This window comes from Hevea brasiliensis, chromosome 9 (assembly GCF_030052815.1).
Source record: "Hevea brasiliensis isolate MT/VB/25A 57/8 chromosome 9, ASM3005281v1, whole genome shotgun sequence".
NCBI lineage: Eukaryota > Viridiplantae > Streptophyta > Magnoliopsida > Malpighiales > Euphorbiaceae > Hevea > Hevea brasiliensis.
In genome coordinates, this window is record NC_079501.1 from 29,201,319 (window position 1) to 29,272,726 (window position 71,408).

Here is a 71,408-nt window from a genome sequence, read left to right on the forward strand (position 1 = left end):
TAACAATTTATTCTAATTCATTTCATCTCATATACTCAGTTATTTTATGGACCTTTCTCAAGGTCTAGATTTAGTGTTTTCAATTCATCTAACCAATTGGCCAAGATGTGGCCACTTTTTGGCTATACTTCCTTCATGGAAGTTGTCCCTCTATGTCTTGTCTTTATTTTCCTTTTTGAATCATATCATTTGAAGTTTTAGAACTCAAGTTATGGTCAAATAACCATAACTGGTTCATTTCCTAATTCTGGTTCCTTAAATAGGCAGATTTTAGAGTTACACTTTACCTAATTAATTGAATATGTTACAGCCAAAATTAGGCGTAGTGTTCTTCATAGAAATTATTACTCCATGTCTTATGGTCATTCAAAAATTTAAATTATAATTTTCCAAGTTTTTTAGAATTAATTATGACCAAATCACTGGCTTGGACTCAGGTACCCTGTGTCTTTAGGGTCCAAGTTCAGGTCAGTAGCTTTGACTCAACTTTTAGGGTCCTTATGTTGATAATTTGAGGATAATGTCTAAAATAAATTTGGATTCCTATTTCTTAGCGTTCCAGATCAGTATGGCTCATCCTAATTGGAGTTTTCTAGTGGTAGATATGACTAAATGAGTGTTTTGGGGTCAAATGGTCACTTAAGTAATTTCCAGAATTCATATACTGATTTAACCTAGTAAATTGACCTAGTTTCCTTGGTTTTTGGGTTTTGGTCAAATCATCAATGTTGTAGATCTATGTCTTGTGGAAATTTTTCCACTTGTTTCATTGGATTTGGGTTTTTATAGACCAAGTTATGGCCATTTTTCCAAAACTGATCGGGTAGGCTTATGTCCAGAAAGTTCTGGGCAGAATGGATTCTGGTCAGTTTGGTAGCCTCAATTGGGCCAGCAATTTCATTTAGTTAGAGGCATTTTTGGGCTTGTTGTTCTTGATGAGAGTTGTAGTCCTATGTCTAAACTTTCCAATGGTATAAAAATTGAGGTCATTTGGACCTGTCTAGAGAGAGTTATGGCCAAATGAACATATACTATTTATTTGGTCATTTTTCTAGGTTCAGTGTATGGATATCCGGATTGGGACAGTAAATTGATAAAGATTTTGACAGAATTTGAGTATGGTTTCTTCATGAAAAATGGGGTATTTTGAGTCTAGTTTCACCCCCAATTGACCTAATACCAATTGGAGCAACACAGATCTAGTTATGGTTCAAAAACCTCACTGGACTAATAGGTCCGAATTTCCTGCAAGAAACATGCACTCCCATTATTCAATTTCCTCCAACTCCATTACTTCAATTGACATACATGGCACTTCTAATAGGCAACAAACAGTCTCAATAAGATCAATCTCAAGCCATAACACAAAAGTGCCGAAATTAATTCAAAACCCTAAGTCAAAATTTCACAACTCATGGAATTTCTATCTAATTTGATGTCTATCATAATCAACCACCTCAATAGCACTAACAAACCAATTTAATTCATAAAAAATCATCAAAACCATTAATTTCACTCTCTTCATAGGGCTGCCGAAAATTCATTATGTTGATACATGGACATTTTATTTCATTTCTTTATAATTTCCAACTCTAATTGAGGTCTTAACATAAAATAAAGAGAGAAAGAAAAGATACTAACACTAACCTTGCTTGTGTCCAATTCCAAGCTCTCAAAACTTCAAATTTCTTACTTCTTTTTGCTATTAGTAAACTCTTCAAGGTATGGGGATGAACTTTTGTGAAGGTAAACTAGGGTTTTGGGGAGAGAAGACATAGGAAAATCAAGCTTTTAAAAAAAAGATAATGGAGAAAGTTTCTTGGCTATGGTGTACGGCATATGAGGAAGGAGAAGAAAGAAATTACTTTTGATTTGGTCAAACTTCTCTTATGCAAGTATATTTATCCATAAAATTATGTATAGATTTTAATTACTATAAACTTTAATGACATCATCCCTATGTCATATTTATATAATAAATTAATTTCTTTTTCTTTTCCTTCTTTCCTCCTTTCCCTACCATAATTTAAAATTTAAATTTTATTTTATATATTTTAATCATTCTCATTTTAATTGATATTTAGGTCAAAATTCAACTCTAGGGTTGAAATGATCAAAATGTCATTCGTTAGACTTATCGAATTATAATTGTCTGTACTGATTGATAAAATTTTCTAAGCATTTTCTTGGCATTCTAATGCCATCGAAATCTCAATAACTCTTATCTCGAGCCCCAAAAATTCTTTCACGGAATTTCCCTTGAGTTTAGGGCTACTAGCTATGAATATAGCAACTTCCCGTTAGGTCACCAATCGCTAGGGTATCGACTCATTTAACTTCATTGTATTTAATTACTATTTTTTTTCCCTTAATTTTTCTTAATGTTTATTCAATCAATTTATACCTCTCACTCTAATTTAAGTGTAATTTTAAATACTTTAATTATCTAAATAAATGTTAATTATTATAATAATAAAATATACGAACTATTTAAAGTGAGGTCGTGACATAAGTGATGTTAACTAAGTGGCATTGTGCCTCGTGTTACGTCAGTGCAAGTGAATAATTAATAATAAGTGTCTTAGGCTTTGCTTACATGTTGCGTCTGTACAACTAGTGCAAGAATTGTCATGGTTATAGTTTGACTCTTCTACAATGACCATTATGCAAACCTGCTTTAGAGTAGGTAAGTTAGAATGTACGGCTTATAGAACTCCAATGCATTAAATGAATGCAATCAGTTATGTAATCTCCAATTGGCTCGAGATGATCTATTAGTCAAGGTAACTCGTCAAGTAGGTACCAGGGTACTCATTAAATAAATCTAGGCAGCAAGGTACTCATTAAATAAATCTATAATTTTTAGCATATTAAATAATTCTAGATTCGGCCAGAGAGTTTGAGAAGCATTTATACAAGCATGAGGCCTTTCCAGATCCTCTCAACCTATTTTTGTGAGCACCAGGTCGCTAAGGGGTATATTATGTAAGCTCCCATTGTATCCTGCTCATACCATCCCTATTGTCTTCTTTCATACTGACAGAACTAGGCAATGGGACACATGTCATCATCTAAAGATGTTGGCAATTTGATACTGTATCAACTTTATTTGACAATAAGTTAAATACTCATTAAATTAAATATTTATATTAATATATATATAATTAATTAAAAAAATTATAATAAATATATAAATTCTTTGCCTTTTCCATAAAATTTATTTACTTACATAACGTTTAGTCTAATTATATCACAAATTTTCATTTGAAATAAATTCTAATTTAAATTTTATTGTTTAGTATGACATAACTTAAAATACAGAATTCAATTAAATTTCATAAAATTAATGTTTAGTATAATTTAAAAATTAAAATTCATTTGTCCTCATTTCATAAATTACCCTCAATAGTAAAATTAAAAAAAAGTTTCTATAAAATTCAAAAAATATTATACTTAATAAATTTATAATAATTAACAAACATATAAACTAACAAAAAATAATAATAAATATAAAATAAATTCACATGTCTCTTAGTGTAGGAGATTTATATAACATTATAAATATTGCCGTTACTAAATGTATAATAAGTTTAAATATTAAAATGCTAAAATAAATATAAAATAAATTATATAATTGTCTAGACATATTGATAGTAAATAGATAGAAAGTCAATTTGTGGTTTTTCATCTTCTTGTTTAATAAGGATACTTGATTATTTTTCCTTGAAAATTCGAACCATTTTTTTTTGTAATAGTAGTGATTGGGTATAGCAAATTCTATTATTCATTTTGGTGATCAAAGTTTAAAAATAAATAATTTCAGCATGTGAGTATATAAAAAGATAAATCATTGAGATAAAAATTTTTATAAGGATATTTTAGTTTAAAAGACGTATCATATAAATTTTGTGGAATTGATTTCAAATTTCATCAAATTTTTATAAAAATTGATTTTAATTATAGATAGTTTTTGACATAAATAAAATCCATAAAATTTTATAAAATTCATATGTAAATTTAAAATTTTATTATTTTTTTAAAATGAAAATTTATTTTGAATTCTTAATAATCAACTTTATAGAATTTATTATGACTAAACCAAATTCGATCAAAATTAATATAATTTATAAATAAATTCTAAACTTAAAATTATATATTATTCAAATGGCAAAATTATCATTTTATTTTATTTTATTTTATTTTAAATACAAAATTATCATGAAGTCCACATTTAATATAAAATATATCAATTATAAAAATTTATTTATAAATAAATTTTATCATAAAATTTATTTATAAATAAAATAAAATTTACTATAAAATTAAATTTCACGGCCAATTTTTATAATTAGATTATATCTATATTTTTTTAAAATATAATACACAAGATATAAAATTTATTAAATTTCATAAAATTTTATGAAATTAAAGTAACCAAACAAGCTTAGCCTATTTGGCTCCAACCAAACCAATCCGCCATAATAAAAATAAACGAATACAAAAAACTTATTGGTTAAATGGAGTCATTTGATTAAAACCTAATTTTAAATCTCTAAAAAATTATAAAATTAGTAAAAAAAAAATGAAACCTTAATTTGTAGCCTCAATCATTAACAAAACCCACGTGTAACGTGTTCTTCGTCAATACCACAAAACAGTACGTGCTGGCTGGCCACCTGTTTTCGCTTGCCGATAATAACACTAAAAAATATTTATTGAACTTTTATTTATAAATAAATAAATAAGCCTAAGTCTGACAATCCGTGAAAACTGAAAACGGTAATTGCAACTGTAATTACTAATTAACTTACCAACATAACCTGGAACTGAAAATCAACATAAAATTAAAAACCGCGATATCTCCAATATCAAGAGGCATCATAGGCACAGCCAGCGAGATCGCCCACAGTTTTCCTTCCATTTCCATCCTCCAATCTAAAAATTCCTCTTCTCTATTTGATTTTGATGGCATACAGCTTCGATTAATTGTAAAATCCGCAAAATGTCCACCGCGACCTCCACAATTAACACCAGGGTCCCCACCTCCACTCCATCCTCCGATGACATCGTCGACACGACGCCGTTGCTTTCCGCTTCCTCCCATGGCGAATCCGGGAATAATTCCGACCGTAGATTCCCCCGCCATCAAGCCCTCCGCGATGCCGCGCGGTTCTTTCGTCGAGCCAGCAGTCGTCGCTTGATGCGGGAGCCTTCGATGCTGGTGCGCGAGACGGCCGCGGAGCAGCTCGAGGAGCGGCAGAGCGACTGGGCTTATTCGAAGCCTGTGGTGATTCTCGACATCATCTGGAACTTCGCGTTTGTGGCGGTGGCTGTGGCGGTGCTGATATTAAGCAGGAAAGAGCATCCCAGTATGCCCTTGAGGCTGTGGATTATTGGTTATGGGTTGCAGTGCGTTTTGCATATGGTTTGCGTGTGTGTAGAGTATAGGAGGCGGCGGAGGAGGCGAGTGGGGTTTGGAGGGGTGGAGCCAGGGCTTGGAAGTAATGGGAATTCGAGTTCCGGGTCGAGAGGGGATTATGGGGAGTATGTTTCGTTGGCTCAACTGGAGGAAGATGGAACCAGGTATGCTTGCGTGAGAGAGTTGTTATATAATGGAAAACTGATAATTTTATTGTATCATTTGTTGGGCTAAAGTACTGGTTCAGAATCCTTAATTTGAGAAGTATATCATGTGTTGCGTAAGTATTGTTATGGATTCACTGATTTAATACATGATAAATAATATTTGTCATGGAAATTACATAATTTTCTAAACTATTATATATATATCGTTGGGGGTTTTCTGTTACTTAGACTAGAGTGAGATTTAAATGAAGGCTTACAGATTCATCAAACAAAATTTGGCATAAAATGCATAAATGTGATTATGTTCATTATCATTTTTTTACTTGTGATTGGCTTATTTTGATTTTTCCCCCTTTCGAATCCGTAGTTATTCTTTGAAAGATTGCTTTTGGATTGGGATAACTCTGGATTCATGTAATATTTTCCTTCTAAGGTCCGTGTCATGTGATTTTTAGTTAATCATTTCTATCTTAATTGCCGCAGCAGTGTTGCAAAGCATCTGGAATCTGCGAACACATTGTTTTCTTTTATCTGGTGGATCATTGGGTTTTACTGGGTGTCTGCTGGCGGCCAAGCTTTGGCTCGTGGCTCCCCTCAACTCTACTGGTTTGTTTTAACCCTTTCCGCTGTGGTTTGATGTTGAAGTGTTTTCTGCTAGTAGAATCTTACCGTTGCAATGCATTTTTGGTCTGCAGGCTTTGCATAATTTTTCTTGGTTTTGATGTGTTCTTTGTCGTTTTCTGTGTTGCTCTGGCATGTGTCATCGGCATTGCTGTTTGCTGCTGTCTTCCATGTATTATTGCAATCTTGTATGCTATTGCAGACCAGGTAGCAGTCTCAACTTACTATATCTGTATCCTTTTTCTGAATTTTGTATATTTGTAGTATACTCATGGCCTTGAGGGCCCTCCTTGTTAGAAAATTTTCTTATCTTTTGGGGTTGGTTTTGTGCATGAGATGTGCTAGCTGAAACTAAAACCAGCTGTCAAGTCCTCTTTTTCCAAGTTTTTAGTGTTAGATATAAGTGTGAGAATGCATACTGAGGAGTCTGCATGAAACACATGTAAAGATCTTCAATTTGGATTGCTGAATTAAATGAATCACATATTAAAAGTAATATTCAAATAGGACAAGAAGGCTAATCGTAACGGCAACTCTTGATACTTGATATAATTATTGAGCCTTGAGATATTTTCTGTGAGCATTGTATCGAGATGTGAAAACACATCATTGCAAATGCCTTTTTTTTTGGTATGCCATATCCTCTCTCCCCCAACCCTGACTAACTCTTTTACTATTTCTTTTTTTTTTTTTTTGGTAGTCTATTTTTTCAAATCTCCTTAGTACTTGCTTTTCCATCTGATCACCTAGGAGAACTACATGAGTTTCTCAGGCATTTGGATGATTGACTTGGCCATTCTACCTATTTATCTCAGCCTTTTTGGGCACATGTTCTTCAACTTCTTTTGAGTGACTATGCTCTCCTAATGAAATTAATGACAGTTCCAGTGTTCTACTCACCAGGCCAGGGAGGAAGAGGGACAAAGAGAGAGAGAGAGAGAGATAGATAGAGAGAGAGAGAGAGAGATATTTCCTTTTGCATTAATTCAAACTTCGAAGTTGTATGGCCGGGCATTGCTGTATAAACTTTCGCTGCTTGAAATGTTAGTTCCTATGCCTGTGTTGCATACAGTTTTTAGTCAACACATTATCATTGTCTTGGATGTGTTATTGCTATCTATGTATCAATGTCTTTCATGTCTTTTTCTTCAATTTTTTATTCAACCTGTTAAAACAGGAAGGAGCATCTAAGGAAGACATCGATCAGCTCTCAAAATTCAAATTCCGCAGAACTGTTAATAGTGAGAAACTTGTTGGCGAGGCACAAGGACCTCTGGGTGGGATAATGACTGAATGTGGTACAGATTCACCAGTTGAACATGTTCTTTCAGAGGAGGATGCGGTGAATATCTCAGCTCTTAAATCAATTTTTTTTTTCTTTTTTTTTTTTAGCTTGATGCATTTTTTCTTCTATCAGTTCACTTCATAACAGCCGAAATACATGTGACATTTTTAAGCCTGTTTTCTCTTAATGGTATTATAATGAATTCATTATTCATTTTGTTGATTGGCAAATGCTTTTGTTCATGGTTAAAGAATAATTGCATTATTGAAATGGTGCTTGTGGTAACTTGCAGGAATGTTGCATCTGCCTTTCTGCTTATGACGATGGAGTTGAGCTAAGGGAACTTCCTTGTGGTCACCACTTCCACTGTCCCTGTGTCGATAAGTGGCTGTACATTAATGCTACCTGCCCTCTCTGCAAGTACAATATCTTGAAGAGTAGCAGCCGAGATAGAGAGGAAGTGTAGAAGGATTGAAAATAATGTTGCGAGTCTGTGGACTTTGCATTTGGTTCTAGCTTGGGGAGTTGTTCAATGCACAACATGCCATTAGACTAAATACAGAGTTTTATATTCTTCTTGTTGTTGATATAGTTATGGCTATTGTAGTGGTGGTGGCACTCTCTGCTCTGGCTTGTGAAAATGCATGTGTATATTGATGTTGCTGGGGGCATCTGATGCTAACCTCATTGGAGGCACTTGTTTGCTTGTCTTCTGATTTAATTTCTTCGCCCTACCCTCTTTTCTGTTATTTAGGGAACAAATTATAGATTTATGTATACTACTCCCCAAAGGTTATTCCTGTGTTGTCAGCATTCGGAATGTTTAAGGGTTCTTGTTGAATCTGTAAAAGATGTTTTGCTATAGGAATAAGATAAGGTTCGCTCCTTAAATTTGTTGGATTAGTCTCTTTCATCCTTTGCAATCTGCGTATAACTATGCCTAAAGCCAGGTTAAATGATGACAATCTAATGTGTGATGAGTAATTTTAAAACTAAGATTGTTTATTTCATGAAAAGTAAATTTTGTACAAAAAAAAACCTCTTATTTGATATTTAAAATTTTATTAGAATTTAATTTAATTATTATTTTTTCAAATCCCAGAAAAGATTTTTTCTTTAATTTAAAAAAAATATATTTAGATCGTGTAGTTGGGTTATGATCTCGATCGCACCTTTGAGTTTAAAATACACCATAGGAAAGGAATCTTCTAATCTCTGAAAAAACATGTCCTTTTACCGTCGGCTTTTCGCGCGCCCCGAGATATACCTTCCCATTTCTTTAATCACTAAAGCCTTCCTATTCTAAAACCCTTTTGGAAAGAAAGCCTCTCTCTCTCAAGCTGGTGCTTAATTTCAAGTATAGATGGAGCACACAGCTCTTTTGCAGCGTTACCGTCGAGATCGCCGGAAACTCTTAGAGTTCCTTTTATCTTCTGGTTTGATCAAGGAGCCCCGAACTCCATCCGGTCCCACTAATTCTCTCTCTAATATTGATTTCGATACTCTCAGCGCCGATTATATCCTCCTCTGCTTGAAATCAGGTTACTAAATAATTCGTTTCCATTTCCGTTCCTACCTCCTTTTGATTGCTGGGAAAACAGAGAAAAAGTAAACCTAAGAACTAGTTTCTGCGCTGTTTGGTCGGCGAGTGATTCTGTTTAGGCGACTTTTTTAATTTTTTGTTGTTTTTATTTTTCAGGTGGAGTTATCGATGTTACTGAAGCGACTAAAAAGTACTTAGACGAATCTGCTTATCCTGTCACGGTAAATAAAGGAGCTTTATGTTGAGCTGTGTGTACATAATGCTGCTTAACCTATGTATATATGCTTCGTTTTTGAAGATTATCTTGAATTGAGCTTCAGACGCAGCTTTTAGTTGTTTTCTTTTAATCATTAGATTGTAAAGGAACATAATTATGGCGGTCACAAAGATTTGGTTGGCTCTGGTGAAACAACTGGTTATGAGGGTAAAATGCATGGTTGCAAGATATTTATTACCTTAGGATCAGAGATACAAGTAGTAGTAGTAACATGCACTAATTTTTGCTGGAATGCACGTATGTCTGGTTTTGAGCATATCTAATATATTCATTATTTATTCCACTTAAATTTCAGCAACTTCTCAGTTTTTTTTAGTTGTGTTTTGCAGAGTCATTCACATACAAGGAACTCCTATTTTCTTGTTTCTGATCCAGATTTAGCTGGATCTCCTCCTAGGCGTGTGCCTCCTCCAATTACTGTGCGCCAAACTACTAATGTGGCTCAATCATCGAGTCAAATGGAAAGTTCAGGTGTTCAGAATGCCACAACATTTGGGGATGACTGTGGTCCTACATATAAAGTAGCTACAAATACACCTATTAGGCGTTCACAAAATTCAGAAATTCCTCCACTTGGTTTACCTAGCCTGAGCACAGGTATTGGCTGGTAACTTAGATTTCCTCCAGAATTTAAAAATATCTACAAATTTTGGCTGGAAAAAAAGTGGTTGTGTAGGTTTTTCTTTTTTCTCTTACGTGAAAATTATACAGAGAATTGGTCTCTTTTTTTTTTTTTTTTTGAGTTAACTGATACATAACTTCAGGAATTTTGAAGGATTGTCTGATGATGACTTGCGGGAATCAGCCTATGAGTTATTGCTTGCTTCTATATTTTTTTCTGGGTATATTCTTCCTCCCTCCTCCCCCCCACCCCCCTCTCTTTCTCTATCTTTATGTGTGTGTGTGCGTGTGCAAACGCACACATGTGTGTCTGGTCTCTGTGTCTGCATGTACGCGCAAACTTTTGCTTGTCCATTCATGTGTATTCATATGTGAAGGATCATGCTTGTGCGTGGGTGCACGCATACATGTGTGGATTGTTGTGTAGTTGGCCCTCTATTTCTCTTTCTTGCTTACTTACTTTCATCTCTTATTATTTGCATGATAGGGTTGGAAGTTATTCAGTTGACGATAGAAAGAAAGAAAAGAGTTCCAAATTTTTGTCTAGCTTGAAAAGTAAAAGGGACAAAGTGCTTTCACAATCACAGTCTTTAGGAAGACCCTCAGAGCTCATGGACACTGTCCGTGTTCAGATGCAGGTGAGCTATAAGATCTCTTTCTCACAGTTCTTTCTTTAAAGTGGAATGTGAAACTTTGTGATGGTATATAATGACACAAATAAGCATTCCGAAGGCAATGTGCCTATGCAATCTTCATGAACTTTTTAGAGTGAAAAGTGTTTGTTTAGATCCAGTATTTTAATTGTGAACTTGTGTCTTAATATATGTTTGCTAGGTATTTAGTGAGGTTTGCAACATCAACATGTTAAGTGAAATTTTAACTACCACAATTTATATATAAACTCAAGAAGTCTCCTTAAATGGATCATAGAATTTTAACTTAAATAGTTTGCACGATTCACCTGTGCCCTTAAGATGCTAATACTGATTTCATTTTGGAACTTCAAGTCTAGTGTTCTCATTTTCATTTTTTTGGTTGTATTGGAAAAATACTTTCTTTTATATTCTCTTTAATCTTCCCCTTAAAAATTAAAAGTTACTATATAAAATCAGTCCCTGCCCCCTCCGAAAAAATGGAGGAAAAAAAATCCAGGTATATAGTATTATTTGTTTTAGTTAGTGCTTTCATAAACAGTTTTGTGTCCTGGGTTTGGCTCTGCCCTGAATAATCAATGCAAAGGAGCTTCATTTGCATCCAAATTGTGCTTTCTCTAATTGATTGATTGTTGATTCAATCTTCAAAGTAAATATGTTTCTTTACTAGATTTCAGAAGCTATGGATGCTTGCATTAGGCGAAATTTGATGCAGTTGGCAGCAAGGCAAATGCATGGACAGATTGACCTTCCTCATGTGTCACTGGGCCTTTTGAATGGTATTTTCAAGTCTGATTTTCGTAATGAAAAATCTTATATGCAATGGAAGAACAGGCAGGTATTGATCAACTTTATTTGTTGATTCTCTTTTCATTTTTATATAGAACTGGCAGACATTTTTAAGCACTATAATATGGCATAAGGGAGATTGGTTTCCCTCACAATTGATGAATCAATTTGCATTTCCTTTAGTCCACCACGAATATGGTAGAGAAAACATTTATGGTGCACACAAACATAAGTGAATGCATATAACACTAATTGTCTCTATAATAAAACAGACCAAATATAAACATATCGGCCTGCCCATTTCAATTTTGTTTTGGGCCTAATGGTCCAAGGTTGGACCTAGATTGGGGTTAATTTCAGGGTCTAGAGTCAAAAGTTGCTTAACTAATTAACTATCTAGGTGCAATTGCACTGAATTATGAAATTATAACAGTCTGTTACTTGATGCTATTTATGATGTTTGTATGGTTCTGAACATATTATGGGTTGTTCATTTAATTTGACAAAAAAGGGATATCTTAAGGTTTTCTAATTTTTGAATGTGCTATTTTATTTGCATTTATTGTTTCAGGCAAATATATTAGAAGAATTTCTTTGTTTTCCTGCTAGTGTGCAGAAAACCGACCATCTAACCATTAGAAGCCATGCTGCAAAGATCAGACATGAGAAGGTATGGTGGGTTCTTGGCTATTAACTGAAAATGGGTGAAATTTTCCTAATTTTTTTATGTGCATGGTTTCCTGGATGCTATAGGAATGGGACACTATAATGTCACCTTCTGAGCGCGTTGCAGTTCTAGCATCTATTAGACAAGTTGCTGTAAATTTGTCATCTTTGCCTGGGAGATTTGACATCCAAGGTGAAACCTTGTATTGGACTACTGGTTATCACTTGAACATCAGACTTTATCAAAAATTACTTTTTGCTGTGTTTGATGTTCTTGATGAAGGCCAACTTATAGAGGTAGATTCATGTCTTGATTTTGGTCAAGTTATTTCAACGTTGTTCGCTGACCCCAACTACTTTGGGATTAATGCTGAGTTGTTGTTGTTATTTCCATATTGTGTTATGTGAATGATGCTCAGTTTTGCCAATTAAATTTTTTTTCCAGGAAGCTGATGAATTCTTGTCACTTATAAAATTAACGTGGTCTACTTTAGGCATCACTCAGAAAATGCATAATGCATTATATGCGTGGGTCCTTTTTCAACAGGTATATATTATATCCCATAATACTTAACATTTGAGATTGCATAACTTTTTATGTGTTAGTGTCACTGAACTCTTGAATCGTGATTATATGATGTAGGCAGCTAGAAAATTAGAGTTCAGGCAGTAGGTTAGGTTTATATGAAAGCTTGGAAGAGTTGGGAATTATTTGGGTAGTTACAGCTTGCAAAAAAATAAGTGTTTGTTCACTTGTGAAAAACTAGAATAATTTTCTAGAAAAGTTTTATGAGAAAACTAGAAAACAGAATTTAGCGTTCACATGTATCTCTTTTCCAAATATAGAACTGGAAAAGTGGTTACCCAGTTTTCCAAAATTTAACTATAAAGTTGTTTTCCATTATTTTTCTTTATAACAAAAGTTCTGTTTTCCAAATAGAAAGCATTGACTTTTCTATCGCCAAAATTATATTATAATTTTTTTCATAATTAAATTAAATAATGAGTTAAGAAAATATTTATTTACAATGATAAAAAATTAATCATATTATTATAAAATAAATAAATAATTCATATTAACAATTTTAAAAATAAAATAAGTTTTTAATTATATTTTATAATGATTTATTTTTTTAATTATGAAAGATATGAATATATATTTTTTTAATTTCTTTTGAATTAGAAAACTGTTCTATATTTTTGACAGGTAAACACGTTTTTTATGTTTTACCTTGTTTTCCATGGAAAATGAATACTGGAGTTTTCTTAAAAAATGGAAAATAGAAAACAGAAAATTGTTTTTCACAAGTAAACAAGCCCTAAGTGTTTTAGGATTATTTGAATGATGAACAGTACTTTTGTATCCTTTTAGCTCTTTATGTTTGTAGAAATTATTTAGGCGTCGCACTTGGCATTAAATAAGAGTTTTTCAAAGTCACTACGCAAGCATGATTACTAGAAATCTTTGAAAATAGTTTCTAATAAGCTGGAATATGAAACATGATATATGGATTGTACAGAAGATTTTAGTATTTCTCATTTCTCGTTCCACAAGGAACTGGTCATGAAATTAAAAATTAAAAAAGTTTACACATAAAACAACTCTTGGTTTATATATAAGGGCTACTAAAAGTAAAGTCTAAATAGTGACCCAAAACGCTATAGCTCAGCCATTCCACTGATGTTTGAAATTACCTTATACTATTCATACCCATTATTGAATTTCAAAGGTTTGTTCAGTTTTTCCACTTTCCTAAATGCTATATAAGACACTGTTCTCATTCTGTCTTCTCGAGGCAAGTTACCTTAATACTTGTATATCTTGTCATGATCACACACAAATATTGGTGACTTATCATGATTGTGGAAATATGCTTTCACACACAAATATTGGTGACTTATCATGATCTTGTAGCATTTGTTCTAACGAAAATTCCTTGCTGAAGTTTGTGGAGACAGATGAGGGTTTGCTTTTAGAAAATGCAGTTATTGAGTTGCAGAAAGTTCAAACTGCTGAAGAGGCTGATAGGAAGGAGGAGCAGTATATGAACAGCCTAGTATGTTCAAGGCAATATGATGGCCAAGAACTAGAGTTAAATTTGGTGCAGGCTATTAGTGTCTCAATAAGCATTTGGTGTGACAGTGCACTGCAAGATTATCATCTTCATTTCAGTCAGGTAATTTGTTGATCTCCAGTTATTTATTGTACCACGTTCAATTTGTTCTGATATGATTAATTGCTGAATGTTTGGATCTCTCTAGCCTTTCAAATCAAATTGCCTGCTTTCAGGTGTCTTTCTTGCTCCGCATTTGTCATTATATTAGGGCCCCTGGACATATTTTTATTTTTGCCTGAATATTTACACAGTTCTAAATAGTTCCAATATTTCCTATCATTGTTTTTTGGCAACAATGAAGCCAATATGATTTCCCTTATATTTTGATGCTGCCAAAGTCCCAAACTGTTAATTGATTTTCAAAAATGGTTCTTCCTTAGTTATCACTTAATATTTTCAATTTGATTTCACCATAGCAATATGCAATATGCAAATAACAGCGGTTCCTAGTTATTACCATGATGAAAGTGATGCATGCATGAGGTAGGTTATTCTTACAGGACTGCTGCACTTTCTTTCTGACTTCTGAGAGCTTCATTTTCTTTCTCACTTGTCACGAGCACATGCACCCAGAGTGATAGTCAACAGAGTTGAGATCAAATGTGAGGTGGAGAGAGAGTGAAGAGGAGTGAGCAAATGACTGAGAGGAGAGAGGGAGGCCTCATCTTCTGATTTTGTTGTGTACTTGGAACTTCGTTCTATAGCTTATAAAAAATGTGCTTCAATTTCTACACATGCACACACACAGAGACAGTGTGTTTGGACTGATGCATAAACTTGTGTTTTTACTTTCATGATTATTATTTCTTATGTTTTTTGTACCCTTGGAACTTCATTTTATAACTTGTAAGTGTGCTCATATTCTGTGGTTTTTATTCCTAGTTGTGAGACTCCTTTTCTTGTTTTTGTCCCCACCTTCCACAGAAACCTTCTTGCTTCAGAACAATGATGGCCCTACTGTCAGCAGTTGGAATTCTTACTTCTGATGATTGTGATGAAATCAAGGTTAGTTATAGCTGCAGTGTAAGTAAACATATACATATGTGGTGGTGACCAATTTATTCTACTTCATCTCCTAATGTGTTTTACACCTCCTAAAATTTATGTTGAATTGGATTTAGTAAAATTTAATCTTGCTTTATTGATTCCTAATACTTATATACATCATATATGCCAAATTGTGTCTTTACAAAATGATGGAAGTCCTATCTGATTCTCTTCTATATTAACTGATCATTTCAAACTTAATTATCAATCAGCAAGCTTTTTGTTGCTGATCTGTGATCATCATTAAGGTGAAAGAGTATGGTCTGCCTATTGAGTTACTGTTGCTCATCGATTCGGTGTGTTATTCATATGTTGTAAGTTGTATGTATTGCAAAGGTTTGAGTCATTTATATAGGAATAGGATTTGTATTTGGTCTCATTCATTTGCCTGAAATACCATCCTTGCCGCTTTACCAACCACTCCAGTTACCAATGTTTAACCTATGAAGCACGGAAACGGCACCGAGTGCCGTTTCCCAGTGTCGGAAACGTTTCCGACGAGGAAACGCATCGACACGGCTCGGAAACGTTTCCGGGCCGTTTCCGAAAATATTGAAAATCGGAAACGCGTTTCCGTTAAAGAAAATTAAAAAAAAAAAAATGGGTAGGTTAAAACATTCACCAACAACGGAAAAGAAAGAAGAACAACAGAAAAGAAAGAAGAAGAAAAAGAAAAAGAAAAGGAAAAGGGGTACGTCGGGTAAGAATCGCGAAGAAGAAGAAGAATCGCGAAGAAGAAGAAGAATCGCGAAGACCGATTCTCCCAGGTAAGGCGTTTCCCTTTTTTTTTTTATCAAGTAATTTTTATTAATTAATTATAATTTTATTCTATTAATTAATCATAAATTTATCATATTTAATATCAATTTTTTTTTCTCTAAATGTATATTCCATAATTAGATTTTTCTCAAACTAAATTTGAGGAGTTATCATAAATATTTTTTTTTTTTAAAAAAAAGATAAAAAAAATTTTCCCAAATTCACTAAAAATTTTCAAGATTTGCCATATTTTTACAATCAACATTTTAAAGGAAATTAAGGACAAATGTAAATATATTTTTAAAGTTATTTTTAAAATTATAAAATTTCAAGTTATTTATTTATTTATAAATATACCCCTATATTTTTTATATTTACACGTTTCCCCCACGTTTCCGTTTCCTATGTTTTTTAAAATGCCGTTTCCCCGTGTCCGTTTCCGCGTTTCCCCGTGTCCGCGTTTCCGTTTCCGTGCTACATAGTGTTTAACCTCCTTTATTTTCTGGAAATTTCGCTTCTCCAATGGGTACAAACCTATCACATATAATGCCTGTTTGGCATTGCGTTTAGAGGACCAAAATTGCTTTTCTAAATAAAAGCACAATTTTAAATGCTATTAAAAAAAGCAGTTTAATAAAAACTGTTTTGTTATTTTAATGTTCTTATGACTAAAATTTATTAAAGTTAATTTTAAATTATTTTTTAATACTCTCGAGCTAGTATATTTAAAAAAGTGATTTTTTTAATAGTAGTTCCAACATCAATATCAAACAGGCCTATAATCTTCACAGACTTGATGTTTTCTTTTTCATGTTCAAATGATTCCTTCAAGATGCATCTCAGCTCTTAGTGTCCATGACCTCTTGTTATCATTCCAGTTTGTTTTCTTTTAGAGAAAGAAACTGCTGATCTTGCTTTGTTGTCATGAATATTTCTTTCATGGAAGAGGCAGGGTAAGATGTTTCCAAGTTGGTGAAATAGTGGCAAGCTTGAGCATTATTCGCTAGAACTTTTTGTTAGTTATGGTATTAGGTGAAAGATTTATCACCACAGCTGGTGTAGATCATGTCTTCCCAACATTTCACTTAGCACCAGTGTCTCAGTGAACCTGATTACCCATTCCAATGCTCTATTTTGGTGAACTAGTGATCTGTGTAAACTGCTTCTGGTGGCCTTGCTGGTTGGTTGAAATGTGGGCCCAAAGGGAATGTTACAGCCAATGATTCTCCTTTTTGTTCTAGTATTTGAAACATATGGAAATGGGTTTTCTGGAGTAGGTGGACCAAGTCGTAAAGTTTTATTTATACAACTGAGCTAATATATTGTTGAACTCGTGACTCATCATCTTCCATGGTTGTGTATAAATATGCACATTCTATGTGTGGAAAAGATATACACACATATATATATACATATTTTTAAGTCTATTTTCTTCGTTCTTTTAGGCCATTGCATTTGGTGATTGTTAAATTTAGTTTTGTTGGTATTTTAGAGATGAGAATTGGAGCTAACCTCAACTCTTGTTGTGTATGCAGTTAACAAAATTTAGTTCTTCAAATGATAATGTCTCTAGAAAGCTTAAATATTACATCACAAGCTCTACTAATGCTGCATGCGGGCGGGTAAGTCACGTATACGATTCCATACTAATGTTATATCTTCTTGTGCCACTTTCATAAATTGCATGTTGCAAAAGTAATTGTAAAATGTAAATTAGAATTATTAATGATCCTTTTGATTCCCTTATTTGAAGTTGATATATTTGTGATCATGATGTTAGGTTGCAAGTAAAGTGGATCTTGAATCTAGAGTACAAAGGATGCATCCATTGGCTATGCTTGCTAAGGAGCTAAAGTTGATTGCTGAAAGAGACTTCAATGTCTTTTGGCCAGTGTTACATCAGTGGTGTCCTGAATCCCTGATGATGTCAGTTGTTCTGTTGCACCAATTTTATGGGGAAAGACTGGTTTGTTTGTTTGTTTATTTTATTAAAATTATCTTGTTCTAGTTGGAGCTGGTACAAATTTATCAAGATTATACTTCATTTGTCATTTGTTGTTGTCAAAATGCAGAGACCTTTCCTCAAGAGATTGTCATCTCTTTCTGAAGATGTTAGGGCTGTTCTTCCTGCTGCTGAAATGTTGGATCATTATTTAACTCGGCTACATACTACAGCTCTGGATGCAAATAGGTTGCTTCTCTCTTCCAGTCAAGTTTTGGATCATTATCAGGTCAGTCCAAGATTACATTATGTCTCTTGGTTGTGAGCCATACTGATGTAGGACAAGTTTAGAAATTTAGAAATCTGCCTACTGATGCTGATATAGTTGGCAAATTTATTGCAATTGAAGAGTTCTAGGGTCAGATTTCAAGAAAAGAGGAGATTAGGGTTAAGTGCTAGATTGGTGTTGATTAGGGTCAGATTTCAAGAAAAGGGGAGATTAGGGTTAAGAGCTAGATTGGTGTTGATTAGAGTAAGAAAAGGAGAGAGGTTGGTGTTGCAGACTGCAATTTCTGAAGAAAGAAAGAAGAGGAAAGGAAGCAAAATGGAGAGAGAGAGAGAGAGAAAAGAAATCACACTGGGCACTTAGGCTTTCCAAATAAAATTAAAATAATTATATTTCCATTATGGGAAACCTAAGAAAATAACTAGATGACATCGATATTTATAGACAAAAAAAAAAAAAAAAAAAAAAACTATTCCTTACCTGTCTGGAACTCTGGATTACTAATCCCTACTCAACTCAACTCAACTAAGCCTTTATCCCAAAAATTTGGGGTCGGCTATATGGATTCGCTTTCTCCACTCTAAACGATTTTGGGTTAAATCTTCAGAAATTTGTAATGCTTCTAAGTCATGTTATAATAATCTCCTCCAAGTCAATTTAGGTCTACCCCTTTTTTTCTTTCTATCCTCTAACCTAACGTGCTCTACTTGTCTAACTGGAGCCTCCGTATGTCTACGCTTCTCGTGACCAAACCACCTCAATCTCCCTTCTCTCAACTTATCCTCAATTGGTACCACTCCTACTTTTTTTCTAATACTCTCATTACGGATTTCTAGTCCCTATACAGGAAAATTCTAAATTAATACAAAACAGGGAGAAAAACACTTACAGTTGCTAATAATAAAATTCCTAAATAATAGTAACGTATATTTTCTAGATGGGAAGATTCTAAACAGGAATATACATAATATTCCCAAAAAAAAAATTTACAAGAAAAATCTGAATTTTCATGATTAATTTACAATCTCGTTTTTCCTAGACTGGACTACATGTGCTAAACTACATGTGTAATTGATTCTCTGCAAGACTTTTCTGTTGTTTTGCAATTTCTTGCAATTTTTTACAAGAAGTTGATAAAGACATTTCTCTTCTCTCTTGGTTGTCACCCATGTTCTAAGCTATATTTATAATTGATTGCTTTTCTTCGTTTTCTTTTTGTTACATGCAGAATGCTTCCTTCTTCATTTTCTTTTTGTCATTTTGTTTTCCCCATTACAAGAGCCTCTTCTTTTCTGTTCAGTTCAGTGTATTTTGATATCATTTCACAGATTTAATTTAATTTAGTTTATTTGTTGATTATGCTTATGTTCAGATTGGGGAAGTTTCCGCACCACTCATTCTCGATTGGGTGATATCTCAGCATGCTCATATTTTGGAATGGACTGGACGTGCTTTTGATATTGAGGTTAGTTCCAAACTGCATGCATGATTTTATGCAATGGAACTATGGAAGAGCATTATCTGGGTATGTTGAAAGCCGTGGAATGGGAGAAAAAGGGAAAATTACACTTGGTGGCAGTGTTGTAAATTCTAATTATGATTTTATGCACTACACCTTGTCCAATGAATTAAGACAACTGCAATTGTTGGTGGCAGCAATACATAATGCCAATCCTTCATGCTTGATACATGATATTGCAGATGTCTAGGACAATTTTATTGACCTAAAGCATTGATTATGGCATGCTATCAAATAGTGATTTGTGGTGCATGAGGGAAGGATTAAATTGGTTTAGTTCCACTCCCCTCTCTCCAGTTCTCTCTCTCTCATTTGTTTTCTATGCAAATCAGCATCTTTGTCAGAGACATCAGGGATGGACCCGAATTTAAATCGCTAGGAATAGCAATTTAATAAACCCTTTTTATGGGTATGTGCAGGATTGGGAGCCTTTATCATTTCATCAACGGCAGGCAGCATCTATAGTTGAAGTTTTTAGAATTATAGAAGAGGTAAAAATAAATTCTGAGATAGTTTCATTCACTGATGTTTTTGTTGCATGATGACTATCCAAGAGAATTTCCTTCTTTGTTGGGATGGATCTACTTGCACTAAGAAGTTTTGTTTTCATGGTCTAAAAGGTTGCTTTTTTATTTTATTGAAGCCATTCACAGACTGAAAAAGAAGAATGTTAACAACTTGATAACAATTCACAGAACATGTCAACATTATCACTTGCTTGTTTCTGTGTAAATTCTGTTGTAATAAGTTTTCTGTTTGTGTATGTACATGTATATTTTGTTGTTTGAATTCTTGTTTTCAATGATTTTCCCTCACGTATTCAAGTTACCTTGCAGACTGTGGATCAATTCTTTGGCTTCAATCTCCCTATGGATATTACCCATCTACAAGCTCTATTATCTGTAATTTTTCATAGCCTGGATGCATATTTGTTGAAAATGCTCAACCAGTTAGGTATTATTATTTTATTTATTTGCCAATCCAGGATTGCATGTGTTGCTTGGTTTTGCTTGAGAAAACTATATTTAGCTTATGTTGAGGTGAAATCCTAAACTTTTTGTTTCTCACTCTACACACGCCTACACGCAGAGAGACATATATGAATGCATGCTCATGCGTTGTTAGCTGGCTAGAGATCTCTGTGCTTCTTCCAGGATATTGTCTTTGGTGGTTATTTTCTTTCTTTTATCTGACATTGGTGTTTTCTGAAGCATACTAATGGCTCCAGAAAAATACTTGGCAAGATTTTTACTATACATCATCAAGTTGCATTGCCATGATTAAGGCTTCATGCAGCTGAAACTAGTTGGGTATGATTCTTCTGTCTGGTAGATGGGTAAATTATAAACTTGAAGTGCTTTTTGCTTTATGTTTGAGGTGATAAGCTATTGGGCATGCCCAAGATGAGGATTCATTCCATAGGTTTGGACTACTTGGTTGATTTGAGCTGATTACCACTTTAGTATCATTGTGAAGTGATGTTTTATAGAGTTGATAGATCATAAGATTGGACAAGACTAGCAAAGTTATTGGGCTCTATGTAGAAAAAGATTAGTTAGGTTAAATGCTGGATATGGTGGGATGGGACGGGTATAGTACTCGCGAAAATCACCATATCCAAATTGAATCCGATTAATATTCTCACTACATGAACCCGTTCCAAACCCGATTAAAAGTCACCCTTAACTACCCGAACTCATTGCAAACCTGATTATTAGTACTCAAAAAATACCTGAACTCGTTTATTTTTGTGCATGTTACTTCCTTCGTCCATTTTTATCTGCGGCAATTGAGTTTTTTCTTGTCCAAAATTAAATGTCGCATTTAGAAAACCACCGAGTATTAACTTTTTTTTTTTCAATTTTTGCCCTTTATCTCTACTAAATACAATAAATATTTATACAAAGAGTAGTTAGGTGAGATAAAAGGTAATTTAGTCAATTACTAGTATGTTTTAAAAATGAGGTTATTCAATCATTTCCTTAATCACTGTGCAAAACCCAAATCTGACAGATAAAAATGGACGGAGGGAGTATTTAATAATCTACATAACTTTTTCTAATTAATAATTTGTATTTTAAAGAGCTAATAATTCTATAAAATCTTTAAATTCTATTTATTTAAGATATAATATACAAAAATTTATTAAATATTATTATAAAAAAACATATATTTTATATTTATATGAACGAGTTCGGATAATGGATACTCAATATGCAAAATCAAAACCTGTTCTAAACCCGATTATATGCTATCTAAACTTGTCCTATTAGGGATTAGTCGGATCGGTATCCGCAAATACCTGACCTATTGCCATAGTATACAAAAATTTGGAAATTTATGAATAGTTGGGCTTGATGGACGTATCAAGAGTTTTAGTTATATTATTCTGGTTTGATGAGACCTGTCTGACCTGCATATCTAGACCAGCAGATTTTCTTGTTGCAGTTGGGTTGGGTGGTTGGAGAGTTGTTCCTGTTGTAGAATGACATCTGACGTAATGTTTGCTGATTAAATTACAATGTACAGTGGAATACTATATCCATTTCTCCAGGAATACTAGAAATAAAATTCATGGATGTAGAATTAGTTCATCCATTTTATTCTGCAAGTGGTTTATTTATTTATTTTTTATTGTTTGGGGTGGGGGGGTGGGGGGGGGGGGGGGGGTGGAGACCGGAAGGAACATGAACATTCTTGGATCTACAAAGTCTTTATAAAGTTTCTTATTTGCAAATTGTATAATTGATCTAGCTTTTGTCTTGCTAATTAATGAAGAATTTAAGAGGTAAATACTGTGAGTTTAGCTTACAGCAAGATTTTGGTTGTAATATTTGTGATATTGCAGTTGACAAGAATCATCTCTATCCATCTGCTCCTCCTTTAACTCGCTATACGGAGACTGTTATTTCAGTAATTAAGAAAAGGCTGCTTGAGTGTGCACCATTGGATGACGATGTGAATTATAAGTTGAATGAGCTAACAATACCAAAACTCTGCATAAGGTTGAATACTCTTCAAGTAAGTGTTTTTTGGCTTATCAATGTTAGCTAAACATGTAAATATTATGATTGCTTTTCCAACTTTATTTTAAGTGGAATCTATACTATTTTCTTCCTTTTCCTTTTCACATTAAAAACGAAGGGGAAATAGAATTGAGGCTATTATCACCTTGATGCAAACTTTTTAAGTGAGGATAGATCTGCTAAGAAAGCATATTTCAGAAGCTTTTTAGGAGAATGAGTGTTAGAATTCCTTAATTAGTGTAAATTAGCTGTAAATTAGAATATAATTAGGAATCATTGTATTTATTGGCTATTATTAGTTTCCTATTTAGTTCTAGCTTTTGTATATAAATTAAAATTCATGTAAATCATTTCTGTTTGAAGAAAAATAAAAGAAATTCTCCAAATTCTCTGTCTTCTACATGGCATCAGAGCTGCGCCAAAATTTTTTAGCGTGAACAGTGTAGTTCTGCGTAGCTTTTGTGGGTCAAGCTTCTACGTCGTCCTAGGAAGGGAGGTGACTGTCACCACCCATCTGAGGAGGAAGGACACCTGCTGATTGGCCTACGCTTGGAGTCCTGCCGCCTTCCGAAGAAGCACGTGAGCTCACGCGCCTCCAGAAGTCTCGCGTCATTCTTTACGCGCTGGCGCGTGCACCCTTCCTCTGGTGATTTCTTCAGCTGTGCCTCTTGCTGATGACCTTCCCTGTCCAACGTGCCTCTGACTAACATGTTTTCACATTTGGTTTGCACATTTATTTCTTGGGTACCTTTCGTTGCCCAGTTTTTTGCTTTTTGCTTCAGTATCTATTTCTTTAATTGAAAAATGACTGATGGAAAGAAGGAAGTTTCTAAAACAAATGTTGGATTTGTTAGTGATAATCCCTCTTTACAAATTAGTCCTGTAAAATTAGATGGAACTAATTATTTGGCATGGTCTACATCCCGTCTACTATTCATTCAGGCTAGAGGACTGCAGGGGTATATCACTGGAGATAGGAAAAAGCTAGAAAGTACTAGTTCTATCTACAGTCAGTGAGAGTCGGAGAACTCTCTTGTTATGTCATGGCTCATCAATTCTATGCAGCTTCATATAGCTCATGGGTAATTACTGTTGGACAGTGCAACTACCATTTGGAGTGTTGTTTCTCAAATTTATTCTCAAGTTGGGAATGATACAAAAGTTTATGAGCTTAGGAACAAGGTTCATAGAATGAAACAAGGTGAGTTGGCTGTTGCTCAGTATTATGCGGAATTGAGTGGTCTATGGCAATAGTTGGATTTCTATCAGGACTTTTAAGCTTTATGTCCGGCTGATGCAGGTTCCGGAAATTGGTTGAGAAGGAGCGCATATATGACTTTCTTGCTGGGCTAAATATGGAGTATGATCAGATTCGGGTCCAAGTGCTTAATAAGGATCCTTTGCCAACCTTAAGGCAAACATGCTCTTATGCTCAGCAGGAGGAGAGCAGAAGAAGTGTCATGATCAATTCTATAGCTGTTGATAAGGTTGGGCTGACTGCTAACTCCTTACGAGAATAGTCACATGGTTCATAAAATAAGGATCACTTGCATTTTGATTACTGTGGGAAATCCCGGCACATCAAAAAACAATGTTGGAAGCTGCATGGCCGCCTAACTAAAGGGTTTGGAGGAAAAAGTATGGGCTCTGTTAGACCACAAGCAAATGTATCTGAGGCTATGAGTGTTTCTGAAGATACTGCTATCACTGGAATGTTTTCCAATGAAGAGGTACAGACTCTGAGGCGATTCCTATCACAGCTTGAATCACAATCCACTACAGTTGCCTTTTCTAACTTCGTCAATTCAAGTAATGCTTTTCTTGCCAATCATAATAATTTATTTTGGGTTATAGATTCTGGAGCAAACAAACATATGACAGGCTTTTCGAATAAATTCATATCTTATTCTCCATGTTCAGGCAAAGAAAAAGTCTGCACTGCGGATGGATCCTTATCTAATGTTTCTAGAACAGGTTCTGTTAAATGCACTCCTACTATATGTCTTAGTTCTGTCTTACATGTTGCTAGCTTTCCTATTAACCTTCTGTCTGTCTGTTTTATCATAAAAGCTCTCAACTGCAAAATTGAATTTTTTTCCTACTTACTGTGTATTTCAGGAGTTGATAATAGGAAGAACGATTGGTAGTGGTAGACTGCAAGATGGGCTATATTTATTGAATGATTGCATTGATCAGGCCATGTTGAGACGGTCTATGGGTGCTGAGGAAGAAATTATCTAGTGGCATAGGAGACTTGGACATCCTTCATTTACTGTTTTAGAGAAACTTTGTTCTCTTTTGTTTAAGCAATGCAAAACTGAATTGTTAGTATGTGATACTTGTGAGTTTGCTAAACATACTAGACAATCTTATTCTGTAATAAATAATAAGGCTTTAGTTCCTTTTGTGACTATCTATTCTGATGTGTGGAGGCCTACTTAAACTGTGTTTTTATTGGGTTATAGATGGTTTGTGACCTTTATTGATTGTTGCAGTAGGTTAACTTGGGTACATCTGATGAAAGGGAAAAATGAAGTATTTTCATGTTTTCAGCAGTTTCACAAAATGATTAGCATCCAATTTGATGCTTATGTTAAAATACTGAGAACTAATAATGGCACAGAGTATATAAATGGAGTTTTTCAGGAATATTTGAAGTCACATGGAATTTTGCATCAGACTAGTTGTGTTAACACTAGTGTTTAAAATGGAGTGTCTGAGAGAAAATAGACACTTATTTGAGGTTGTTAGGTCTCTTATGTTTACAATGAATGTTTCCAAACCTTACTGGGGGGATGCTATTCTTTCTGCTGTATATCTTATTAACAGGATGTCACTCTGGACTGTGGAATTTAAGAGTCCTTTAGAGGTTTTGCAAGGTAAAAATTCATATACTGTTCCTCCAAAGGTTTTTAGTTGTATTTGCTTTGTTCATTAGCCTAATAGGGGGAAGTTAGAACCTCGGGCCCTCAAGTGTGTCTTTATTGGTTATTCCAATACTCAGAAGGAGTATAGGTGTTACCACCCTCCTACACGGAAATATTTTGTGAGCATGGATGTTACCTTTAGGGAATCTGAATTTTATTTCCATCCACCTCTTCAGGGGAAGCATAGGAAGGAAGAAGAGGTGTTTTTCCCTTCTTCTTTGTCCTCTCCCAACTTTCAATTTCAAAGGGAAAATTTGAGTTTAAAGCCTATACCTAATAATGATACTCAGGGGGAGTCACCTGAATCTCGAGGGAGACTTAATAGACTAGATTTGAGAATCTATACTCGGCGAAATAAGACAGATATAGCCATCGAGCAGAAGACTGCTGATCAACCGAAATCTCTGAATTCAATTCTTGAACATCCTGAGGTATGTGATGAGTCTTCTTTGGTTCCTGAAGAGTATAATTTTAATTCTTGGTCTACTCTTCATTCTTCTGATAATGATCTTGATATTCCTATTGCTTTCAGAAAAGGTGTTAGAATCTGTACTAAACATCCCATCTCTAACTTCATTTCCTATGATTTTCTGTTTTCATCTTATAGAGCCTTTCTATTATCCGTTTTCTCTGTTACTATCCCACAGGATTGAAAGAAAGCATGTCTTGATCCAAAATAGAAGGCAGCCATGGTGGAGGAGATGAAAGCTCTGGCAAAGAATGAGACATAGAAACTTGTTACTCTTCCACTGGGAAAAAAAATCAGTTGGATGCAAGTGGATGCTCACTGTGAAACATGGAGCAGATAATTCAATTGAAAGGTATAAGGCTAGGCTGGTAGCAAAAGGCTTCACACAGACGTATGGGATCGATTACCAAGAAACTGTTACGTAGAGAAGGAGAAAATATAGAAATAAGGAAAGGAATATGTAATTGGGCTAGTAGAGCAAATTAGAATTGTGGAAGGAAAGTTTGTTAGGTCTATTGAATAGTTAATTGTTTGGAAGGGAAACTATGTGCAGTGACAGCTGTAGTAGTTAAAGAGCAGTTATCAGGGAATTGGAGGAGAATCTATTATAAAAGGGAGATGAAACACTTGTATTAGAGATTCTGAATTCTGATCAATAATATCCTCTATCTTCTCTCTAAAATTCCCTTCTCTCCCTTTCTCTCTCTCTCTCTCTCTCTCTCTCTCTCTCTCTCTCTCTCTCTCTTTTGTTCTATCATTTCTTCTATTTTCTTCTCTAGGATATCTACTGTTAGGGCTACTACCTAATATTGGTATCAGAGCTTTGCATTCAAGAAATCAGTGGGTAATTTTTCCTTAGGGGTTGCAGCCATGACTAGATCTGTTGTGATAGGCCTAGAGATGGTGCGGATTGCAGAATTGGAGGAACAAATGAGGAATTTGCAGGAAGCAACTCAAAGGAATGCCGAGGACCTAAATGATTTCAAGAAGGAGATGAAGGAGGAATTAAACAAGACTTCTTTAACAAATAATGTCATTTTGGAGGACTTGCGACAAATGATGATCACTCATGTGGTGGAAAGGAATAAGGAGAGCAGTAGTTCAAATGAGGGGGGAAGATTGGAAATCCTGATGTTAGGGTTTTTTGGTGAAAAGGGGAAAGAAACTATCAATTCTTATTCCAATGGAGTGACAAGTGAGAATTCCTTACCAATGCCTAAGGAAACTCTGAATCTTCAAGGAAGTTCTAGTTCTGTCATGGAATCAGGCATTCAAAGCATTACACTTGGAGTGTTTAGTCGTACCCCAGAAGCAATCAATACTGGTGCTTGGATTAAGGATGAAGATGAACGAAATTTTGACGAGAAAATTTCAAGATCTCTTAAGCATTTCAATAGTCAATCAGATGGTAATAATGATCAGGATCTTACCCTCAACCTGAATTCTTCCATAAGAGATGGGTGCCTCGAAGAGGAATCATTTGGGATTCAAGATGACACACGTATCAATAGTGCTGATAAAAATATTGAAATCTTAAAAGGTATGCTTCTTGGCCCTAGACTTGTCAAAATTTCTGGAAACAAAAAGGTTGTCTCCCTTGCTGAGAATGTTTTTATTAAAGGAGAAGACATTGAAGTTTATGAAGAAGAGAAGTATTGGAATCTGGTTGGTAGCATATTTGAGTTGAGATCATGTAATCATATGATACTCAAGGAGAATGAGTTTGAGATCTGGAGAAGACAGAGGAAAAAAATGAATTCCTTGTCGTGGGATGATTGCATTGGAAATTTGTGCTGCAATGACAAAGTAAACTGCAAAAGTGTTATGAGATTTGATAAAAAGAATTATGCAGAGAGCATTTTTCCTTTTGCTGAAAATTTTAAGGAAAAGTATGAGATGGCTTCCATTTATAGCTAGACATCAAGTGGTATGGTGATCTTAAAGGAACAAAAATTGGAAATTTGGAGAAAACAAAGAAAGAAAGTTAGCTCTTTGTCAATTAATAGTTCATAATTTCATGTGTCTTTTCTCAAATGGAAGTTCAGACCTAGTCTTTTCTCACTACCTATGATTTCATTCATTGGCAACCAGGGGCAGTTGACATCTGCTGCAATTCTCCAATATGATCATATTAGAAGAGGAAAAAGAAGAAGAAAGGAAAGAAGAAAGAAAGAAAGAAAGAAAGAATTTTTAGTTCAAAGTGCCAGCTAAGGATGCCACTTGGGAAGATATCACATTTATCCAAAACTCAATTTCCTGACTTTCAGCATTCTTGGGGTCAAGAATGCTCTAATGGAGAGGGTATTGTTACGTAGAGAAGGAGAAAATATAGAAATAAGGAAAGGAATATGTAATTGGACTAGTAGCCCTAACAATAGATATCCCAGAGAAGAAAATAGAAGAAATAATAAAACAGGAGAGAGAGAGAGAGAGAGAGAGAGAGAGAGGGAGAGAAGGGAATTTTAGAGAGAAGATAGAGAATATTATTGATCAGAATTTAGAATCTCTAATACAGGTGTTTCATCTCCCTTTTATAACAGATTCTCCTCCAATTCCCTAATAACTGCTCTTTAACAACTACAGCTGTCACTACTCAGAGTTTCCCTTCCAAACAATTAACAACTACTCAATAGACCTAACAAACTTTCCCTCCACAATTCTAATTTGCTCTACTAGCCCAATTACATATTCCTTTCCTTATTTCTATAGTTTCTCCTTCTCTACGTAATAGAAACCTTTGCTCCTGTTGCTAAAATGAATACCATTAGAATTTTACTATTATGTACAGTAAATCTTGAGTGGGATTCGAAGCGGTTTGATGTAAAAAAAAATGCCTTTCTTCATGGTGATTTGGAAGAAGAAGTGTATATGAAAATTCCTTCAGGGTTTCAGGATGAGAAGACCAGAGGAAAAGTTTGCAGATTGAAGAAAGTACTATATGGTTTAAAACAGTCACCTAGGGTATGGTTTGACAGGTTCAGTAAGGCTATGATTTCCTTTGGATATTACCAAAGCAATGCTGATCACACCTTATTTATAAAACACTATAGGGGTAAGATCACTCTGCTTATTGTCTATGTGGATGATATTGTGATAACTGATGATGATAGGGAAGAAATGGCGCATCTAAATGAGCGACTAGCACAGGAGTTTGAAATCAAAGATTTGGGGAGGCTAAAGTATTTTCTTGGAATAGAGGTTGCCAAATCAGATAAAGAAATCTTTATTTATCAAAGGAAGTATGTACTGGATCTGTTGGAGGAAACATGAATGCTAGGTTGTAAACCAGCAGAGTCTCCAATTGAGGTAATTGCAAGCTGGAGTTGGGGAATTAGTGGATATAGGGAGATATTAGAGATTGGTTGGCAGACTGATTTATCTGTCGCGTACCAGACCAGATATAGCATATGCAGTGGGTCTAGTGAGTCATTATATACATGATTCTCGTGAACCTCATTTGGAGGCTGTTTTCCGCATCTTGCAATACTTAAAATCTGCACCTGGGAAAGGACTTCTTTTCTCAAAGCATGGCCATCTTTAGATTAAGACTTTTACATATGCATATTGGGCTGGATCTCTTGATGATAGGAGATCGACATCTAGTTACTGTACTTTTGTTAGTGGCAATCTAGTCACTTGGAGAAGAATAAGTAAAATGTGACAGCTAGATCCAGTGCAGAGGCTAAGTTTAGAGCAATGGCTCAAGGTATTTATGAACTATTGTGGTTACGAAAGTTGATGGAGTAATTAAAACTGTTGGAAGTTCCTTGTTCTGTGATAACAAAGATGCCATCAGTATAGTTCACAATCCAGTTCAACATGATCGGGCCAAGCATATAGAGATTGACAGACACTTCATAAAAGAAAAAGTTGTCAATAGTTCCTTAAGTATCTCTTACGTAGGGTCAAAAAACTAGTTAGCTGATGTGTTCACTAAGGGATTGAGTTATAAGAGGTTTCATACCCTAGTTTGCAAGTTGGGCATGTGTAATATACATAAACCAACTTGAGGGGGAGTGTTAGAATCCCTTAATTAGTGTAAATTAGCTGTAAATTAGAATATAATTAGGAATCGTTATATTTATTGGCTATTATTAGTTTCTTATTTAGTCTTAGCTTTTGTATAAATTAGAATTTATGTAAATCATTTCTATATGAAGAAATATAAAAGAAATTCTCCAAATTGTTTGTCTTCTACAATGAGCATACTGTGAAACTACGGAAGAAATTGAGCACCATTTATCAATTAATTTCAGATATTGAATAGCTCCTGAAGTTATTGAATTGAGAATGTTGGTAATTGTTGGAATGTGGCTTGTCCCACATCGGCAAGAGAAGAAAAAAATAAGGGCCATATAAAGTTCAAAGAACCAAACCAAAATGGCTTAAGCCATTTTGTTGGAGGTGCGCCAAGTCCAAGCTCAATTGTAGCTGCTGGCTTGTTTTATGTTCTAACTCCCGGGCATGAGAATTCTAGCATGGTATCAGAGCAATGATGTCCAATGATTAAAGATGTGGGACTTAAAGGGCTGAGCCATAGTGAGTTAGATCTGTGAGCTGAGTTAATCGAGCTAGATTCAAGTGGATCCATGGGCTGGTCCAGCGTGCTAAACCTTTGAGGGCAAAGCCAGAAGATGCTGGACCCAAGTACATGGACCACCCATATGATACCAAGTGACAATGGACTTAAACAAGTCAGGCACATTTGCACTTGAGGGGGAATGTTGGAATGTGGCTTGTCTCAGACAGGAGAACGAAAAATTAAGGGCCATATAAAGTTCAAGAGCAACCAAACCAAAATAGTTTATGCCATTTTATTGGAGGTGTGTCAAGTCCAAGCCCAATTATAGCTGCGGGCTTGTTTTGCGCTCTAACTCTCTGGGCCCATGAATTCCAACAATAACAATGTGGAAAGTTCTTATTTACATGGTTAGGCCAATGGGAAATGACATAAATATCATTATGCCCTCCATTTCGAAGGAAACTTACGTGATAAATCATTCTCTTTTAATTTTACTTGTTTTCTAATATAAACTTCTGATGATATAAAATTCCTACTTACATAGAACCTTGAATCCTTTGGTCTAATACTAAAACTTTTGGCATGATAAGTAAATGCTCTGGTCTATTAATATAATTAACTTATTTGTCATTTTTCATCATGCAGTATATTCAGAAACAGATTGGCATGCTGGAAGATGGTATTAGAAAATCTTGGGCCCTGGTCAAGCCATCTCATAACCCTAGATGGAGTAAGTTCTGCTGTTGAACTTATGATTTCAGATCAAATGATCTTCTGTATTTTGTAAATGTTAGTTTTGTGTGTCATTCAGGTTGTCAAATTTCTGTGTCAAGAGAAAGAGATGATACAAATTATGTTGTCCCGTGTTGAATTGGAGGAAGAGGTGTTTCTCTAATATAGAAAATGCACGATACAACAATGTTCTAATCTTGGCTTAGGTGATGAAGGGATATGTTGGTGTTGCGGTTGGTAGATCCAAGAATTAATGTTCACCAATAATATTTCTCTCTAAAATGTGAAATTATCTATGAAAGAAACAGTTGTTGATGGCAACTGCTCTCCTAGCTGAAAAGTTTTTATCTGCCATTTGGGTACCTAAATGAAAATCCCAAATATCTAAATTCTAAAGTTCATATTTTTTTTCCTCTGAAGCACTAGATCTTCTTTGTGAGTCCCATCCAGCTCCTCTCCCATAGGACATAAGGACTACATTAAAATCAATCTTCTTCTCCACTCTTTCTTTGTCTGTTGGTGACAATGGTGAAGCATGATGTCGGTCTTCTAAATTCCTCTGTATTCTTTGGGAACCTGTCCCCTTTATTATTTCATTTAGTGTATTGGTGGACCTCTAAAAACTTTTTTTTAAACTAGACAGATCTTTGTCCCCAGAGAAATTAAGGTAGAAGTGTAGTTGTGAACTGCTTTGTGTGTTTCTACATTTATATGTGTGTGCTTGTCTTATGGATAACATCTATTTAATCCAGCAAAAGATGAGCCCCTGGAAGAGACTAGTTTGCTAACATGCAGTGAAGCTATCGACGCACTATTTGCAACCACTTTTAGCATCATCAAGGATACTGCAACAGGTGCTATCAACAAAATTTGTGCCTTCACTGGTAAGTTTAAACTCCATATGAATTTGCAGCAATTTATTTGTGAATCATAGCACCTGCTCCTTGTATTTACTTGGCATTTGATAATGAGAGGGAAGTAACCTTAGTTTCTTTCTGCAAAATGCAACTTTTAGGAGCCAGAGTTGTGTTTTGGGATTTGAGAGACAGATTCTTGTTTCATTTATATCGTGGAGATGTTGCAAGTTCTCGTTTGGAAAGTTATCTTCCTCATGTTGATACTGTAAGTTATTAAAGTACACTTGCACACACTATTTTTCCTCTCTCAAAGTTTTCTTTCTCAAGTTGATACCAGGAAATATTAAATTAAGTATGTGCTTGCACTTGTGTCAATGGACTCATGAAAATTTTGTAACAAGTTTGTGAGTTTCTGCACAAGGGAATTTTTTAGTTGACATCTTGATACCGAAGGCGATTGAAGTATTCTCACCCAGAGAAAACTTCTCATGTTGATAGTCTAAGATATTAAATTAAATTACACATGATTTATTTATACATGCTCATGTCAATGAAACTCTTGTGACAATTTTGTAGCAAAGCTGGTGACTTTCTGTATTTATTTTCTTAACCTATGAGGCACTGATGCAGGTCCTTGATCTCATATGTGGATTGATTGATGATTCACTCAGAGACCTTGTGGTGTTAAGCATCTTTCGGGCATTGTTGGTACACCCTCATTTCATTTTCTAATGTCTAATGCATTAAGATATTTTTCATGGGAGTTTGAATCTTATATACTTTAATGTTTAGGAAGCCTACGTTTGGGTGTTGTTGGATGGAGGTCCTTCTCGTGCATTTTCTGACTCAGATGTTTCTGTGATGGAAGATGACTTCAATATGTTGAAGGTGTCTCTCTGTCTCTCTGACTTTAATATGACATGGAAACTGAAAATTTCTCAAGTAATCATTTTTTTCCTGCTAGGATTTCTTTATAGCTGGTGGAGAAGGCCTTCCTCGCTCATTAGTTGAGCAAGAAGCAAAATTCAGTCAACAGATACTTGGCTTATTTTCCCTGCGGGTATGGCAGCTCATTTTCGAGGCATTATTTCCCATAACTGAATACTTGGAACCGGCAGTTTGACAACTGTTATTTTGGCAGACTGAAACAGTTATTAAAATGTTGATGAATGCAAGTGAACATATCTCAGTGGGATTGGATTCTAATAAACATGCTCATATGTTGGAAGATGCCCACACTTTAGTACGAGTCTTATGCCACAAGAAAGACAGGGAGGCTTCCAAGTTCCTAAAACGGCAATATCAGCTTCCCATGTCTTCAGGTGATATTTCCATTACAATGCCATAGAATCAAGCAGAATGTTTGCTGTCAATTAATGTACTATATTATTGATTATTCCATTTCATTTTGGTTAACTGGTTATGATAACATGCATTGTGTGGTCTAGTGCAGTGATGCCATGTCTTCCCCCACTAGTTGACTCATAACTTCTTGCACTTTTAATAATAGTTTTGGTCCTGGTTGCTTCCTTGTGGATGTGGGGATATAATTCTTAGTATGGTGGGGCTGGCAAGATGAAAGCAGCTTACTTGTTGGAAAAGAAAGGACTGCTGTTCATCATTTCTGCTTATCTGTTGATAATCTGACAAAATTTCTGTTTTGGTTATGAAAACTCTGGCTCTTTTGCCAGCAGCCTAGTATATTTACTATCTTGTGAATTTAATAATTTATTGTTTTGTGTGGTGGCATTTTAAGCTTCTTGAATCATAAGCAGCACATATGAGATATCATATGTAAGGTTTTGAGATTCTGGTCTTCTTTTTTATGGCAGAGTACGATGACACTCCAGATCGGGATTCAACTTTGAGATCACCTCTTATATCAGATCTCCTTAAGCGAAGTTACTCGACTAATTGGACCAACAAGGGCCACAGCAGTTTCAAATCAATAAAGAAGAAACTTCAAGAAGCAACATCTGAGATCAGGAATGTGGCTCGGTAATAATGTTGCAACATGGGCAATGCATCTTGAATTCTCATGTTGACTTTGAAAGAACACATAGGAATTTGCTCTAGCAGCAGAAATAGTGAGTCGAACAGCATTCTCAGTAAGCTAATTTTTCTCTTGTAAATGCAAATTCATGATTCAAGTACAATCCTGTACGTGTACCTTAATGTATTTATAGATAAGATAGATAAAATTAGTGATAGTTCAAGGCTAGCTGGTAGTTCTAGCGACGAGAATTTGTTTTAGCAGCGACTTTCTCGCATTCTTTATAAAAAATTCAGCTGTGGGATTGTGTGCACAAAAATCTGCAAAAATATGTGCACATGAGAATGGCTGTAATGAATTGGTTTCCTTCTAGTTTTTGCATCTCTTTGATTCTCTATGTAAGGTCCACTCCACTCCACATTCTGTTGGCCTGCGAGTATGCAGCATCAGATGCCATAGTAGTTCACGCGCCAGTTATTTTTCAGAAAAAGTGGGAGACACTTTTCTTTCTTCCTTAGGTGGAATGCGTTAATGATGGACTTAGACGTGCAGTGCTGCCAAATCAATCACAAGCTTGCTCTTGTTTCTTCAGGAAGTGATATGGATTTTGAGGAAACCAGTAAGACAAGGGTGGAGCCAATTATTGAACTTGGTTGGCTGTAATTAGCTGTAATTTTTCCTTAAGATTTTAATCATGGTCGTAGTTAGCCCATCACAATCGACACCAAACTTCTGAGTTCGGACGGCAGGTTGGTACCTTTTTCCAAGACACTCAATAAGGACATGAGGCTTCCATCAAGATTTGGAAAGTGTCGATGAAAGTCAGTTTTTCACACAAGGGAGAGGAAGAAGTAGAGGTTTGAAAATGGAAGTAAGCATGGGACCGTTGTCTTATCATTTAATTTTAATTTATTTGGTTGTCGATCATAATTGAGAATGAATGGAAAGACATTATTCATTTGGGTGGTGGATGATTCATCAGGCTTGAGCTAATGTTGTGACTTTATGGCTGCCGTGTCGTGTGTAAAAGGTTGTAGAAGTCATTACGTCTGAACTCCGAAGGGTCACTTCTAAGGACTCTGGTCTCTGTTTTCATTTAGGGTTAGTCTTTCATTCTTTCAAAGAATATAGATATTCTAAATTGATTCCCAATTGGTTTTATACAGGATTATTATTATTTTTTAAGATTTAATTCATTATAAATTTAGAATTTATTTATTAAATATATAAATTTTATAAATTTATATCTTAAATTTGTATAGATTTGAGTATATATAAAAAATTCTATACATTGTCCAGATTGGGATTAGCTGGGCGAAAATTAACTCATTTATTTGCTGGCATCAATTAGAGGTTTCCATATTTTCCTCCTTTAATTAATTAATTGGAATCTCACGTTGATTGCGGCGCCGCATTATCACTACCATTCGGTGCTGCCTGAAATTATAAAAAGGAAATGCAAACGCTACCAAAAAAAGAAAAACAAAAGGCAGATGGAAACAATGCTAATAATCCGCCAAAGAAATTCTAAAAAAAAATTCCAAAGAAGAAAAATTCACACCGAATAAAGCAAGTTAACCAGCCTATTCCAGGCAGAAAACGCCTCTCATGTCATAATCACTAGAAAAAAAAAAAAAAAAGTCATAATCAAACACGGTGGTAAATCATAGGTGTATTGAAAAATAGTGTATTTATTACTATAAAAAAATAATTATTTATTAATTTTAAAAATAAGACTCATTACTTTATAAGTAAATAATGCAGATATACAGAGAACATTAACAAGCACAACCTTAATTCCTCTGTAATTGTCCCTTTCTTTCACCAAGGGTCAAGCAAGCCCTTCTCCAAACACATATATAATATTATCATATTCTAATTTTCTTCCACTGTGAATTTTACCTTCTATAATCCAATTAAAGGTAAATTGATATCAGGAGATTCACAATCACAAAGAAATAAATATAATACTTGATTTATACTCTAGTTCTAAAATTCAAACCGTAATTAACATGAGAGATTACAAACTCAAGAGAAATTTTAAATTTTGTAGCCACAAAAACAAAAATAGATCAGAAAAACAAAATAGAATCTAATCCCTCTTTAGGGAGTTGATAGCATTGCTCAATTACTGGCGATGAAAACCCAACCATTCCATTTGTGTTGGTTCAATCACATCTTGGCCCAGATTTTCCAACTTCATTAATTTTCTCTATCTACTAACTAATGAAATCTAACTATCTTTGACAAATGTTTAAATGTGAAAAGACTGTCACCGGAATGCCAATCACTGTCTGACCAGCTTCTGAAACTTTTTGATTATTTGAATCCGATAATCTTTGACTTCCTACCGATGGAAAACCTGTTAACTTTATGGCAAGATTCACAATCCCGTGCCCTCTCGTACCATCTCTGGCCCGTATCCGGTAACTCAGGTGCCTAACTGAACCCTCCGGCGGGAACCCAATATCGGTGACCGGAATCTGGCACCAACCCAATAGAACCTTTCCCATAATGAGCCTTTTGGTATAGAGCTCAAGGCACATACAAGAATATCTGTTAGCAAGGAAGGCAGTGTCTATAGGGACATAAAACTTATCACCCCAGGTGGGATTCACTCCTCCTTGATCATCAATCCTTGTACTGTACACTCTGCACTTCTTATCATCGCTGCCTGATGAGTTAATTGATGGGTAAGTGGTGATAGTGATGAAGGGTCGGAGACGGTGGGAGAAAGGACTTGAAGATGTGCTCTTGAGGCCCTGGGCTGATATGACTGTGATCTCCATATCCTATGCTTGTGAATAGAGATAAAGAGATATTAAATATGCATATTCTGTGTGTTTATGTACATATATGGAAGATATTTGGTGGAGTGAGAGAGTAAAGAAGGGAGTTCTCGGGAGCTTCTAGGGTTAGTGAGAGTGCAATTTCCTGGGGGATGCTTCTGTGTAACTGAGACAATAAGTAAATCGCGTCCATTATGAAGTCAACTGAGCGCCCACAAATGTCCATGTCATGCGTTTTTCATAAAGCATTCCTTTAAAAAAAAATTATAATTATAATTATAAAGCATTCCCTTTAATTAGTTGAATACACATTTAAATAATTATTTTAATTTTAATTTTATGATATAATTATGAAAATAAATATTAAACAATGATAAAAATTTATGCTAATAGATCAATACTGCACTAAACAATGATAGAAAGAGAAATATTACACTAATAACTATATGTTACGTTTAATTAGTTGAATAATTATGTTACAATAAACAATTATAATGAGTTGAATAATTATGTTTATTAATTTATTAATATATTCTTATTTAATATGCATTAAAAAAAATAAAATTTATTAATTTTAATAAATAATTTAATAATAGAGTAATATAATTAGAGGATATATTAGAAAAAATAGTAAACAAAACTTAATGTTTGCGATATTCACTTGGTACTGCCCATTTTTGTCATTTTCATACTTTGATTTGTATAAAAATTAAGTAATTATTACAATTTAATTTTCCATATGTTATATTAAATTTATTTCTTTAAGTTCTCAAGAATAAAGGTGCAAAATTCTTTTGTTTTATAGGCTATAAAGTTTTTTTCTTTTTAATTTAATTGAATTTTTTTTAATAATTTATTTTCTTTTAAAGTTAACTACTAAATATGAGAGAAAATATAAGATCTAAATAGACAGTAATTTTAAATGAAATTGTCATATTTATTTTACTTAATTAATATTCAAGGGTATTTTAGTCCATTCATTATTTTGGTCATAGTAATAAACTAATTTATCCATAATTGATTTTAACATTAAAATTGACACATTTATATTTTATGGGAGTGTTTTATCTGTTTTTTAATTTATTAGAGGGAAAAGTGCAATTTAATACCTATATTTTTGCGCTTTTTCAATTCAATAATTAAAAAAAAAATTTCTTAATAAATCAATGATTAAATTATTGTGCCATTAGCACTTTGAGAATTTAGTTACTAACACCGTTAACTACGTTGATTTGTCGCCGTTGTGGCATACTGATATCAGCACAATGTCTAATGTTACATACAAATATTAACATGTCTTAATATGTGACATTAATATTAGCATATCACATCAGCTGTATCGATGATGTCAACGTGACACATTAGCATCACTTAAGCACATTAGCATCACTTAAGCGCACTAGCCACTTTGCACTAGATTTATTAACAACTCGCACGATAATTCAATACTTAATTTATTACAAAATTTTCTTCAATCCTTAAATTGTAAAAAAGCAAAAATATGAGATACTAAATTGTGTATTCCCTTTATTAAATTACTATTGACATTCGAATTTGGTTGAGGGTGATTTGTTATTTATAAAAAAATACAAATAAAAATAAGATTTGATTTGAAGCGGTAAACATTAATTTCTGCAAAAATGTACGGAAGTCTTTGTTGTCGCTTGCATTATTAAGTAGTGGAGCCTAATTACGATCCTTCTTTGTAATTTACACATCTTTCTTTTCTGGTCATCTCCATTTATTAGAAGATACAGAATGCCTTTACTAAAGTTAATAACCAATCAATATATATTAGAATATTCCATCAAAATCTCTTTCTTGTGACCCAACACACACTCTCTCTCTATATATATATATAATTTTTCTTTTTTTATGAAAAGAAAATTTAAATTTTTAAATTATAAATATAAATTTATTTTCTTTCATGATTTATTATTTTATATATATTCATAACTCTCATTAAATTGATATATAAAGAATTTGCCTCAATTAATAGATTTAATTATTATTGATCATTCAAGATTTTAGGCTATGTTTATCGCGATTATATTGACATAATGAAATAAAAATTACGTAACTTAATTAATTATATTTAAAATAAGATAATAGTTATTACATAAAAAAATAGATGTAATTATTATTACTTATTTTAATTTTTTTTATTTATTATCAATATTATCACTATCACCACTACTACCACTACTCCTATTCTATCACCACTGTCGCCGCCACCACCACAATAATCTTTTTATTACAACCATTGCCATCACCATCACTTGACCATCATTATTATCACTTAGTTATTATTATCTTTACCATTACCTAGTCGTTACTATCACCACCACTACCTCACCTTGCCACCACCTAACTATCATTATCGCCACCACCACTACCATTTAGCTACCATTGTAACAATTACCACTTATTATTAATATTATAAATATATTAAATATTAAAATAAAAATTATTATTATATTATATTACTTATATTTTCATTTTATGTCAAAATGGGAGAATATAATGACAATTTACAATTTCGATCGTATTACATAATTGATTACATTACATTGTATTACACTTTACCAAATGTAATCTTATATTTTTGGTGTAGAGCGTGTGTAAAAGATATGCATGGTTTTTAAATTCGGTAGGAAGAAGTTTAAGGGTTTAAAATTCAACCGAGGTCGAATAGAATAGTATTAAATAAATATTAAACATATATTATGTAATAATAATTTTCATAAATTAATAATAACGTATTATTTTATATAATTTTATAAGTAAATTACTAAGTAATATTAGAAAAATTGAATGAAATAAATTAATTTTCATAAATTATTTGAACATTTTTTTTAAAAACTAAAACATTAATGTTTGAAAATGATGTCTCTTTTTTTTTTTTTTTAAATATTAAAAAGTCATATTCAATCCAGCATAAGTTTCCAAAATCACTGCATAAAAGAAAGCAAGGTTGGTTAGCTACTATGATACAGGTAAAGCACAATACAAAAATACAAATCACATGTGATTATGCTGTTTATCAGTTTCACAAAGGCAACGTTGATCTCTTTAACAAAGCAATTCCCTTTTGGAAAATGCTTAACACCTAATTGCTAAATTAATGTTTAATTGAAAGTTTTGGTTGTTTTCCTCTTTTGACTTTCAAATATCGAGGGAAGACTTTTATTTTTTTTATATATTTTAATTTTTGATAAAATTTAGCAATTTATTAATACAACATAATCTTATCATAAAAAAAAAATATATATAAATATAAATAATTAAAATCTTTTGTTTAGAAATGATCTGAGTAGAATAAAATAATTTTCTGAATGATTCTTTTTCCTTTTGAAAAAAAAAAAAATCTTTCATGATATTGTCATTTGGAGAACTTCCTAAATTTATGGCTCACAGTAGAGATTAAACTACTAAACATTAATAGAGTTGCACTATTAGACTCTATTGATAAAACATTTTTATTCTTACTTGAAAGTTTAAAGTTTTTTTTAAAAAAAAAAAAAAGAACCAATGATATATGTTGTATTTCGAACTGTCAAAAAACTTATTCAAATACTACAAAAAAAATTAAACAAAACTCTAATAATGGGAAAAACTATACCCTAGTAGTAGGAAAAGAAATTCATACATGTTCCTAATATACACAAATACAAAGAGAGAAATTTAATTTTTTATAAATGGACACAAATATGAAAATTTATAAGAAAAAGCTGGAAAATATATATATATATATATATATAAAAGGAAAATCAATCTAAGAGTAACCATTGATGAGAATTTCACCGGTAATTATCTAAAGAAGAGTTTTGAAGGAGAAAAGAAAGATTAAATTATATACATCATCCTCAACTTACATGATTATTTTATTTTAATCACTTAATTTTAATTTGTTAAAATAATATATATATATATATATATTGCATATTCAATAATTTTTATAATAAATATATATTTTTAATTTATGTTGGACAGGTCTGGGCATAGCCTTCAAAGCTTTGGTTTGAGTCTCTTATTAGAACAACAGAACAGTGACCCAAGACTAACGAAAACACAGCTAACAACTAAATAATATAATTTAATTGATTATACTAATTCAAAATAATTTGACATAGGAATTATGAATTTAGAACCTAAGTTATTTATTTGGGTTAAGGCATAATGAAGCCATGATATGTAAGGTAAATCAAGTGATTTAATCAGGTAATGGTACAGAAAGCTACAATTCTGAGTCATTGAGCTCTGCTCTCCTTCTATCCTAATTAATTTAGGAAAATATACTAAAAAGAAATTTCCAAACTGCAAAATGGAAAATTTGACAGAAAAAAAAGAAGGTAATAGGAACGAATTTTCTTGGAAAATTTGAGCGAAAGCAATGAAAATTAGTTGGGAAAAGTCTGGACGGTAGGCATATGTTCGGAAACAGAGCTTTTACTCTAAATTTTGAATTAGGTGAGATTTCAGAAGCTCCATTAATAGCCAGTACATTTCCTGATCGTGACTCACATAATCAACTCATAAAATTAAGCGTAATTATTATAAATTTGGATAGAGTAATTATCAAATTAAATATTTATATTTATTACTTATATATATTTTTTAATATTTAATTTAATTTAATAATTATTAAATTCATTCGACGCCAAATACGCATTCCCATGAGCAACTTATCAATCTAATAGAAGCCCAAATCAATACACAAATCCAAGGCCATGCAACTATCCAAGCTGAAGCAGTTTCCTGTTAAAGCCCAAACTTGAAAACCAATACTTCCTAATTCAGCTAGACCTCAATTGGGTAGGTAGCCTATTAGACCTAAGCCCATCAAAAAATTAAATACAATAAAATAAAGAAGCAATGAAAACAAAGGTGCTTGAACAAGTCTACGTTGAGCATCAAATACTACCAAGTCGGACCAGACACAAACCATAAAGATATTACAACTGTTTAAGAATGTTCCCCACTAAATTCCGCAAAAATATCTTCATCGCCTACGAGATATTTTCCACCTCCGTATTTCCTTATTTGCCTGAACTACGCAAATGCATACGCCACACCACGTAAACAATCCATAACCAATAAAATTTTTTCCGCATATAATATAATAACAAAACCGTTCTGAGCTCTAAATTTGTCCAATTTTATGTTAAAATATTACACCCAGCTACCTGCCTGCCCAACTTCTTTCTATGCTTTTCTCAACAAGCTAAAAACTTCAACCCAGCCACCAGTGTTTTACAATGCTATTTCATCAAATTTTACCGCTCGTTTTCCCTGCACAATAAAATAGAGACTTTTCTCCTTTTCTCAGACGACGCCGTTTGGAGTTTCAACCTTCTTTTCTTTGGCCGCTCATATTTACACTTCCACCACCGTCTAGGGGTAGTGCAACTTTTCAGTCTTCACAAAGGACAAACGGCAGCGACTATTCACTTTCCACGTAAGGCAAATACAACTTCCAGAAGGAGCTAGAATGAATCGTCCCACAAATGACGCGTGTCTTTCAGCCACCTTCTCACCTCACTCTCATCGCAATCGTTTTCTGTGGTAGCCACATCTTACGTCACCACCCACTGTCCATCTCCAAGCTCTCATCAGATAATAAATATCCAATCACCAATCACAAATATTAATCATCACTTCCCCAGCTCTAGCCACGACGGGTCGTCATGCTCACTGTGCCCAGTCTTTCCATCCAACGGCTCTGATTTTACGTCGCACACAGGCTCATTCTCTTGTGATTGTTGTTGATACTTACTCACTTCTTGTTCCTCTTCCTCCTCCTCACCCCTTCTCACGCGCTTAACCCCAATCGACACACCAAACAGCTTTGGGCTTACTCCCTCCTCTGCCGTCGCCGTCACAACTGCCTTTGTGCCACCACTAATGGCCATCTCATCCGCCCGCGTCACCACCTTCGTCGAAGGCAACAAATCTAAAGGCTTCCCCTCCGACAAATTGCTATGACCATCCAATTGACCAGAGGCGTAATTAGTCATCAATGCAACTATATTATTACACAAGCCCTTCAACTGAGTTAACTCCTCTCTCAACTGCGCATTTTCTTTCCTCAACCTCTCGTTCTCTTCCAGAAGCTCCGGTGTCGTAGTACAGTTTGTTGTTTGGAGATTCGGAGTAGCACCCTGTGTTGTCGCCGGCGACGAATTCGATGAAATTACTTGCTCGTCGGCCGAATTCGCAGGGGAAACCACACGTGCCACCGGCGGAATTGCGGCAACGGTTACCGTAGCTGCAGCTGCTGCCGTAACCCCTGTGGGAGAGATTTTCCGCCGCTGAATATCGCGAAGTAATCCTTTCTCTCCTTTCTTGAAGCAATCATTCGCAAATTCCCATCGATCCGGCACTACCTTTCTAAATCCCTACAGAATGAATCAAAATATATAAGCAGATGAAACAATATCCTTAAAACAGCAGGCACGTCAATAAAATCCAACACCAATTTTATTCATTTCTTAAAGAGAGAAATCGTATATTGAGAAAGAGACTCACGTAGGTGTTGAGCTGGCGAACAAAGCTAGAGAAGTTGTTGTGTTTGAAGTACTTGGGGAGTAAGTCCCTTGCGAATTCAGCGGGGCGCCAGACGATGAAGGTCGATCCGTCCTCGTTCCACGAAATCAGGTCATCGACGGAAGGATCATCGACAAGCTGATAAGTTTTGGTGAGAAATGGAGTTGGGAGAGATCTCTGAGAGTCTCCTCCCGCTCCTCCGGTGGCGTGTGATTCGCCGGTTTGTTCCACCAGCAATGGCATCAGGGTTCGGTCTTAGATCCGAACCATAAAAAACAGGCAGCTATTCGTGACAGATTCTTTGGCGTGCCGGGTTGAACTAAGTTATCAAACTCATATATCAGATCCAACAAAATAACTGAAATTGAAAAATGAAAACACATATGATATAAAAATAATAACCATCCGTTTGCGTTCCAAGAAAACCAAAGAAAAGTTAAATCATTAAAAGGAACCGAGAAAATCTACTTAAGCGAATCAAATTTAACAGCTAAACTTAATTCGCAGATGCGTTACGCGTTAAACGTAAACTGAAACAGCCTAGAAGAATAACAGTTAAATTAGGAACTCTTAACAAAGAAAAAAAAAATCATACCTGAAAGAAAACAATCACGAATTCTTTCTGCTGACAATAAAAGGTGAGATTTTCTCAGCAAACAAACAAACAAAGAGACAGAACCACGTGTGTTACTAAACTGTAAGCCCTAGCTACCACCCGCCACCTAGCAAAGGGCCATCGCCTTACACAGAGCGACGCAGCACGTTGATCTCGCAATATTCACAGGAAAAAGAGAGAAAAAAGAGTTAGGTTTTGTTGTTTCTGGAAGCTTCTGGTTGGAGTAAAATGATAAGGCGAGAGAAAGAGAAATCGTGAGTTCCAGAAGGAAAGGGAAATAAAAAGAAATCTTTTTTAAAACAAAGAATTAGAAAAGGGCAAATGGATAGGACCCACACACATCGAGAAAAGAGAGGAAGGCACAAGAAGAGTTTAGGACCCTTATCCGATTGAGGTTATGAAAATAAATAATATTTTTAAAATTTTATAATTAAAATTTAATATATTTTAATTAATATACTTTTAAAAATAATTTTCCAATAACTATTTTAATAATAATATCAAATACACCGAGAGGACATTGTTTTTAAGGTTGGATTTTTAAGAAATACTATATAAAAAGATATTAAAATTATTTATTTTAAATTTAAAAATTAAAATATTTAAAATATATTAAATAAATTAAATTAATTTTAATACTCTTTAATTATTATATTTAAGAAGCTAATTTTAAAAATTATAGATTCAACAATAAAATTACTCGTTTCGTTTTATAGAGATAGAATTATTTTTATTTTCACATAAATTAAAAAATATTATTAATATAATTAAAATAATAAATTTTATTTATTTTTTTTAATATACCCTCTACTCATATTATTTCATTAAAAATTAAATTATTCATGTTACTAAAATTATTTTTGAAACTAATGAATTTTATTTTTTCAATATATATTAAATATGAGCATATTAATAAGTGTTAGCACATAGTAGAGATAGTTAGTAGGTCAGCACCTTATTTAGATCTTTTTAGCATATGACGCTTAAGCTGCTACGCTAGAAAGGATTAGAGTTACGTCTTTACTAATAATTTAAACTTTTAGTATGACAGAAAGTATTTGATCCTATAAATGATATCGGAGCTAAAGCTGTAAGTTCGAACCGCTAGCACTTGTTGAGAGAATTATTGACACTGAGTAGAGATAACTTAGTGAGACAGCATCCTACTCAAATCCCTTCAAGCTATGACACTTAGACTATACTACAAGGGATTAGAGTTGTGCCTCTACTAACAATTTAAACTTTTAGTACAGTAATAAGTGCTTGATCTTATAATAAGTTAATATAAAACTACTAACTTAATTAAAAAGAAAAGCGTCCGTAATTTAGGACAAATGAAAAAAAACTAAGCATATTTTATGGGATGGGTGGAGTATTAAATATATATATATATATATTATAATATTTTGGACTTCTTATAATTAAAACATGCCAAATATTGTTAACAAATACTTAAAAAAAGTTATTTACTTATTCTGAAGCTGATATAATTAAGATACATCAAATTTAACTTGAAACCAATTTTTAATATCTCTAATTAATATATTTAAGTTAATATTTTTTCGACAATAGCTTAAATAATAATATCAAATAAACCTATGTGAAGCATGTGTTTGTAATGGCTTCTCCTTGGGTTAGCAATGAGTGTGGTCCAGGTTAGATAAAAATCAAATTGAAATCAATCAAACTCATATTTGACCAAAATAGTTTTGAACCAAATTAATTTTCACTAGCTCAGTTCAATTTTGAATCAATATCAAAAGTTTCACTTACAAAGATTTGTTGTCTAATTTTGACTAAACTGGATTAGACTGAAATAAAATTGAATCAGAATCGATCTGAAATTGAGGGGACACTTCGATCTGATCTAGGTTCCCTAGCCCTTGGGACTAAAATAGCTTGGTTGGGACGCCTGCAATAAATCCATTGACAAATAGTTATGCCAATTATGTGAATGACTCTAGTAAGCTGGTCTAGAGTTTGTTGTATTACGTTTGGGTTGACCCTTTTAGAGTAATAAAAATTATTTTGCATAACACCACATTCGAGGTGGCATGCGATTTCATCATGATCTGGTAGTTTTGCAAGTGGTCATTGGGAGACTTTGTCCCATCATAGTCCTTTAGATCTAGCGTTTCAAATTTTAGTGGCGTTGGTTCTTTTAAAATGTAATCAGATAGTGTGGAGGTCACCTCTGTTATTGTGGATGGGGTATTTTTGGTTTCCACCTACTACTTCAACCATTTCACTCAATTTTACTAACTCCTTAATCATTAAATTAGGTGACTGGGCCTTGATCTTTGTCTTCCTTTTAGGTCGTTGTGAGCCGACTCATTGGATGGTTCATTTCCTTTTGTTTTCGACTGACTTGAGTTTGAGTATTATGGGAATGATCCTTCTAAGGAAGCATTCATTCTTGGACAATTCGATTATATTGAATTTCTGGCACGATTCCTCACACCACCTCCCATGGATGCTATTCCTCAGATATCACTTCCTGTGGTCAATCAGTACGTGCCCTTAATTGGGAGGTATTAATCGAGATGGAGTTGTTTATATGCCTTGTTTTGTAGGTTGTCCATTTATACCATCAAGGCCTGAATTTGTCTCTGCATCTCATCTTGCATGGCCTGCTGGTGGCAAAAGACTTCATAACGATCAAAACTCATGTTTTGTCTTGTCACCCAAGATGTATGCCATGTACACACTTACAAGACAAAGAGAAGCTTATGGCGAGAAAGAAGGGTTCTTCGTCAATAAAGTTAGTCGAGTGACTAGAATTATCAAGAGTGTAAAAGATGTAGATTGCAGGATTTCAAATACCAAAATTTCGATCAAAGGTCCCTACTTGAGTCTTTATTTTTGTATTTATATTGGCTTTGTATGGTATTGTGAGTGAGACATGTGTTGCCTTCTTGTGAATGGGGCATTGCCAACCAAGTATATATAATCATGAGATTACTGATAAACATGCATGTTGAGCATCTTCAGTCACATTTAGAGTTACGTAGAAAGCGTTTTCATTAGATGGGAAATGATGATATCTTCTTGTTGACGCTTTATTTATTTTGAAATTTCTTGAGAAAACTCTATATATATTATATCAAATATGTAATTAATACAATATCAATCTCTTGTCTTGATATATTTTTTAACCCTTATAAATAATTAAAAATCACATAGAATTTAAACATTGGAACCAAATACATATTACATGCATCACAAAATGGTTCTCTTCCAAAGCTTGTACTCTGAGAAAAGCATGCCAGTGATAATGACTAGGACAGCTGCAAATAACACGCTAATGGAAAATATGGCCGCCTTCTAGAGCAAAGCAGTTTTGCTTGTGTGTTGAGAAGCCAATATTGATACTGAACAAGAAGATTCAAGAAGATATCCCACCAACTGGTACATGTACAGAGAATTAGCCTTTTAATGATAAGTGTTTTTAAGCTTGAAGACTAGGTTACCTGATCAAGTATGAAGCTCAGGTACTCAGAGAACACGATAGAGATGGGAATACCTCTGTGTGCTATATCACAAACACATGCTAGAGATGGGAATGCCTATGTGTGCTATATCATAAAACACCAATATTTACGTAGTTCTACATCCATGGGCATAATATCTTCCATTATCATTAATACAATAAATCATCAATACAATAAATTTTTCAATCTCCTCTAGACATATCGAAGCCTCTCTCCCTATGGGTAAGAGTACTTAACAATTGACAAAAAACTCTCTCTATAATAGGCTACAACCCCTCTGTATGAGCTAAAAACTACTCTCTAAGCTTCTCTCTATAGGCAAAGTTGAATAATTTTTTCATCATTGTCTATATACATTGTTAATTCTCCTATTTATGGTTGTTATTTGATGATGAGGCAGCCAGTGACAGTGCAGAGACAAAGGAGAATGCGAGTGCCAAGAATCGAAGAACCAGATTTGAATGATTGATGGGGTCTAGAGGTCTACCTTGTAGAGGCAACACAGAAAGAGAGAGAGAGAGAGAGAGAGAGACGAAGGCGTTGGAAAAGGGCCTTTGAGATTGAGAATTGGCTGATAGACCAGCCATTGGCTTTGAGGAAAAGATCTTGACAAAATCTGGAAGAACAGCATTTTTCAAAGAGGAAACCCTGCTGGGTCAACTTTGATCTTTACCTTGTTCTGTTTTTATCAAAAGAAAAACATCTCTCTGTTATCACACAATTACATCTTTTATAGGAATATAATTACAATTTACAAATACTTTTTCCCCCTTTTTTATTTTCCTTATAGTTTTTAAGCATAATTTCAATTGATAAAAAAAAATAAAGAACTAATTTTGAACAATAATTTTCCTAGGATTTCTTGCCTCCTGTTATATAAATGGTGATTGGGAACTCGAATCAAACCATTTTGTTGAGATACCTATTAGCCCAGAAGAATATTTTCCAAATATGACATTGCCATATTAATGAACCAATTTAATGTTGTTAATTCAAGGAAATAGAGATGTTTATTTTGCAAAGAGTGGAGAATGGTAAACTATTACAGTACAGAGGACAAAAAAAATGTGTAGTTTGCAAGCACAAGAACGAATATTCAAGGCTTTGACTTGTAACCCCATGGATTGTTGCTAGCCCATTTCCATTGGTCTCTGCACATCTCCTCAATGCCATATTTAGCCCTGAAAATGCCATCAGAATAGTTATTAAGACTTAAAAAGCTTTTTTCATATACATAAAGAAATCCTATAGAGAGCTGTACTGAAATTTGTTGAAAGAAAATGGGTTGAGAACCTACTTCCAATTTAGTTCTTTGGCAGCTTTATCTGTGGAAGCATAAACAGCTGTAGCATCTCCAGGCCTTCTTGGACACAACTTGATAGGAATTTTCTGAAAAATTATTTATTTTTCCAACAGATGTCAAGTCATATCCAATTATTGAGAAAGAACAAGTAAAAAAGAATGAACAGTCACCTTGCCAGAAGCTTTTTCAAATGCAGCAACCATTTCAAGCACTGATGTTCCACGTCCTGTACCCAAGTTGTAGGCTACACAACCTAAATACAAAAGAAGTAACTTCTTATATCTCAAATAATCCAAGAAGTTGTGTGTTTGTTCAGAACATGGTAAATCAGTAAGATGTTTACTGCAAGTTGATAAACATTCTAGAACAAGAAAATAGAAATTGATCACCTATTTTCTCTGTTGTAAAAAGCTTCCGAAGAGCAGCAATGTGGCCATCTGCTAAGTCCATAACATGGATGTAGTCTCGGATCTGTTCATTGAGAACCATGTGGATATTTAGAAAACTGTTTGATAAGTACCAGGTCAGGGTGAAATATATAATCCACATCAAAACAGAACTGCCAGATGGATTTTGCTAAATGTATCTCATGCAAACATTATGGCAATTTCTAGTGCTTAGCATTATCCTGAGAAAAGAACAATGTTTATTAAAGGACACATACCGCACTACCATCCTTCGTGGGATAATCATGACCATATACATTGAGTTCAGGCAATCTGCCAACAGCCACTTGCTGTATGTAAGGCATGAGATTGTTTGGGATACCCTTGGGATCTTCACCAAGTTTACCACTCTCATGTGCTCCTACAGGATTGAAGTATCTTAGTAAAATGATTCTCCATTCTGGTTCTGCCTTCTGAATATCTCGAGAAATTTCTTCAAGGAAAAGCTGAAAAGGAAAAGCAGAAGAACTTTAATCGGAAGGAAAACTGGACAAATTTGGAGATCGAGATAACAGTGAGTTAATCCAATTTCAAACATTCATAAATAATTGGTAACAACTTAGAAAACAAACAGTTTTCAAGAAACAACTGTATATACCTTAGTTCTTCCATAAGGGTTCATTGCCATTAACTGGAAATCTTCAACACATGGTATTTTGTCAGGTTGCCCATAAACAGTTGCAGAAGATGAGAATACCATCTATTTTTGGGTCCCATGAAAAAAGTCAAAAAGCAAACCTTTGTTTCAATAGTGGGAAAAGCATTAGAATCATCTGTGCTAACAAGAAATAAAAGCCATAACTATGGGTAATGACTGAACATTCAAGAAATATAAAGTCATTCAGTAACTTTTGCTGTCAGGCAAGCCAAAACTGCAGTCTTGACTCCTTTTCCTATCCTAGAATTGAACGGTAAAAAAGAGGAACAACTGGCTTATTTCCGTAAGTAAACTCTCTGCCTCACTGCCCAATTGTTATACAGACATGTAAAGATATAGCAATATACCACTAATGATATAGTCCTCTATAGTTGTATGTTTCTAATCTTGAGAACCTAGATATATCACAAACATAAACACATAATTAGCATGTGCATTGAAAGTTGATCATCAGTAGTAGATTATACATAGTCATGGATTAGTGTCAACAGTCAGAAATAATTTACAAAAGATAAAAACTAAAACACTAATTACCTTCTTACAGTTATATTTTGCCATGACCTCGTACAGGTTGATAGTGCCAATCAAATTATTGTCAAAATAACGACGAGGATTTGCAACACTCTCCCCAACTGCCTTTAGCCCAGCAAAATGGATCACAGCATCAAATCTGTCACATTGTTAAATATCATATTCAGTTTCAAAGATGAAAAAGAAACCATCTCATGCAAAGATAATTACAAAAATCTGTTTTACTTCAAGAAAACACAACACCGCTTAATATTTAAGAAAATATTGCATTTCCCAAAAACTAATATAAGATTTCACTATTTCCAATCTCCAAGAAACAAACAAACAAACAACCAAATCAAGAAAAGAAGATCAAATTCAACTTCCAAAAAAATTGCATTATCATGTTTCAGTTAAAAATCATCAAAAAGGCAAAATGGATCTCTTAAACTCACGCACTTAGTCCCAGAAAACAACTTCTCCAAATCATCCTTGTTCCTAATGTCACCCTGCAAACACACCAAAACAAAGAATTTCAGGGGGGGTGGGGGCGGGGGGGTGTGGGGTGTTGTGGGGGAGGGGGAAGGAAAGAAATGACATCAAATGATCAAATCTTGATAATCGCAACCCAACAACAGAAAACCTGCATTAAGTTTAGCCTAATACTACTACTAATTTAATGAATCAAAATCATTCGTGTTCAAAACACCACCGAAAGCAAGATTTCATATTCATATGAACAATAGAGAAAATTATAATCAAGGTGGGGAAACATACCTTATTGAATTGTAGTTTTTCAGAAAGCTGAGGACCCACCAATTCCCTGACCCTATCAACAGCTTCAGTAACAGAATTATCAAGATTGTCAATGACTGAAACCCTAAAACCTTCTTTAAGAAGCTGTACTACAGTATGGCTGCCAATGAACCCAGCCCCACCAGTCACAAGAATTGTTTTCTCAGCCATTACTAAAAAGCCAAATGCCCAAGAAACTGATCAGAGACAGAGGGGAAGCAAGATTGGAGAGAGAAAACAGAGAATTAACACTAGGGAAGATAAGGGTGGGTGTCTATATAAAAGGAAAGAACAATTTTGTATTTTGAGCAAATCAAGGAGAGTTGATTTGGGATAAGAATTTCAAGAACAAAAGGCAGCTGCAGCTTTTTTGTAATAGTAGGTTACAGGTGGTTTTTTTCGCGCGCTTTTTACTGTTTTCTTTAATGTGTATCCAATCGCGTACTAGGCGCGTGTTTGACACAGTCTACAAATGGAACTTAAAATCTAGAAGAATAGCTTCGGGGAAATTATTATTTAGTTACTTAACTTTAACAAAATTAACTGTTTTTTTAATCATTATTTTGAGAATATATTATTTATTTTCCCTATTTCCTAATTAATAAATTATTTAATTTTTTCCATAATTTAAAGTAATTTTTTTCAAATTCAATTATTCAATAGCGAGATGATTAAATAGTTACATAATAGCTCTGTTAATTTTTTAATATTTAGGCACTTAAAAAAATAGATTAATAAAAAATATTTTCTTAATTAAGAGAAATTGAGTTCTTTTTTTAAAATAAAAATTATTTTTTATTTTATAAATTTTGATTATCTTATTAAAATATAAAAATACTTATATAAAAATATAATATTAGTTTAATAATATTTTAGTTTTTTAGAAAAAAATAAAGTATTTTTTATATTTAAATTATTTTTTATAAAATAAATGAAAATAAAAAAAATAATATATTTTTTTAAAATAAAAAAATAAAAGTAATTATCTAAATAATAATTTTCTGAATAAGTTTTTAGGAATTTAATAGAGGTAGATGATAAGTGGGTTGAAGTATCAAATTGAAAACAAATTTAAAAAATTGAAATGTATAATTTATTTATTTTTTTTAAGGCAGATGAGATGGGTAAAATTTGAATTTTTTTTAAAAAATAGGCTTTTTTTTTAAATAATTTAAAAGAAAAAGGTGAGTTGGTCTATCAAAGGATAATGCATCACTATTTCTAATTTTAGATGGGACAAAAGATAGGGTTTGAAATGGTCGTTGCACCTCATAATCAAATCATTAACTTATTTTTCCCTTTTTTTTTCCCTCTAAATTACAGCAGGATTTTAGGGCGGAGGATGCGTAATTAGAAGAATTAGTTTAGTTATTTAATTATGGAAAAATTTACATAGACTCTATTTATTATTAATATAAAATATAAATAGATAAATCTCTTATATATATATATATATATATATATATATACTATCAAGATTAAATAGTTTAGTCATCATTGTACTGTTCATATTTGAGAATTTTTTTTAAATTTAATTGAGTTAAAATGCAGGGATTAAACTACTGATTTAAAAAAATGTTGGAATATATTTATTAATTTCAACATAATTTAAAAAAATAATTTACTTTTAAGGGTATTTTGTGTCACGACCCAACCTATGGGCCGGACCGACACTAGGACCTGGGTCAGCCTAAAGCCCCCGAGACCCGTAGTAAGTCTAACTGTTCATTAACCCAACTCTAAGGCCCATTTGGGCCCAATTTCAAGAAAACAAACGGACAGAGTCCGGCCATAAAATGGACTTTCCAACGGGGAGTTTTTGACTCACCCGACCTGTAAACACAGTAATACTCAATTGGGGAGCTCAGCTCACCCTCCACATACTCATAGCATCATAAAAGAAATGGGAGCTTAGCTCCTTCATCCAATCCATCAAACAGACATAGAATATTAAGTTTACAGGTCCAACATGATAATAATATTACAGACCAAATTCAAATAAACATTTCTAACACATGCGGAAATTCTAAGATTTAACAAGTTTATACAAATAGTAATAATTGACCTGCGAGGGAGAAAGCAGGTTAACCTCAAAAAATATCCTCCTGTGGCCTGTAAAAATTTTTGAACAGGAGTGAGCGTTCGACTCAGAGAGTAAAATATCAATTTTAATCATAATCTCTATAACTATCTAAAACTAATGCAACCTGTGGAATGAAATGCAACATCAGCAATAAATTCACATCATAGCATCAAAAAGGTAATTTGGAGCACTCACACACCCTGTAGTATCAATCATAACATATGGAAGCTGATCCCCTATCTGACTCTCTTAAATCCAACTGGTGCGGTAATTACTCAGCTCGGACTTCCACTTAATAACCAAATCGAGGGTCCCAGCGAATTACTCAAGCCGTGACTACCCCTCGAAGGATCGGGTCCCAGCGAATTACTCAAGCCGCGACTACTCCGTCCTATCCATAGTCCACACCACATCACACGCACGCCAACGCACGCACACTGCTCCAAATTACCACAACAACATCCATGGCACATCAACAGTTATGAATGCAACATAAATCGTGCCTAGAGTTTAACTACATAAATATATGCATATAAGTGATGCATGGGCATGCTTGAACATATAATAATATCGAAATTACAATTAAAATTAATATTCTACTCACAGACTTGACGACAATCACTGTGGCGGCTGGGCGGAGGAAGAAGGTTGTCCCGGCTCACCTGACAATTATATTACAATTATTTAATACAATCTGACTCAATACAAACAAAGAAAAAGACCAATACATTCTAAGTCGTGCCGAAAATCCGGCAGAGTCTCCCCTATACCTAGGACCTACCCAACCTGCAAAAGGGCTCAAAACACACTTCTATATTCACAATCCATATATCCATAGCTCAATCATATCACACAGCCCCTCCTGGGCCCATCAAATCAATCATCCATCACAGTATGTAATATTTCAATTTAGTCCTTATAATTGACCATTTTTGCAAAAATTGCCCAAATAAGCTCTAAAAATTCTAAAACTTTGCCCCGCGGTCCTTAGCAATATTACTAAGCTATTGCAAAAAGAATCGTAATTTTCTAAGCTACCACGAATATTTTATGAATTTTTAATCCTATTTAAGCACTAGAAAATTACGAAAAACAAGGTTCGGGTTTACCTTTGCCTATTCCGACTTCGGGGACGCACTCGGGACGTCTGACAATGGGGGGGTAGCCAAAACCTCGGTCCAATTCGAAGACTTTTCCAGTGCAGTGCATGCGTAGGAAATTCACGCACCGGTCAGCGCCGAATTCCGCGAATTGAGGATACCTACACGAAGCCCATGACACGGGGGTTAGCACATAAATTTTTCAGAATTTTCTAAGCTCATTTAATGCTCGGAAAAACACTGCGAAGTTCCGTGGGACCCAGCGAAAAACAGTGTCGGAAAAATTCGAAATTTATGTCTTTGCGAAGCTCTCGACGAGTGGAGTGTGCTGGTAGCCTCGGTTTTCTCGTGGGATTCACGGTTTTCGAGAAATCTAGCCCAAAAGTCGAAAATGGGCTAAAATCTTCCCGAGCAAAAATCGGACAAACCGCTCGATGGATTTCGGCGTTCTTGGTGTCTATGGAAAGCTCTCGCCGAGTAGATGATTTTAGACACAAGACCCGGTCCAATTGGTGGCCGGATCGGCCGGATTTTGGCCGGAGAAGCGGCAGCAGCGAGGGAGGGGCATTCGCGTTCCGCCGTTTGGGGCGGCCGTCAGTGGGACGGTGGGGCGCGCCGCGAGGTGGGGACGCAGGGAGGCGGCCGGTGGCCGTGGCGGGGAGGAGAGAGAAAAGAGAGAGAAAAGGGAGAGGGAACGTCGCGCGCGGGAGGAAGAAAAAGAGAAGAAGACCGGTCCGATTCGATCGGTCCGATCCGATCTGGTTCGATTCGGCCGGTTCGATTCAGAATACAAAATTTTGAATTTTTACTCTACCTCGGGACCGAAAACGAGGTCCAAAAATTCCGAAAAAATTTCAGAAAACTCAGAAAAATACGTAGACTCCAAATATATTTTTATTTTTGCCACGTGGTCTTTAAATAAATTTTTAAAATTCATCAAAGTTTATATTTTCGGAAAATCGAACCCGATTTTTAAAATCCGAAAAATCTCAAAAAAATTCCTAAAATTTAAATAAAATTAAAATACCAAAAATGCTCATAAAAATTAAAATTTTGGGGTGTTACATTCTTCCCCCCTTACAGGAAATTCGTCCTCGAATTTTATACAAGGCAGAATAAAGCAGATGATTATACATTGAACAGATAGGGGTACTTGCTACGCATGTCCCGTTCTGACTCCCAGGTGCACTCTTCCACTGATTGGCTCCTCCACAAAACCTTAACCATAGGGATCTGTTTGGATCTTAGCTGTCTTACTTGGTAGTCCACTATGGCTACAGGTTGCTCCTCAAATGTCAAGTTCTCTTTTAGCTCTGTCACATCCAGTGCGATTACATGAGAAGGATCGGGAATGTATTTCCTGAGCATGGAGATGTGAAACACGGGATGAACGTGAGAAAGGTTGGGTGGTAGCTCCAACCGGTAGGCAACTGCTCCAACTCTATCCGTAACCTCAAAAGGTCCAATATACCGAGGTGCCAACTTGTCCTTCTTTCCAAATCTCATGACTCCCTTCATTGGAGAAACCTTCAGAAATACATAGTCGCCCACTGCAAACTCCACATCCCTTCGTCTGGGGTCTGCATAACTCTTCTGCCTACTGAAAAGTTTTGATCGTTCCCTGATTAAAGGAACTACCTCTGAAGTGTACTGCACTAGGTCTACATCATGCACCTTCGCTTCCCCCATTTTTGTCCAACACAGAGGAGACCTACACTTTCTCCCATATAATGCCTCATAGGGTGCCATCCCTATGCTGGAGTGATAACTGTTATTGTAGGCAAACTCTACCAAAGCTAGCTGCTCATCCCATTGACCTCCAAAATCCAAGACACTCATGCGAAGCATGTCTTCCAGTGTTTGGATTGTCCTTTCGGACTGTCCGTCTGTTTGAGGGTGGAAAGCCGTACTGAAGTTCAACTGTGTGCCAAGTGCCTCCTGCAACTTTCTCCAAACCAGAAGTGATCGGGGCCCTCTGCCGATATTATGGAAGCTGGAACTCCATGCAATCGACTATTTCTCGAATGTAGAGCCGCATACTTGTGCCACAGTATGTAGTCTTCTGGTAAGAAGTGAGCTGATTTGGTCAAGCGGTCTACAATTACCCATATCGAATCATATCCTCGCGTGGTACGAGGCAACCCGATCACAAAATCCATAGTGATCATTTCCCACTTCCATTCGGGATAGGGAGCTCTTGCGACTTCACTGACGGTCTCGTATTCAAAATTCACCTTCTGACAATTCAAGCACTTGGACACAAAGTCTGCTATGTCTCTCTTCATGCCATTCCACCAATAGCTATCCTTCACATCATGGTACATCTTGGTGGAACACAGGTGACACAGCATGCGATGTGTAGTGTGCCTCTCGCATGATTTCATTCTGAGGTTGTCTACATCGGGCACACATATCCTAGAACCTTGTACTAGGGCACCATCATTGGCAAATCCAAACTCACCACCTTCACCTTCTTTGTACTCTTTCTATGATCTTCATCAGTTGTTGGTCTCTGTGCTGGGAAACTCTAACTCTGTCCCTCAAGTCTGGCCTCACTGAAAAGTGAGCCAACAATACCCCCTCATCTGAAAGATCTAGGATTAAACCTTGATCCATCAACTCATGTACCTCCTGAATCAATGGTCTCTTCTCTACTGAAATGTGCGCCAAACTGCCAGAAGATTTTCTGCTCAAGGCATCTGCCACAACATTGGCCTTTCCAGGGTGGTACTGGATGGTGCAATCATAGTCTTTCAGAAGCTCCATCCATCTCCTCTGTCTCAAGTTGAAATCCCTCTGTTGGAAGATGTACTTCAAGCTCTTGTGGTCGGTGTATATCTCGCACACTTCACCATACAGATAGTGTCTCCAGATTTTTAGTGCAAAGACTACAGCCGCCATTTCCAAATCATGGGTGGGGTAGTTCTGCTCATGCCTCTTCAGCTGCCTTGAAGCATAAGCCACTACCTTTCCATTCTGCATCAAAACACACCCTAGGCCAACTCTGGAGGCGTCACAATACACGGTGTATCCTTCACCACTCACAGGTAGTGTCAACACAGGCGGTGGTTAGACACTCCTTAAGCTCGGAAACTCACCTCACAGTCATCTGTCCAAATGAATGGAACATTCTTCCTGGTCAACTTAGTTAGGGGAGCCGCTATCCTGGAGAAATCTTGTACAAAATGCCTATAGTAGCCAGCTAAACCCAGAAAACTTCGCATCTCAGTGACTGTTGTAGGCCTAAGCCAATCAGTTACAGCTTCAATTTTCTTGGGATCCACTTGAATGCCGTCACTAGAAACCACGTGTCCCAAGAATGAGATGCTTTCTAGCCAAAATTCACATTTCGAAAATTTGGCATATAAATGTGTGCTCCCTCAACGTCTGCAACACCATCCTCAAGTGCCACACGTGTTCTTCCTCGGTCCGAGAGTACACCAAAATGTCATCTATGAATACGATGACAAAACGGTCCAAAAATGGCTTGAACACCCTGTTCATCAAGTCCATGAAGGCTGCTGGTGCATTAGTGAGTCCAAAAGACATCACCAAGAACTCATAATGACCATATCTTGTCCTGAAAGCCGTTTTGGACACGTCCTCATTCCTGATTCTCAACTGATGGTAGCCTGATCGCAAGTCTATCTTGGAAAAGAATCTATCTCCTTGGAGCTGATCAAACAAATCATCGATCCGAGGAAGTGGATACTTGTTCTTCACAGTCACCTTGTTTAGCTGTCTGTAGTCGATACACAACCTCAATGACCTATCCTTCTTTCTCACAAATAAAACAGGAGCGCCCCAAGGTGAAGTGCTCGGACGTATAAAACCCTTGTCCAAAAGCTCCTGTAGTTGCTCCTTCAGCTCTTTCAATTCTGCTGGTGCCATCCTGTAAGGTGGCATCGATATGGGGTTTGTACCCGGCACAACATCAATGCAAAACTCTATTTCCCTTCCTGGTGGCAACCCTGGAAGCTCCTCAGGGAAGACATCCATGAATTCTCTGACAACAGGAACATTTTCCATGCTGACACCTTCTACAGATGTATCTCTCACCAATGCCAAATACCCTTGGCATCCACGCCTCAACATTTTTCTAGCACTAATTGCTGACACCAAATTATATGGAGCCACGCTCCTGTCACCATCAAAGCTAAACTCTTCCACACCAGGTATGTGGAAATACACCTTTTTGTTCCTGCAGTCTAAAGTGGCATAGTGAGTTGACAACCAATCCATCCCCAGGATTACATCAAAATCCATTACCGGTAGAGGAACCAAGTCTGCTGGGAGGATCTTTCCATCCACTACCACTGGGCTACCCGGAAAAACCATTTCTACATCTAAGTTGTCACTAAGTGGGGTAGCTACTGACAAAGGGTACTCTAAAGTTGTAGGGTTTCTACCCAACCTCATGGAAAACACGGGGGAGACAAATGAGTGCGTAGCACCCGGATCTATCAAAACACGAGCCTCATAAGAACAGACCAGAAGAATACCTGCCACAACTGCATTGGAAGCCTGAGCATCCTGGTGGGTCAGGGTGAAAACCCGAGCTTGACCCCTACCCTGAGTGGCAGAACCTTGATACTGACTTCTACCTCCTGATCTTCCTCCAAATCTACGTCCCCCTTGTCCTCCGCCCTGTTGGCCACTGAATTGACTGCCTGCCATGTTGGAAGTACCTGGATACAACTGGCGAGGAACATTTGCAACAGAACCCTGTGACCCCATCTGTGGCTCACTGAAAACGGGGCATTCTCTAGCAAAGTGACCCGGTTGGCCACACCTGAAGCATACTCCAGAACCCATCAAACAAGGTCCTGAATGTCCTTTTCCACACTGTGCACAAGGTGCCAAGGAGGATCTGAACTGGACCAGGCTGCATGTACCCATCGTGACCACTTCTTTGGATCCGTAACACAGTGCAATCCTCGAGGTTTGTGTCTAAAACCACTCTTCTTGTTCCTGCTTTTTCCTCTGTAATTACTCTGGCCCCCACTGTCCGGAGTACCCATGGAAGGGACACCTGAGGAACCCTCTGCTCTGTTTTTCTTTGCTCTTCCGCAGTCATCCACAGCATAGCTAATCTCTATCTGTCTGGCTCGATCAACTACCACATCAAATGACTGATCAGACATCATGGCCAGGTTTGCATACCTCCTGTCAAGCCCCTTTAGGAATCTTTTCACCTTCATATTTTCTGTAGCTACTGCTGTAGGGGCATATCTGCTCAATTCCAGAAATTCTGTAGCATATTCATCTACAGACCTACCATTCTGTCTTAAGGCCTCAAAGGCCCACTGTTTCTGGTCTCTGAAGCTTTCTGGCACAAACCGATTGATAAAAAGTTCCACAAACTGAGCCCATGTCAAACCCTCCATCCGGGGTAACACGTAGTCATTCATCCATTGTCTAGGCATAGGCCCCATGACATGCTGCATACACTCTATCAATCTTCTATTAGTCAACTGTAATTCTGTTCCTGCCTGTCTGCAGGAATCCAAAAATCGATATGCATCGTCTGACACATCATAAGTACCAGGCACCAACTTCTTGAAATTTATGATCTGTTTGTAAGGTTCCCCTCTTGGTGCGGTGGACTGCTGCTGCTGTGGAGGGTGGACCATATACTGCGCCATCATATCGATGGTTCTCTGCAACCCAGCTAGAGTAGCTGCCATGGGGTCCATGGGACCCTGTGCCATAAAGGACTGATCCTGTACTGGGGGTGGCTGCTCCTCTACTTGAGCAGCTCTAGGCCTCCTACCCCGCTTCCTCGGGCGGCGCCTCATCTGTCTTGACACCTCGTTAGGCACATCTGGTTCTGGTGCAGTGGCAGCTCTCCTGCTTCTACGCATTTTCCTGAAATTCAGCAGCATTAGCCCACAGAATTCAAAACTGCACATTACATAGCTCTATAGACTCATATTTACACACAATATATGAAGCAGAAACTAGAAGCAAAGTGGACAATGCAAGACGAACGTGGACCCTATTTTTCCGCATGTGACTCCTAGTAGACTCTTCCCAACACTTTAAACAACATTCCCTAAGAATCTGGAGCCTAAGCTCTGATACCACATCTGTCACGACCCAACCTATGGGCCGGACCGGCACTAGGACCTGGGCCAGCCTAAAGCCCCCAAGGCCCGTAGTAAGCCTAACTGTTCATTAACCCAACTCTAAGGCCCATTTGGGCCCAATTTCAAGAAAACAAACGGACAGAGTCCGACCATAAAATGGACTTTCCAACGGGGAGTTTTTGACTCACCCGACCTGTAAACACAGTAATACTCAATTGGGGAGCTCAGCTCACCCTCCACATACTCATAGCATCATAAAAGAAATGGGAGCTCAGCTCCCTCATCCAATCCATCAAACAGACATAGAATATTAAGTTTACAGGTCCAACATGATAATAATATTACAGACCAAATTCAAATAAACATTTCTAACACATGCGGAAATTCTAAGATTTAACAAGTTTATACAAACAGTAATAATTGACCTGCGAGGGAGAAAGCAGGTTAACCTCAAAAAATATCCTCCTGTGGCCTGTAAAAATTTTTGAACAGGAGTGAGCGTTCGACTCATAGAGTAAAATATCAATTTTAACCATAATCTCTATAACTATCTAAAACTAATGCAACCTGTGGAATGAAATGCAACATCAGCAATAAATTCACATCATAGCATCAAAAAGGTAATTTGGAGCACTCACACACCCTGTAGTATCAATCATAACATATGGGAGCTGATCCCTATCTGACTCTCTTAAATCCAACCTGGTGCCAGCGAATTACTCAGCTCGGACTTCCACTTAATAACCAAATCGAGGGTCCCAGTGAATTACTCAAGCCATGACTACCCCTCGAAGGATCGGGTCCCAGCGAATTACTCAAGCCGCGACTACCCCGTCCTATCCATAGTCCACACCACATCACACGCAAGCCAACGCACGCACACTGCTCCAAATTACCACAACAAAATCCATGGCACATCAACAGTTATGAATGCAACATAAATCGTGCCTAGAGTTTAACTACATAAATATATGCATATAAATGATGCATGGGCATGCTTGAACATATAATAATATCGAAATTACAATTAAAATTAATATTCTACTCACAGACTTGACGACAATCACTGTGGCGGCTGGGCGGAGGAAAAGGCTGTCCCGGCTCACCTGACAATTATATTACAATTATTTAATACAATCTGACTCAATACAAACAAAGAAAAAGACCAATACGTCCTAAGTCGTGCCGAAAATCCGGCAGAGTCTCCCCTATACCTAGGACCTACCCAACCTGCAAAAGGGCTCAAAACACACTTCTATATTCACAATCCATATATCCATAGCTCAATCATATCACACAGCCCCTCCTGGGCCCATCAAATCAATCATCAATCACAGTATGTAATATTTCAATTTAGTCCTTATAATTGACCATTTTTGCAAAAACTGCCCAAATAAGCTCTAAAAATTCTAAAACTTTGCCCCGCGGTCCTTAGCAATATTACTAAGCTATTGCAAAAAGAATCGTAATTTTCTAAGCTACCACGAATATTTTATGGATTTTTAATCTTATTTAAGCACTAGAAAATTACGAAAAACAAGGTTCGGGTTTACCTTTGCCGATTTCGACTTGAGGGGCCTTTTCGGGACGTCTGACAATGGGGGGATAGCCAAAACCTCGGTCCAATTCGGAGACTTTTCCTAGCAGTGCATGCGGCGAAATTCACGCACCGGTCAACTGTCGAATTTCCGCGAATTGAGGATACCTACACGAAGCCCATAACACGGGGGTTAGCACATAAATTTTTCAGAATTTTCTAAGCTCATTTAATGCTCGGAAAAATACTGCGAAGTTCCGTGGGACCCACCGAAAAACAGTGTCGGAAAAATTCGAAATTTATGTCGTTGCGAAGCTCTCGACGAGTGGAGCGTGCTGGTAGCCTCGGTTTTCTCGTGGGATTCACGGTTTTCGAGAAATCTAGCCCAAAAGTCGAAATGGGCTAAAATCTTCCCGAGCAAAAATCGGACAAACCGCTCGATGGATTTCGGCGTTCTTGGTGTCTATGGAAAGCTCTCGCCGAGTAGATGATTTTTGACACAAGACCCGGTCCAATTGGTGGCCGGATCGGCCGGATTTTGGCCAGAGAAGCCAAACGACGCAGCGCGGGGAGGCGTTAGCGCGTTCCGGCCGTTTAGCGGCCGCCGGTCGGGAGGCGGCCGTGAGGTGGGGACGAGGGGAGGCGCGGTGGCGGCAGGGGAGGGGAGGAGAGAGAAAAGAGAGAGAAAAGGGAGAGGGAACGTCACGCGCGGGAGGAAGAAAAAGAGAAGAAGACTGGTCCGATTCGACCGGTCCGATCCGGTCCGGTTCGATTCAGAATACAAAATTTTAAATTTTTACTCTGCCTCGGGACCGAAAACGAGGTCCAAAAATTTCGAAAAAATTTCAGAAAACTCAGAAAAATACGTAGACTCCAAATATATTTTTAGTTTTGCCACGTGGTCTTTAAATAAATTTTTAAAATTCATCAAAATTTATATTTTCGGAAAATCGAACCCGATTTTTAAAATCCAAAAAATGTCAAAAAAATTCCTAAAATTTAAATAAAATTAAAATACCAAAAATGCTCATAAAAATTAAAATTTTGGGGTGTTACATTTTGATCATTTCTCAAACAATCAATGAAAAATTGAATGAGAAAATCTCAATTTAATAGAGTCAAAAAATAGAAATTAAATCATTAATTTTTGAAAATTGAATGACATATGTGTTAATTTTTACTTAATTCAGGGATAAAATTAATTTATCTTTAAATTTAATTTTATTTTAGTAAGAATTTGAATTTAAAATTGTATAACTTTAAAAATGGTTATAATATTATTAAACATATATATAATTTAAATAGTAATAAATTTTTATAATTAAATTAATTTTTGTTTAAAATTTTTACTTAATTAATTTTATTTAAATAAATTTCTTTTATTTTAATAGTAACTTTTTAAATTAATTCATGGTAAAATTATTTAAAAACTATATTTTTTAATTCTTTTTGTACATAAATTAGTGGTAATTTATGTAATTATTTTATTTAAAATATAATAATATTATTTTATTTAAAAAATAATTTAAAATTTACTGATGTTATCGGTTAAATAAATTGGTTGACACTAAATTATTTTCTAAATTTTGACTATTTTAACATTTGATTCATTGCCCAAAATATTATTTACATTCTATTTTTTTTTATTTGGCTTTAGCTAATATTTTCAATTATTCTTACTTCTAATCAAATTTTTTATGTAATTTTATTTTTATGTATAAGAATATATTATTTAACTAAAACATAAAAATAATTCAATATGAAAAAATAAATAAAAAGGAAATGAAAAAAAAAATTACAGCTAACCTTTTATGGTGAAGACTTGAAAGATAACTTTCAATTTTTTAGGAAAAAATTACATTAACTATACAAAAGAGTATAGATTTTGTAATTAGGTGAGTTTATATAAAGAATGTAAATTGACATTATGTTAATTAACTATAATATAATATTAATTTTTATTTGAAGATTTTAATTTAATTCTTAATTTGTGTCAATTCAACTCTTTTTTAATAAAAGAAAATTAATTTATTTTAATTTTATTGTGTTTAATAGAGTGTGAAAAGTACAATAAGAATTAAAAATAATAAAAATTAAAAATAATAAGATTTATGAATCAATATCAATAACACTTGAAATAAGTAATATAAATAATAAGTAAATTAAAAGAGAATTCAAGAGTAATTAGATGAAGAGAGCACACTTGGTGAGAAGAAAAAGATTTAGTGTATGTCAAATGATAGAAAGTATTAACAATTTATAAACAAAAAGATAGCGAAAATTCACATTATATTTAATTAAACTATTAAATCATTATTAATTAAAAATGCATTATTTTTTAATTGAAAGAATTTTAATATTATTATTTAAAATATTAAAATTCTAAAATGTTAATCATAAATTTTAGCCAAATAAATTAGCAGCTGTTCTTAAATTAGTGGTCTTAATAGCCATTAATTTTTTTTCAATGGCCATAAATTTTTTTTTGTTAATAATAATAATAATAATAATAATAATAATAATAATAATAATAATAATAATAATATAATTCTTATTTTTTTATGATTTAATAAAATATTAAACGTTTTGAGTAAATATTAAATATGATTTTAGTCAATATATTTAAAAATATTTTACTAAACAGTTTTGATTTTCTTTCAAATAAATATGGGTCTTGATTTTATTGTCATTAACGTTTTTAAATTAAAAATTAAGGAACATAATAATAGATGATAATTATTGTCGCATGGTATTTTGCGGTCGCCTGGACGGACACTTATCGAAGTGGAAAAGAGTGAGGAGTCGCCACTTTAATTTTGAGGAAAATTAAAGAAAACCATTTGTGAAAATAAATTAAAAAAAACCATTTCGAAAATAGAGATTCCAGGTTCGGGGTCCATATACGGGCGGAGAAGGTGTTAGGCACCCCGCCTCGTCCCTCAATGAGGGTAAATAGATTTAATCTTATGCTCTTTCGTAAATTAAAAGGGTAATTAGGGGGTTGGGATAGTGATGATGTTAATCCTTTGTGCAAAATGAAGGACTATTTGATATTTCACTTATTTTGGGTTGCCCAGGAACACAAGTTTGTGAGATGGCCCTTTTGGTGAATAAGTGTTTGAGTGAATTTGTCTTGTGTATTGGGGTTGCTTTGTTTTAATTTTGGATTTTGTTAAGAGAGCTCGGGCAGGGAACTTCTCCCGATCTCTAGATGTATTTTATTAGGAGTTTTGAGTGGGAAATTTCGGATAAGAACTCTCATTCGATTTTTCCGTTTTAATTTAGGTGAGAATTAGGTAAGAACTCTCCCCCGATCTCTTAGGGTGTATGGTTTAAAATTTGATGGAGGATCTCGGATAAGAACTCTCCTCCGATCTCCGTGTTTTGTTTGAATGAGGATCGGGTAAGAACTCTCCCCCGACCTCTTAAAATATTTGGTTTAAGGTTTTTAATGGAGGATCTCGGATAAGAACTCTCCTCCAATCTCCGTGTTTTTTATTTGAATGAGGATCGGGTAAGAACTCTCCCCCGACCTCTTAAAATATTTGGTTTAAGGTTTTTAATGAAGGATCTCAGATAAGAACTCTCCTCCGATCTCCGTGTTTTTGTTTGAATGAGGATCGGGTAAGAACTCTTCCCCGACCTCTTAATATATTTATTACGATCGTATATCGTAAGAACCTTGGATTAAGGGTTCTGGCGCTTGAAGACACCAGGAACCCGAGCGAGGCTTCTCTTAACCCATTGATGCCTTATAACCAGGGAGGGAATACCGGATTGAGTTTTTGCCGATCCCCTTTGTGATCACCTTGCCAGTACTCTTTGGCAAGCAATGTCCGCTCTCTTTGGTTTATTAGTCTGGGATCCGATCTTAAATCGATCCCCACTATACCAGGTTATCTCCTGAGTTCGTTTAGTGGTTTGACTTCATAATTTTTCCTCTGATTTACTATTCAAACTTTTATTATTTTTATTTGTTTCAAGAAACTCTCGTGTTAAGATACAGCTACCAACGTTTTATTAGACTACCTATACGCTACCCGTAATCAGAACACCTATATTAGAAGGTAATAAAAGCTAAGAACAAATAAATAACATGAACTGATGAATAAAAGGTAAACTCAAGAGAATAACTATCTACGTGGGGCTCTTTGGCATAACTGAACTTAATGAAAATTACGAGCATGAAAACAAAATAAAAAGAGAGCATTTGATAAAGCAACGGTCTAGACACTTACCTATGGGAGATTGAGTCTGTTGAACTAACTGTGGAATCACAAATATTGTAGAGCTATGAGCTAATAGTCTGAGGACTAATGCTTACTTTGAAATAACAAGTACCAAGTTAGAATGCAGTTGAGCCTAAGTGACAGTAACCGGGTTGGAATGAGATTAAGCTTGGAGAATAAAATGTTGATATTAAGATGATGAAGACGAAACTGAACTAAGAAATGGTATCACAGAGTAGTGAACAAACTGAAAACGAAGAGTTTCAGGGTCCAACACTCCTTTAATGGAGATACTTAAGAAAACTAGTTTCTGAAGTTTCTTTATTTCGAAAGCTTAAAATAGCAAAGTAGCAAGACTAAATCAAATTTTAAAGCTTCTCCACTATAGTTACCACCTTTTTTCGTCCCCCTCAACAGTATTGCATGTAGGTATTTATAAGGAACGGATGCTCCTAATGAAGGGTCAGGATCCCTTTTGGGGAGATGGAAGGTTTGGATTTAAAAGGACATGATCTGATGCCTGAGAATTGAAGAGAATCAGAATGGACAGTTGAGATCCTATTGAGAATATTTGTCCTTTCTCTTTTCCAATCCAACGACTTAGGATCTTCCTGTCAAGGCAGATCCGAAGGCTGGGAATAAAAGGCGCTGGTCCTGTCGTCTTCTTTTTTATCCAAGGGCTCCGGGTTTGTCCTTACAAGTAAGATCAACGGTGGAGATCGAGATGTACAGGACTGCCATGACATGTCCTAGCGCCTATCAACAATGTGGGCGATTCTGCAAATGAGGCGTGCAGTGGAGATTTGATCTCGCCTGCAATGCTTTAACTACCTCGACAGTTATTGGAAGTCTTTTGTTCTCTTTTCCGATCTCTATTCCTTCCAATCTCTTAGTTATGACTCTTTTCCGATCTCTCTCACATAAGGTCCCTCATCACTTCCTGATGAAATTTGGTTCTCAATGGTTCTCTCAATGATGTAATCCGATCTCTTGGGATCGCCCAAATGATGAAATCTGACCTTGTGAAAGTGAAGTTAAATTTTCGATCTCTGATGCGCCTACCCGATCTGGTTTCTAACTAAATCATTTTTAACCGATCTGTGACTCTGAACATTTGCCCGAACCCGACGACCCTAGCTAACCGATCTCATCTTATTTCATTTATGGTGTTTCTGGAACCTTCCCATGACGTGTCAGTAAAATCGGCGGATTTTCGCTAACCGATGCGTTGCTTGGGGCATTGTGAGTATTGAATGCTCAAATGGGTATAAATAGACGGAGGATTTCTCATTTGCTCCCCTATGTCATTTTCAGCTTTCTGCTTACAACTTCGATCTTCTCTCATTTCTTCAAGTCTTTCCGACACCGATCACACTCCGGTAAGGGCTTTAATCCCTCTCTTAGTTAATTTCTTTTGTTTTTGTTTGAAAATGAGCGGCGCCGAAGGTCAGAGAATGGAGAGCCCCCCTTCCGTCCATATCTCGTGGATGTCGGACGAAGTTGAGGTGGCCTAGCCAAGTGGCCGACCTGAGCCTCCCACAACTTCCTTTTCGTCTCACGATCGAGCACCTCGGTTAAGAGAAAATTTACCCGTGGACGAATTGCCGTCGGTCCTTAAGGAAACCGATCTGCAAACCATTAGTCAAGAGTACAACCTTCAGACTGATTCATACGAGCTTATTAGATGCCATGGCGATCTCCGAGCCAATCATTTCTTTGACGAAAATGATACGATTATGGTATACGAAGAGCAATTAAAAGCTAGGCTACGGTTTTCCCCTTGATGACTTCTTCAAGGATGTTCTGAAGTTTCATCACATAAGTATAGCCCAAGTGCATCCGAACTCATGGCGGATCCTAGTGGCTTTCAGAGGCTTGTGCCGGGCTAAGAGGCTCGATCTTACAGTGAAGGTGTTTGCCGAGCTGCATAGGCTTACTCGTCGAAAGGACGATGTGTACTGGTTCTTTCAAGCAAAACCGCACTGTGGGCTCTTTACCGATCTCCCCTCCTCACTGAAGAATTGGAAAAATTGTTTCTTCATGTTAAGGAGCAAGATTCCGAACGGCTTTGAGGGGATCCCATGGAGTTGGCAATACCTGGTTGCTCCAACCCCGAAGAAGATCGCCCTGAGTAAGGACGAAGGCGCCATGGTAATGGAGCTGAAGGATCAGGCGGCCACTCAGAAGTTCTCCTGCTTAGAGGCAGTGATGGCCGAACTGCACCATTGGATGATGCTGCTGGTTACTGGCGAAGAATACGACCTTCAGCTCTCTGACCTTGGCCCTGGTACTTTCTATATCTCTGATCTCTAGGCCTTAGCGAACTCACTGAATTTCCTTTATGCAGGTATGGTGCGCAGTGAGGCTTCTAAAGAGAGCCGAAAGAATAAGAGGGAGGTCTCCAGGAAAGTGCGGGAAATGAAGCGCGCCGAGGCCTCACAGACGCTAAGGCATGATTCAGGAGAGGTGCCGGGAGGCTCGTCCCGACCCTCAAGACAGCCGGTCCCTGAAATAGAAATAGCTCAGTCTCCCCCTCGACAAGAAGAGCCACCGCCTCCACCTGCTCCTTCGAATGCGAAAGGTGATCCTTCCCAACCCACTGTGAAGACCTTGTCTCTTGGTGCCCAGGTCCTTTTTCATACTTTGGAGAAGAATCGCTATGTCCAGGAGAACCCGGGTTTGGCCAAGGTTCTGGGTGCTAACATATGCCTTCAGGAGGATCGAAACAGGCTAACCCCGGGTAGCATTGATGATCTCTTGGCCCAGACGATGAGTTTGAGCGTAGAGAGCTTGGTAAACCAGCATATAATCAGGGAAAAGGCTCATCTTCTGAGGCAGGAGATCCTGAAGGCGGTCCAGGATGTAGCTTTCGCCCGAGCTCAACTTTCATCTGCCCAGGACTATATAGCTAAAATTGAGAGTCGGATGAAATCCTATGAGGATAAATTAGTCGAGCAGGCTCATGAACTCGAAGAAGCTCGGGCGCTCCGAACTGCTGACGTCGCTCGCCTCACTGAAGAACTTAGAGTGAAAGAAGAAGAGGTAGTGACGAGGGAGGTCGGTGCTTATGTGAACGCCCACAGTGACCTTTTGGCCGAGCTCAGGAGACGTTATCCTGAGGAGGACTTCTCCTGGATGGTGGACCTGGCTCCTCGGGAAGAAGAGGAGAGTGAGGAGGAAACTGAGAGAGAGCAAGAGAATGAACGAAATGTATCAAGAGATCAGGCTGGGGGAGATTCTCTAGTCGAATGACTTGTAAACGCTTATTTTGGAATGAAATGAAGTCTTTAATTCAATTTCTTATTGAGATCGGAAAATGTCCAAATTGTATGAGTACTTAATTGTTTTGAACGCACTGGTCGGTAAACTTAAAAGCAATCATTGACTCAAGTATAAGAGGTCGGAAAAACATTTATGCATGAGATCGGTCTAAGTCGAAACCAAACATCGGGCAGAACTTTAGATCATTAAAATTAGAAACTTGATTTAACTTTTTAAGCTCGAAAACACCATTAAGTCAGAATGCAACCTTAACTTTATTAAATAATTTTCCACAATATTTATAAGGGAGAGATCGGAAATAAGACCGGATGACACGGAGACCTGATGTTGGTTTGATTTCCTTTGACAAGAGATCGGAAATGTGATTGAATGGCGTGGGGGACCGGGTGTTAGTTTGATTCCCTTTATGGAGATTTGATATTGGTTTGAGAGATCGGAAATGTGATTGGATGGTGCGGGAGACCCGCCATCGATTTGAACCTCTCTTATAAGAGATCGAAAAATAATCAATTAAGTGCGGGATCGGTTTGTTTCATGATCGAGCAATCGATGTGTTCGGAAGAGTCATGTGATAAAAGACGTCGGCTAAGAGTCAACCTTAAAGTCCCTTAACTTCGGTGATCGGTCAAAATATAGTGTCGACAATTATATTTAATAATTATATATTACATTTGTTTAGGAAATACAGAAAAAAATTTAAAATGTTAATCTTTCTCTTTTTTAAAAAAATTAAAAATTAATGGGAATATTACCTTTAATAATTAGACATATTTTTAAAAAAATAATCATTAATTTTTTTATAAAAATTCAAATAACTCTTAATGTTTGATTCTAATTTGAAGCAAATATTTTAAGAGAAATTAAACTTTCAGGCATGGCAATAATATTTATTGAATTTTGAAATTAAACGTATTGGGTTGACAAATCATCAGCAATCAAATACTAAATTTAATTGTGGTAATTATGTTTAAAAATATTTGACTAAATAATTTTAATTTTTATTTAAAGAAAGATTTATCATTTATAAATATAATTTAAAATTGTCACTTAGCAAAATGTAATGAATTTAAAAGCCTATGTCAGCACAAAAAAGAAATTAATATACATATTAAAAAATATATATATATATATATATTTATAGAATTTTTTTTATGTATTATATTACTTAATACTTTTAAACAAAATATAAAAACACTATTAAAATTTATACAAATATAACTTAATAAATATTAATTTTTATTTTTAAAATAATTAATATATATATATATATATATATATATATATATATTATTTCTAAAATAATAAAAATTCTTACAACGCTCGGAAAAAACGACTAATTGTTTAACATAAAAAAGGGTCATATTTAGTTATAAAAAAATGTTGCTTTTTCATGGGGACACTAGAGATAAGAACCACGTTCTATAGTCACTCCTTGCTTCCTAAATATGAAGCCATGCAGGGTCCTACTCAAGGACTACTTATTTGTGCTTTCAATGAACTTTCTAATTGATAAATGATGAAGGCTTTAATTGCTAACCACCCACATATTAATAATTGATAGTTTAAATAATGCAAAAATTCTTAATATGTAGAGTCATATAGTGAATAATAATTCAATGATTATTATATAAAATAAATTACTTGTTAAAAATATAATTATAAAAATTAAATAAACTCAATATAAAAATGGAAAGCAT

The 71,408-nt window shown here is 35.4% G+C and overlaps 5 protein-coding genes across 9 annotated transcripts; 2 read left to right on the forward strand and 3 right to left on the reverse strand.

The window, feature by feature from the left end:
• The first annotated feature begins 4,776 nt into the window (after positions 1-4,776).
• LOC110656985 (E3 ubiquitin-protein ligase At1g12760) lies at positions 4,777-8,395 on the forward strand. 2 transcript variants are annotated; one of them, XM_021814008.2, is made up of 5 exons: positions 4,777-5,583; positions 6,073-6,192; positions 6,282-6,414; positions 7,385-7,549; positions 7,785-8,395. In XM_021814008.2, exons 1-5 carry the CDS (start codon positions 5,003-5,005, stop codon positions 7,956-7,958), a joined length of 1,173 nt encoding a protein of 390 aa, XP_021669700.2. In that variant the 5' UTR covers positions 4,777-5,002; the 3' UTR covers positions 7,959-8,395. The 2 variants fall into 2 exon arrangements, with proteins under 2 accessions (XP_021669700.2, XP_021669698.2); XM_021814006.2 differs by having other exon boundaries at positions 4,800-5,583; positions 6,070-6,192.
• Positions 8,396-8,648: 253 nt separating this feature from the next.
• LOC110656984 (protein unc-13 homolog) lies at positions 8,649-34,609 on the forward strand. Of its 3 annotated transcripts, none has more exons than XM_021814002.2 (26): positions 8,649-9,033; positions 9,192-9,256; positions 9,642-9,909; positions 10,088-10,154; positions 10,421-10,571; positions 11,257-11,424; positions 11,947-12,045; positions 12,129-12,338; positions 12,487-12,588; positions 13,988-14,218; positions 15,083-15,181; positions 17,500-17,586; positions 17,745-17,930; positions 18,037-18,195; positions 19,565-19,657; positions 20,131-20,202; positions 20,548-20,665; positions 22,560-22,732; positions 31,301-31,385; positions 32,140-32,271; positions 32,403-32,509; positions 32,875-32,952; positions 33,037-33,132; positions 33,209-33,304; positions 33,386-33,566; positions 34,077-34,609. In XM_021814002.2, exons 1-26 carry the CDS (start codon positions 8,856-8,858, stop codon positions 34,244-34,246), a joined length of 3,471 nt encoding a protein of 1,156 aa, XP_021669694.2. In that variant the 5' UTR covers positions 8,649-8,855; the 3' UTR covers positions 34,247-34,609. The 3 variants fall into 3 exon arrangements, with proteins under 3 accessions (XP_021669694.2, XP_058009637.1, XP_021669695.2); XM_021814003.2 differs by having other exon boundaries at positions 8,650-9,033; positions 15,083-15,163; XM_058153654.1 differs by lacking the exon at positions 12,129-12,338.
• Positions 34,610-42,146: 7,537 nt separating this feature from the next.
• LOC110656982 (heat stress transcription factor B-2b) lies at positions 42,147-44,554 on the reverse strand. Of its 2 annotated transcripts, none has more exons than XM_021814000.2 (3): positions 44,168-44,554; positions 43,555-43,930; positions 42,147-43,424 (listed from the first exon to the last, which is right to left on the reverse strand). In XM_021814000.2, the coding sequence occupies exons 2-3, from the start codon at positions 43,813-43,815 to the stop codon at positions 42,681-42,683; spliced, it is 1,005 nt and encodes a 334-aa protein (XP_021669692.2). In that variant the 5' UTR covers positions 43,816-43,930; positions 44,168-44,554; the 3' UTR covers positions 42,147-42,680. The 2 variants fall into 2 exon arrangements, with proteins under 2 accessions (XP_021669692.2, XP_021669691.2); XM_021813999.2 differs by having other exon boundaries at positions 43,555-43,891; positions 44,168-44,460.
• A 2,958-nt stretch (positions 44,555-47,512) lies between these two features.
• LOC131182865 (CASP-like protein 4A4) lies at positions 47,513-48,451 on the reverse strand. Its single transcript, XM_058152210.1, has 3 exons — positions 48,053-48,451; positions 47,659-47,738; positions 47,513-47,593 (listed from the first exon to the last, which is right to left on the reverse strand). The coding sequence occupies exons 1-3, from the start codon at positions 48,264-48,266 to the stop codon at positions 47,513-47,515; spliced, it is 375 nt and encodes a 124-aa protein (XP_058008193.1). The 5' UTR covers positions 48,267-48,451.
• Positions 48,452-48,644: 193 nt separating this feature from the next.
• Positions 48,645-51,743, reverse strand: LOC110656981 (bifunctional UDP-glucose 4-epimerase and UDP-xylose 4-epimerase 1). The gene is made up of 9 exons (XM_021813997.2): positions 51,374-51,743; positions 51,056-51,105; positions 50,621-50,756; positions 50,027-50,128; positions 49,647-49,874; positions 49,372-49,453; positions 49,153-49,235; positions 48,977-49,068; positions 48,645-48,860 (listed from the first exon to the last, which is right to left on the reverse strand). Exons 1-9 carry the CDS (start codon positions 51,560-51,562, stop codon positions 48,776-48,778), a joined length of 1,047 nt encoding a protein of 348 aa, XP_021669689.2. The 5' UTR covers positions 51,563-51,743; the 3' UTR covers positions 48,645-48,775.
• Positions 51,744-71,408: the final 19,665 nt, after the last annotated feature.

Bases quoted from the DNA above. Each gene is read 5' to 3' on its own strand.
- LOC110656985 (XM_021814006.2), top strand. From the start codon at position 5,003: ATGTCCACCGCGACCTCCACAATTAACACCAGGGTCCCCACCTCCACT. The intron at 6,415-7,384 runs GTAGCAGTCTCA...CTGTTAAAACAG, and splicing joins TGTATGCTATTGCAGACCAG to GAAGGAGCATCTAAGGAAGA. The intron at 7,550-7,784 runs GTGAATATCTCA...GGTAACTTGCAG, and splicing joins TTCTTTCAGAGGAGGATGCG to GAATGTTGCATCTGCCTTTC.
- LOC110656984 (XM_021814002.2), top strand. From the start codon at position 8,856: ATGGAGCACACAGCTCTTTTGCAGCGTTACCGTCGAGATCGCCGGAAA. The intron at 9,034-9,191 runs GTTACTAAATAA...TTTATTTTTCAG, and splicing joins CCTCCTCTGCTTGAAATCAG to GTGGAGTTATCGATGTTACT. The intron at 12,046-12,128 runs GTATGGTGGGTT...TGGATGCTATAG, and splicing joins CAAAGATCAGACATGAGAAG to GAATGGGACACTATAATGTC.
- LOC110656982 (XM_021814000.2), bottom strand. From the start codon at position 43,815: ATGCCATTGCTGGTGGAACAAACCGGCGAATCACACGCCACCGGAGGA. The intron at 43,425-43,554 runs GTGAGTCTCTTT...TTCATTCTGTAG, and splicing joins TTCGCCAGCTCAACACCTAC to GGATTTAGAAAGGTAGTGCC.
- LOC131182865 (XM_058152210.1), bottom strand. From the start codon at position 48,266: ATGGCTGGTCTATCAGCCAATTCTCAATCTCAAAGGCCCTTTTCCAAC. The intron at 47,739-48,052 runs AATAGGAGAATT...TCCCATCTCTAG, and splicing joins ATCATCAAATAACAACCATA to CATGTGTTTGTGATATAGCA. The intron at 47,594-47,658 runs GTAACCTAGTCT...TACATGTACCAG, and splicing joins TGAGCTTCATACTTGATCAG to TTGGTGGGATATCTTCTTGA.
- LOC110656981 (XM_021813997.2), bottom strand. From the start codon at position 51,562: ATGGCTGAGAAAACAATTCTTGTGACTGGTGGGGCTGGGTTCATTGGC. The intron at 50,129-50,620 runs GTAATTAGTGTT...ACCCAAAAATAG, and splicing joins CAAAATATAACTGTAAGAAG to ATGGTATTCTCATCTTCTGC. The intron at 48,861-48,976 runs GTAGGTTCTCAA...TGGCATTTTCAG, and splicing joins GCCAAAGAACTAAATTGGAA to GGCTAAATATGGCATTGAGG.